Raw genomic sequence first — 71119 nt, 5'->3', positions numbered from 1 at the left:
TTTTCCAAAGTCAACGGAAAATGATTTCCGTTGACTTGATTTTCCAGACACATCCAAACACTGGAAACTTGGAAAATGATTTCCAGAACTCATTTTCCAGGTTTCCAAACACACCCTAATAGTAGAAAATTAACCAAGACAGTTCAAGGGGAAATGATGGAAATTGCCATTTTCTATGATGATTGTTGATTACATTTGATTGATGGAACAATTCTATGTGTGATTTGAAAATTACAAGGTTATATTCCGAAAATATTCCTCCACATTACATTGCTGATGACGTTCCCTTTTCTTCCAACAGGTGGGCACTTCATCAAGTCATCAGTAGCCATAGCGAGTGCACCGAGTGTATCGGGCAAATTATTGTGTCGATAATGATCCACACAGTGTTATGTGGATCATAATAAAAAGTACATTTTTAATATATTAAATGTATATTATTTTTGTACTGAATATACATTATACAATATAATGTATACTCAGTACAAAAATAATGTACATCCCCTGAATATAATGTACATTATTTTTGTACTGAATATACATTATTTTACGGTATACGAAATATGGTCCACACAACTTGTATGGACTATGGTCCACATAATAATGATTGAGTGTATCCATGATCATGTTGACCCATATATAGAAGCTGAACAGCAGTGAGGGGAGCAACACCTGAAAATGCACACAAATTCAACAGAAACAATATACTAACAAATAATTAAAATCAATTTATTCTACCCGTCAAACAGACTGAAGAAAAGTTGAGAATTAGGGCAACCACATTAACTGTACGTCAGCTGAAACTGGACAAATTTTTGGATATTCACATATACAGAGCGTCCCCACTTGGCCACAGTAACAATTGTTGAGAAGTTATCATCTAGAATTATGACATCAGCACTCTCTTTAGCCACCTGAAAATAAGTGGTCAGTAAATATTCATAACAAATAAATGTAACATTAAGAATTTTCCAAATATACGTAGAATCATTTGACTGTCTTACAGTCTACAGATTATGCTAGTGTGAGAGGGGCGGAGTAGTAAACCATCAAGATTTTAAGTGATGGGTTGAATGGCAAAATACAATATACAAGGCTTAAGTAGATGGACATGTATGAATCACCAGACAAAAACTTCAAGCCTGAATAATACCAAGAAATGTAATGCTGTTGTTAAAACATTACCTGTAGCTTCAGAAGTTTCTAAGAAGAAGTAACCAAAGGGATACTAGACCGTCTAATTTGTAAGGATTGCTGTGATGGAATGGACATTAAATCTAGGAATAAGGGTCAAATAGGTCATTGAACTGCACACAATAATTCAATTAGGCCACTGAACCTAAAAAAGCAATAATTAGATCTCTAAACTAACCATTTTCTTACAATTAGTCTAATTTGTAAGTTTTCTAGGTTGTTAGCAGCTCACCTTTAATTTAAAATATTTTTTTTAAATTTAAAATATTTTTTAAAATATTTATTATTTAAAACTATATATAAAAAAAATAGATCGTCTCTGGCCATGGATTCGTCTCCATGGTCTTCGTCTCTGGCCGGCCGGAGACGAAGAGGTCTCTTCATCTCCCGCCATAAGCGACTACGGTACACGTGTTGCTTGGAACCCACCGCACACGTGAGGAAGCGTGTTGAGCATATATTCATTAATGTGCAATCAACTATCAGCTTAAGCTTTTAGTTGAGATGAAGCACATGCTTCAATTCATAGCGAGTCCAATATCTGCTTCATGGAGTGCAGGAGCGTCATTTGTACCATCTCCAGTCACTACAAATAAGTGGAGTCAACAGATGTACTAGCCAGGAAAGCACAAAACTACCTCTTTGACCGGATGGAGGCAATCAACGATAAGCAACCACTCAAGTTCAATAATCCTGCAACAGATCGAGCATTGGACAAAACCTCAATGGGTTTCCTAAAGTTGAATGTTGATGCAGCCATTGATAAAAACAATTTCAAACTGGGTTTCAGATTTGTGTTGAGATATGGGTCATTTTGTTGCAACAAGAGGTTCTTGCTGGAGAGGGCTCTACAACTCCAAGGAAATGGAAGTTGTGGCACTAAGGGAATCACTCACTTAGCTTAAATCTCATAATATTGACAAAGTTCTCGTTGAAACAAATTCTCTTTAAGTGTATGTGTATCAAGCGTTCAACTCTATCAGGGGCGATTCTTCCTTTCATTTAGTCCTACATGGTATTAAAAATTTAATAAGAATGTTTACTCATGCTAGTTTATCGGTTTTAAAACGATCCCCGAATCAGGCAGCCCACTTGTTAGCTACGCAGTTTGCTTCTATGTCTGATTGCTTGGAGTGGTTTGTAAACCCTCCTAATGTTACTCTTCTCTCATAAATGAATTGATTTTTTACTGTTAAAAAACAAAAAACTGCCATACATATTCTAGCCTCCAAGCTTTTTGGGCCTTCACCAGACACCAGCAAAGCCTAACCAGTAGACCACCCAAGCCCTAGTACCACGGCAAATTATATCATGCACCACGGTGCATGATCAATCATGCACCGCGCGTCTTTTTTTTTTTTTTAAATGAAAATAAATAGTGCTTGTTTTCCACCATTTCGCGGCAAATTATATTATGCACCGCGGTGCATAATCGATTATGCACCGCGCGTCTTTTTTTTAAATAAAAATTAACAGTGTTTATTTCCACCGTTTCGCACTCTTTTACAAAAAGTAACTCTGTTATTCAGTGTCATTTTGTATACACTGCAGTTTCAGTTGAACACAACTACAGTTTCATTTCGATATAACTATAGTTTCATTCGATATTTATAGACTCAAATATGTGAAAATGTTATTTAATTTTATTTTATATACACTATAGTTTCATTAAAACACAACTACATGATTATTTTGATATAATTACAGCTTCATTGTACAATATACACTCAAATATGTGAAATGTTATTCAATTTCAGTTTATATACACTGCAGTTTCATTTCACTATAACTATAGTATCATTTTGATATAACTGCAGTGTCGGTTTAGATATACTGTAGTGTCAGTTGGTGTTTAATACACCAAACAAACGGACTCCGTTAACTCTAACGGCGGGCCGTTTCTTTACTTAAAGAAACGGCGTCGTTTTTTACCGCGGTGCACATGCACCGCGGTCTATAATATAACGACTGCCATTTCGCACCCTTTTGTAAAAAGTAACCCTGTTCTTCAGTGTCATTTTGTATACACTGCAGTGTCAGTTCAACACAACTACTATACAGTTTCATTTCGATATAACTATAGTTTCATTCGATATTTATAGATTCAAATATGTGAAAATGTTATTTAATTTTATTCTATATACACTATAGTTTCATTAAAACACAACTACATGATCATTTTGATATAATTACAGCTTCATTGTACAATATACACTCAAATATGTGAAATGTTATTCAGTTTCATTTTATATACACTGCAGTTTCATTTCACTATAACTACAGTATCATTTTGATATAACTGCAGTGTCGGTTTAGATATACTGTAGTGTCAGTTGATGTTTAATACACCAAACAAGCGGTCTCCGTTAACTATAATGGCGGGCCGTTTCTTTACTTAAAGAAACGGCGCCGTTTTTTACCGCGGTGCATGTGCACCGCGGTCTATGATATAACGACTGCTAGTACCACCCCCGACATCTGGTATTTATAAGAAACCCACCATATTAGATGTAATTTCACTCTGTGACTATCAGAGCTCAATTTTGTCCGGGCTCACAATTAACTACTCGGTATCTATCAACCTGCAAATTATGTCGTGCAACCGTGTGCACCATGCATGGTGCACACGATTGCAAAAAGGGCATCGTTTTGACATTCGACTTAAAAAATATATATTTTCGATTACCGTTAACGGCGTTATGCTGTGCATAATTTGAACTATATATACAGAATTAATGAACTATATATCCAGAATTAATGAACTATATATCCAGAATTAGTGAACTATATATCTACACCGGTTACTGGTACTCTGTTTTGGCTTATAGCAATTCGTTGCGTCTGTGTATTCAGAATTAATGAACTATAAATTCAGAATTAGTGAACTATATATCCAGAATAATGAACTATATATCAAGAATTAGTGAACTATGTATCCAGAATTAATGAACTATATATCCAGAATTAATAAACTATATATCTAGAATTAGTGAACTATATATTCACACTGAAAATGGTGAAAATCCCGTCAATTGATTTTTTTTTAAATTGATTGGTGGAGTTAAACGGTGCCACTAATAGCACCGTTACTTCACCATAATGAAACAGCGTCGTTCGCATGGTGCACACGATTGCTATCAACCAACTGAGGCTGTGATTAGATTTCTGGCATCACGATTGTCGATTCATAGCCTAGAATTAATAATTGCTTATTGCCCGCATGGGTAGCTCAACTGGTCATAGAGGTGAAACTTTGGAAGAATGACCAGGAATCGAGTCTCACCAGCGGCAGTGTGGGAGCAACCTCTCAAAGTGAGGGGGGTTCCTTGTGCGCAGTGAGCACCGATCTAGCCTCTATGGTTCATGTTCAGTTGAGTCACCATGATTTACATCCTCCCAAATGCTTTGTCGGGCCGGAGTGTGGGGGGCCCTTAGGGTTGGGGTTCAGCCTTTGGAAGAATAATTGCTTATTAATGGCAATCAACACCTTCTACGTTTATGATGGACCTTGGTTATGCTTAGTAGCAAAGTGGACCTCAGAATAATATTAAGTCATGGGCTTCGGCCTCAATGTATGGGCCGAATCTTGAGCAAATGATAACCCGTTCAACGTTCAATCTTGATCAATCAAAACGTTCCAACTTCCTACACAGTGGCGTGTTTGGTAGATGAGTTTTCAAAAATATAAAAATGTGTGTGGAGGTTAATAACCCTGTTTGATAAAATAGTTAGTCTATAAATCAATTTTAATTTATTTGACCATTATTAATTGTTTGACTTGATTAAAAAATTAATGTAAGTGTTTGGTTAATTAACTTTTTGTAATTTCAAAATGCTAAAATTCAAAAAGCTGTTCAAAACAACTTTATTAATTAGCTAATTGAGAAAAGAAATTATACTAAACAACTATCGGCTAACAGCTAATTTATCAAACACTTTTCTACAATCAACTAATGTTATCAACTAGTTATACCCTCTAACCCAATCATCTATCAACTAAATGTCATTTACCAAACATGTTCGTTATATTTTCGGAACAGACACAACATTCTCCATATTTTTATCTTGATTCCTTTTGTGGAACTTTAGTGGAAGAATCTAAATGTGAAATTTTGTTTTTTTTTTTTTTAAATAAAAATAAAATTCTATTATCCCTAAGAGCATCCACACTTGTGGATTTTATGAGATTTTTGCATAAGAAAAAAATCAAACAAGGGTTTTTAATAGATGTTGGAATCGGTTTTTTAGGAGTTTTTTTTTTTTTTTTCTTGCAAGAATATGTTTTTTTTATGGGGCCCACCATGTGAGAGAAAAGGGCAATTTATATCCTACACCACGGCGCGCGTTGCACTATGCGCCCAGATGCAAAACGACGTCGTTTTAATTTTTTTTTTTTTTTTTAAATTTCCCGCCCCAGTGAATGGCAGTAGTTTTTTCTTTAAAAAAAAACCCGCTGTTCAAGAATGTACATAATGTTATACTAGAATACACATAATTGTATACATGAATGTACATAATTATATAACAAAATATACATACTTTTTTTAAAAGATAATACACATAATCTAACATAATACATAATAAACATAAACTTTTAACATAATACACATCAACTATTAACATAATACACACAAATTTTCTGATTCGGATGTACATAATTTTATAAAAAGAATGTACATAATTGTATAAAAAATGTACATAACTGTATGAACCAATACACATAACTGTATGAACAAATACACATAACTGTGTGAACAAATACACATAATCCCAGCAACTTCCTACCGCGCCTCTCAAAATGACGTCGTTTTGGGAGGCGCGCGGCGCACAGTGCTATGTGCGTCGTGGTGTAGGGTATAACGATTGAGAGAAAAGGGTAAGCAAAATTGATATGGTGGCGCGGGCCCCTTTTTAGCAACGTTTTTAGTTTGTTTGTTTGTTTTTTTTTTTTTTTTTTGATGTCATATTTTAATTTTTTTTTCCTTTTTTTTTTCTCCATTTTTTCTTGCCATCCTCTCTCTCTCTTAAATGTCACTTAAAAAACCGGTTCGGGTTAATCGAACCGAAGTGGTTGGTTCGGTTCGGTCTTAGACTGAAGTACCGGTGGTACTCGGTCTGAGGAAATCGATCGGTTCGGGTTTCGAACCGAGAAACCGACCAGTTTTGCTTTTTTTTTTTTTTTTTTTTTTTTTTTTTTTTTTTTTTTTTTATAATTATTATTTTATTTTAATATTAAATGTATAATATAATGAATTAAATGTCCAAGATGAGGTTTGAACCCTTAACCTTTAAGTTATAAACTATAAGTTTTATTCATTAAGATATAAGCATTTTTTTTTTAAAACAACCGAAACAGTTTATATTAGAGATATGCTGAAATAGTGTCAGGTGGGATATCATCCCAATACATAGCAGTAGCGTAATCAAAAGCTGGAGATGCTAAAGTATGAGCTACTAAATTATCTGATCTAGATATGAAGCTAATATAACAGTAATCAAACGAAGTAATAATAGACCTGCAACTATCTATGGCATAGCCAACATAAGAACGAACGTATCCACTGTTGGACGACAAGTAATTCTTTAGAGTCAGGCAATCCGTGTAGAGGCGTACACACCGGTGTCCACGATCCCGAAGCCATGATAGAACCTCCTTACACGCATAGGCCTCTGCCATTACAGGCGAGAAACAGTCCAGCAATGTAGTAGTAAAAACCGTAACATACCTCCCATCTTCGTCGCGTAACACTGCCCCAGCCGAGGCCTTGTTGGTTGTCAGATGATATGCTGCATCGAAGTGGCATACCCGGATCTCGGCTGGCCCATTGTTGGCGGGATTGGCATGCAGCGGCAGTGCGGAATCGGGGCTGGGCGGATGTGCGGTGATTTGCGCCGTTCTAGCATGATGAACCAGCCGCCATGCGTGAATACCACCCTTTGCCGCCGTTATTAGCTTCCTCGGAGTGGGTAGATAGGCATCCCAAACATCTCTATTCCTGGCCTTCCAGATATAGTATAGAATCGCTGTTGTGAACATAATTCCATTAATATCTAGAATATTCATCACTTCATCAAACCAAGAATAAAAAATATTTGTGACAATATTAGGGATTGGAAGGTGGGATTCATGCCATATAGAACTTGCAAAAACACATGTAACCAAAGCATGCATAGTATCCTCATGAGCAACACCACACATAGCACATGTTGGGTCAATCTCCACTCTCTTTATATTCAGATTGGTGGTATTGGGCAAAATATCACTTAAAGTTCTCCATAGAAATGTCTTCCATTTTGGGGGGATTTTGAGACTCCATAATGTTTTCCACTTATCAAAGGTGCCCTGTGTTGGGACGTAATTTCCAACAATAAGTCTGTACCCATGCTTAACAGAGTAGCATCCTCTTGTGTCCACATAGTCTGGTGAGACAGGTATTTTTAAGATACGAGCAACATCTGTAGGTTCGAAAATATCTGTTAGGATTGAATGATCCCATTGACCCGTGTCTTGATCAATTAATCCTACCACTTTTGCTCCTGCCAGTTGAGGGGGCATTTCAGTATGTATCATTGGGTCCTGGTCATCCTGGAGCCATGGATGGTCCCATATTAATGTTTCCTGTCCATTCCCAATTCGGCGCCTGACCCCACTACAAATTAAATCCTTAGCTGCCATAATACTCCTCCAGCAATGACAAGGATTATGCCACAAACAAGCCTCAGAGAAAGACTGTTTAGGGTAATATCTGGCTTTGTAAATCTTAGATACCAAAGACTCTGGCCTTGTGAGAAAACGTCATGCCTGTTTTCCCAACATGGCTAAATTGAAAGCTCTCAAATCCTTGAAACTCAAACCACCATGGCTTTTTGGGATACATAATCTATCCCATGCTTTCCAGTGTATACCTCAATCACCCCCACTGCCCCACCAATATCTATTCATGGTTCGTTCAATAGCCGTGCAGACAGAAATAGGCAATAAAAATACACTAGAAGGTTGGCACTGAGCCACACTTTTCAATAAAATCTCCTTATCAGCTTGGGAAAGTAATTTTTTATTCCAGGATCCTATTCTCTGTGTGATCTTATCTTCTATGTATGCAAAGACTGCCTTTTTATTCCTCCCAATAAAAGAGGGGAGACCCATATACTTTCCAAAATTTGGTGCCTGAACCACCCCCAAAAGTTGCGCCACTGCCTCCCTCTGGGCTTCACTTGTATTTTTGCTAAAACATATACTAGACTTCTGCTAACTTACCATCTGTCCAAATAGACTCTCATATTTTGACAAACAATTCTTTATTTCCCCAGCTTCCTGTATATTGGCTTTGAAAAACAAAAGATTGTCATCTGCAAAAAACAAATGAGTAATAAGGGGGCTCCCCTTGCCACTCCACAGCCATGTATAGAACCTTTGCTCTGTGCCTGCTGTAACAACAAAGATAACCCTTCTGCACAGATAATAAACAAGTAGGGAGATAAAGGGTCCCCTTGCCTCAATCCACGCGTGGGGAGAACTTGTTCACTGCGATTACCATTTACCAGAATTCTATAGGATACAGTTGAGACACAAACCATAACCAATTCAACCCATCTATTATCAAAACCCAGGGCCAGCAACATGCCACGCAAAAATGACCACTCCATACGATCATAGGCCTTTGCCATATCCAGCTTTAGAGCTCCCCAACCCCCAACACCACACGATTTTCTGTTTAAAAAATGCCCTGCCTCAGCAGCTATTAGAATGTTATCCGTTATTAATCTATCCGGTATAAACGCACTCTGCGATTCTGAAATAATATCATCCATCATTGGCTTCATTCTGTTTGTCATCATCTTGGCCATGACCATATACACCACATTACTCAATGCTATAGGTCTTAGGTCAGATACTACCTTAGGGGTATTTTTCTTAGGGATGAGGACAATATCTGTATCATTCAAATTTGGGGGCAACATACGGGATTCCAGGCATCCAATAATAAAATTCGAAACATCCCCTCCCACCACTTCCCAGAAATGCTGATAAAAGCCCAAATTCATTCTATCCGGGCCAGGCGCTTTATTGGGGAACATAGAAAAAAGAGCAGCCTTGACTTCTCCCATTTCAAACGGACGAAGTAAAGCCTCATTATGAGCTTGTGTAACCCGTGGAGCAATGTTTTCAAAAAAGCTCTCCCTATTCTCCGGCATGTTAGATTGGAAAATCATATTAAAATAATCATGGATAACCTTTGACATGGCATTCCCCTCCACCCAATCCCCAGCATCATTCATCAATCTAGATAAAGAGTTCTTTTTCTTACGGTGAGAGGCATACCTGTGGAAAAATTTCGTGTTGGTGTCTGCGTCTTTGAGCCAGTGCTGTTTGGCTGTTTGTTTCCAGTATGCATCTTCCTGGGTTTCAAGGCGACCCAGGCGTTCCTCGAGTCTCTAGTATTCAGCAAGCGAGGTCGGATCAGAACATCCTCTTAATCGCAACTGCTCCTTCTTTATATTCATAATCTGCTCCCCAAACTTATGAAAACGGTCCCCTCTCCACTAGGCTAGACGCCCTCCGCAGTAGCCAATACAATCCTACAGCCCCATACCCCTCGCCTCTCCCAAGATTTCTCTACCACCTCCCTACACCCCTCATCATGTAGCCAGGCCATCTCAAACCGAAAATCCCTCCTCCCATTCCTTCCCTGATTAAAACCACGTATATTCAGAAATAATGCCGAATGGTCAGACTTTCGGGTCAAAGGGTTGGTTACCCGTGCCTATGGAATTATACTACGCCATTCCTCCGTAACTAGGACCTTGTCCAACTTTTCCTCAATCCAATTCACCGTACCCGGGCTCTTTTCGTTAAATGTTGTACACTTTAAGCATAATGAACAAAATTAAGATATAAGCATATTTGTGTTAATATTTACATTTGTATGCTAATAAAGGTAAACATTTTTCATTAAATGTTGTACACATTAATTATAATGAACAAAATTATCCCTACTACATTCTTGTGAGACAAAAGTACCCTTATACCACTATAACACCGTTATTATTTAATTTTAACTTTCATAACTCTATCATTATTATCATACACCTATATCTATGATATCTTTTTTCTATTCTTTAATTATCATTTTATTAAAATCATTATATAATTACTTTAATTACTTTAATTGTTGATTATATTTTAATTAAATTTCTATGAATAGTAAATCATATATATATATATATATATATATATATATATATATATATATATATATATATATATATATATATGAGTAAATACCAGCAGAGGTCCTCCGACTTTGGTGGCACTGTCACTTTTAGTCCTCAACTTTTAAATCAACCATTTTTAGTCCTCTTACTTTTTGTTTCTAGCCATCTATGGTCCTTCTGTTAAATTTGGCCATCTAATGCCGTTTTCTCAAGGGTAATTTGGTCATTTCATAATTAATTTATTAATTATTATGTTTAATTTCCTCATCAGAATAGTCAAACAATGGTTTCCCCAATGAAAGCGGCGACGAATTGTGAATGTATATATGGATTCACGAGCTGGTTTTGTACACGTTCGTGGAGAAACCATTATTTGACTATTCTGATGAGGAAATTAAATATAATAAATAATAAATTAATTATGAAATGACCGAATTACCCTTGAGAAAATGACATTAGATGGCCAAGCATATCAGAAGGATCATAGATGGCTAGAAACAAAAGGTAAGAGGACTAAAAGTTGTTGATTTAAAAATTGAGGACTAAAAGTGGCAGTACCACCAAAGTTGGAGGACCTCTGCTGGTATTTACTCATATATATATATATATATATATATATATATATATATATATATATATATATATATATATATATATATATATATATATATATATATATATATATATATATAGAGGCACATACACGCACCAATATATGTGGCCGGGTATTAGATTAGTATTATAGATATTTTAATTATTTATTGTAAAAACAAAGTATAAATTATATCAAAATTGTTTACATTATTAATATATAAATATAAATTGTTTACCAAGTCCAAGACTATGTAGTCTAATGGTACTCGGGTGGGACTTCTATTTGGAAGATTATGAGTTTGAGGAGGCATTAATGGTTCTTTGTGTTTCAGTAGGTTGAGAAAGTATATAAACAGATACTACATTGTAATAAAGTCAGTAGTATTCAAAGAAAAAAATATAAATTTTGTTCATCTCTATAGTTTTCGAATACGATAATTAAAATTTACTACTTTATGGAATTGCGAAATACAATTTGAACTATAATTTGTAATTATTTGTATTTATCAATTTTTTAATGTTGGACATTAATTTTCGCGCATCACGCGTACAAAATGTTAGTATTATATATAAATATTAAAATAATTAATAATTTCAACTTCTCAAGTCCTCATATCTCAACTCTAAATCATAAGCCCCAACATTTGGTATTTTAACAATTCTTATTTTTCAAATATTAACTATAGATGAATGATTCTTAATATTGTCATCAACAAAACACTTCAAGTGGCACTCCAAGTGAGTCAACTGAACAATCGGTCAGACAAAAAAGGAAACGTTCAAATAGTGGACTTCCACCAAAACCAAACTGAAATCGAAATCGAAACCGAACCGAACTTTTCAAACCGAACGCATTTTTCAACCGAATGGTTTAATTTTTTTTAAAACTGAAAAAACGAAACCGAAAAAAGCGACCGAAACTCGAAGTGCCCAGCTCTAATATAGATCTTCTAAGACCCACATCCCGACCAATAGGATAATAGAAAGGTGAATTATAGTTTTTCAGCGATCCATTAGGTTGGATGACCAATGTATAGTGCGCACAATGAGCTCACCCTATTAGATAAAATTTTCTCACTACAACTGTCATGACCTAATGTTATGTCATTGTCTATAATCTACCATTTAATAACCAATTGAACTAGTCGTGCAGTTTAATGTGAGTTTTTTGTCCAGCTAACAAGGAGGGAGAGGGAGAGAAAGAGGGGGGGTGGGAGGGGGACGGTTAGCATTTGCTAGAAAGGCACGTTACGCACAACCATTTTTTTTTTTAAATTCTCAAAAAAAAAAAACATGCTAGAATTTGTAGTTTTTTTTTTTTTTTAAAAGCAAAATAATCTTTGAATTGAATTTTCTCTTCTCTCACTACCGTACTAACTCTGATAGAATATAGTATTTGTTCATATATACTTTCTCAACCTATTTAAAATGTAAAAAGTCAATATTACTCCTATGACCTCCCATTTGAGAGAGTCACTACATGCTATTTGATTATAAGGTCATTGGCTGAAACTTTGATATTCAATTTATGTAACAATTAACATCTTTGAGGATGTGACGAATAATTCAATGCCATTCATCCTATTTTAAGTTTTTAACCACCTCTATATACGTATATTTTTTCAGCTTTATTTGTTTTCTAAATGAAAAAAATGGATAAATGATTAGTAGTTTTTTGTTTAATACTATTCATTCACCTTTTTCTCTAAAGTGCGTTTTGCACTTTATTTTTTTCTTCTGATTTTTCAAACTTATTTTCTAACTTTCGAAAGTAGAAAAATGAAAATTTGTTTTCTATACTATATTTAGTCTAAGCACCATTTTTTCTAGGTATAGCAGGCTGAAGTTGATTAGGACTAACTTTACAAAAAAAAAAAAAAAAAAGCACATGTTGATTTTACAAAGGTGAAATAGCATATATAAACTCAAAAATAAGACAAGTAAACCATGCGTTTGATTATTGTCAACATATTTTTCCGTTAAGTATGTCATATTTGGTATTCCTAATACTATTTATCTCTTATGTATAATTTGTAAGCTACTACAAATGAGCAAGAGTTACTCTATGCAAATCATCGGATATTCAATCTGGTTTCTTTCATCATTCAAAAAAAAAAAAAGACAAATAAATTATAATGAACAATGCTTTATTACATTGAAAAGTTAATGAATCAAGGTCGAGGTACTGATATGATCTCTCATTGACTTCTTCAAAATTGGAAAGCAGTAAGTTGGAGCCAAACTTGTACTATTAAACTAATTGATGACGTTGTTGAGAGGCCATTGAATAGTAAAAATTATAAGTTAAAATATATGACCCAATGCAATGATGCATAACAATGTTCAAAGTTAGTCAATATGAGTTTAAAGTAAGAGTAAAATACAAGCTAACTTTTGTAATATAGTTAACATTTTTGACTTAAGTGCATATCATAAGCACACCAATATAGTTAACATTTTTTGACTTGCATATCATAAGCACACCAATTTCAATATTTTATAAAGTAAGCTAAATTTCAACCATTCTACTTTAACATAAAGTAAATGTGAATACTCCACATATTGAGCAATACACAACATAGGAGTAATAATTACAACACCAACCACTATATATATATAATTTGAAAATAATATAAAATGGAATTCTCGATCGGGCCACTGATTTAATGGATGAATAATTGCACTTACGAACTCTCTTTTAGCGCACTATTGGAAATTATGGAATTTCCGACCACCTGAAAGTGATCTTTAATCAAATTGAAAGTAAAAAGTGATCGGAAATAGCAGCAAATGTTTTTCCGGATACCAAAAGTGGTCGGAAACAAGGCTTTCAACTTAATTTAAGATCACTTTCAGGTGGTCGGAAATTTCAGAATTTCCAGTAGTGGCGGTAGGTTGAGATCAAGTTCACTCTCAATTTGCAGTAGGCGCTAGGCGCTAGTTGAGCACTCGGGCGGCTAGGTGGAATCTAAGCGGCGCTAGGTGGGCGACGCCAAAAAATAGTGACAGACTTGCAGTTTGACAATTTTAATGAGGTTGTTGTGAACATTCAATCAAATAACACATCCAAATAAATGAAATAATGACAATTCACAAGTCATAATATCAAAACAATATTAAAAATAAAAATACTCAAATATTTTAATCATCCAAAGATTCAAAATATCAAACTAGTATATGGACGACTGGACCAGACTACATCGGACGAAATCGACCGAGTTGGCCAATTTTGACCCATTTCGCCGCCTAGGTGCCCAATCAATTTTTGGGCGCCTAATAGTGAAAGTGGAACCGCCTAGGGGCGCCTAGGTGCCGCGCCGCCGCCTAGGCCGATTTTTACAAAAATGTGTACAGTGCACATGACATGCTGGCAGCTTTTTCACATTTTCTCCTCCCCTTCAATGGACGCCACAAAAAAATGATATTTGCAAGAAGAAAAAACTAGGTAAAAATTCCATCCCACCAGTAAAAAAAAAAAAAACTCAATTTTTTGTTCTAAAAAAACTTTTCCAATACTCTTGGAAATACTCTTAAAATAGATTCTTTGTGCGTCTAAAATTAAGAAGGAAAAATATCAAATTGGTCCCCTAAGTCAAGTGGATAGTGCAATTGGGTCTCCTAAGTGAAAAAAACTCCATTCAAGTCCTCTAAATCGGTAAAATTATTCAATTAATTCCATTTTGACTTGTTTATCAGGTTAAATCGATATGGTGTTGACACATGTCGTTGTTTTTATTTATTAAAAATAAAAAAATTTATTTATTATAAATAAATAAATAAATTAATTAACTAATTAATTAAATAATAATAATATTATTATTATTATTATTTAAAAAAAAAAAAAGAATAGTCATCGGTTGTTCGTGCGGACAACCGGTGGCTGTCTTCTTCACGGACAGTCGTGAATGTTTGGCAGGACGGCCATGGCCGTCTTCTAGATCTGGAACGAGGACTACGGGCTACGGCCTTGTCCGCCGCCCTCATTCCAGTCCCCTCCGTCTACTATCCTCCAACCACTGCCGCCAACAAACACACCGAGGAAAATACACTAGAGTTAACGGAACCAGCTCCGCCACCATCGGAGGACCAGCCGCCGCCGGAACTGCTGCTGTTTCATCGTCCATGCTCACGCTGGAAAAAGGTCCAACTACCACCAAGCCTCGTCGGGAAGGAGTTGTTGCTGCTGATCGCCGCAGCTGCCTCGCTAGAAAGAAACAGAGGTCGCTATCTACTGCTCGTCGATCTGTTGCTGTCTGGCCGCTACTCTGCTCGTCGAAGGGAAGTCTCGCTAGAGTTCGTTGAGCCGCATTGCGAGAGGGAGAGGGAAATGTCGGCTGTGGTTGTTTTTTGTTTTTTTGTTTTTTTTTGTTTTTTTTTTTAAATTCAATTAATTTATTTATTTATAATAAATATTTTTTAAATTTTTAATAAATAAAAAACATTTGTTTTAAAAAATAAAATAAGAGGGACACGTGTCAACACCGCATCAATTTAACCTGATAAACAAGTCAAATTGAATTTAATTGAACAATTTTTACCGGTTTTAAAAACTTGAATGTAACTTTTTTTTTTTACTTATATACTAAATTGCACTATCCACTTGACTTAAGTGGTCAATTTGAAACTTTTTCCAATTAAGAAGGTTTAAGTTATAACAAATGAATAATACTTCGTATAAAATAAAATGGAGGTAGAAATATTGAAGAGACAGGTCCATGACATGGATCTGCAGAATCCAGAATGTGGATTTTGACTCAACAACCATTTCGTAAAGGACTATTATTCACGACAAGACATCACAATATGTTTATAGTCTGCTAGGTATCATCACTCTGCTCTACACACATCTTATAGAGGCTAGAGCATATCCACAAAAGTATATATGTTATAGATTTTTTTTCGTAACTTATACAAAAGTTCTACTACATGTATTCTCAAATTTTATTTTCTTATTTTTACTTTATGACATGACAAAAAAAAGATTGAATATATATATATTAGAGTAAATACCCAAAATAGTTCCTCGACTATAGCTAAATTCACAAATTGGTCCTCGACTTTCAATTTCAACCAATTAAGTCCTTAACTTTGCAATTTTAACACAATTTGATCCTTTGTCTATTTGACCGTTTGTTGACTGTGATTTTTGAGGATATATATGTAATTTCATGGTCCACCGTCGAGTTTTTAAGGTTCCGGTTGCATTTTCAGACCGCACTGTTACATTTGAATCCACTGCCGAAAGCAATCTACCAAATCTGATCGCCTTTCTTCATCCTCTCTTTGGATTCAATGTAGTTGAGTTCGTATCAGAGCGAAGAAGACGACGTGTTTCCGAACCGGTGCAACGTCATCCTGGAGGCCTCCACGTGCTCCGACAAGAGCTGAAGGTTCTTCTGGAGATCGTCGATCACAGTCAACAAATAGTCAAATAGATGGAGGACCAAATCGTGTCAAAATTGCAAAGTTAAGGACTTAATTGGTTAAAATTGAAAGTCGAAGACCAATTTGTGAATTTTGTTATAGTCGAGGGACCATTTTAAGTATTTACTCTATATATTATGTGGGTTTTAGGAAATGTGTTTACATCAAGAATTTGTGAGAGAAATACAAATTGGAAGTAAGAAATTAGAGTGTAGTATTTTCCGTTATACAATCATGAGTATGTACGTCAATTTGTTGACATGTAATATGCAAACTTCATCAAAATTCAAATGAGGTGAATTTTGGTTAGTAGGGTGAAACCTGTATCTCTCTTATAAATAAAGACGATATCTTATGATCGATCACATGTTGTACCCTTTCATAACAATAATATTGTTCTCAATTGTTTGTTATTATTAGAAACATACATTTTGAGTTATTTAAATATTTTCTTTCCATTTTTGGTTTGCAAAACTTCCTAAAACCAATCAAACCAACGGTTATATCATTGACCATTGTTCGATCACACTGTAATGTAGACCACTAACATATATGTTCATTATTTTTATAATATTATATGTTCACTGGATTTGTAATAAATTAATTAAAAATAAATTTATATTAGTGGTCCACCTTTCAGTATGAGGCAAATTTTATTGTGGATCATGCATCAAAACACATTCACATAAATAATGAATTTTATGCATATACAAATAATAAATATTGATTTACTGAATATTAAATTTCTAAGTAAAGGTTGTGGGGTGTATTGAATAAGTCTAACTATATATGTTCTTCAAATAATGAACCACATTTACAGTAGAAATGAGTATAGAATATACATGTCTAAATAATCAACCATCAATCATTTTGTATACACTCAAATAATAACCTTCAAGTTGTTTTTGTACAATTTTGCACACATCTAAATAATGAACATTACATATAAAAATAAGGTGTCACACTGCCATATGGATAGAAAATAATGTAACCTATGCATAGAAATAATGAATATTCAAGTTATTTTCATATTATTTTGCACATATCCAAATAATGAACATTACGCATACAAATAATGTGCAATATACATAGAAAAAAAAAACAAAAGAAGAAGAAGCTAATTAATCTATGCATAAAAATAATGTAACATATGCATGGTCCACCATGATCCACCTAATGAGCATTATTAATATGAATCACGTATATTTTGTCAAAAAATATTACTTTTATTTTCAAATTTTACTCAATTTTTATTCCATTTTTTAAATTTTTGATGTTGACATTTTCTTTGTGATTTAGTAAATGAAAATAACTTATCATTCTTTGTCTGGTCATAAAATAAAAATGAGAGAGTGAAAATAAGGTCAAAGTACCTATGAAGTCCCTGTACTATAGTGTTTTGTTCAATTTAGTCCTTATACTTTTATTCTGTTCAATTTAGTCCCTCTACTTTAAAAAGTGGTGAAGCTAAGGACAATTGTCCAAATTTCATTAGGAACATGGTTATAATTATTTATTTTGGGCATACTAATTTAATATATTGGTGGTAAAAATACTTAATTTTAAATGTTTATAAAGTAATATATGAGTAGGAATATAAATATCCGCAGCGCCACGTAACCTAAGTTAACAGTAATATTAGCACCGTTAACTATTGTCCTTAATTGTATCACTTTTTAAAGTACAGGGATTCGATTGAACAAAAAAAAGGTATAGGGATTAAATTGAACAAAACGCTATAGTACAGGGACTCCGTAGGTACTTTGACCGTGAAAATAATGAATTCATGTAATAGACTTTATTTTGCCCTCGAAAGAGGATTGGTTTACGGAGAATCTGAAAACAGTGCGTTTGCTATGAAGTATGGCCTGCACTTTTGCAGACAAATGGACATGGAACATCCCATGATAGGGATTAGGGTTTGCTAGTTTTATATATATAATTCAAACAAAATTATAACTTTCAAAAGATCTTAAGTTTGATTATTTGTATGAGTTGTTTATTGACATTTTTTATTTGAGTTAGTTAATTATAAATCATATAAGTTAAATTATTTTACTTTCTTATAGTTCTTTGTCGACTAGAGTCAGAATATGAGTTTAACTTAGATGATAGATCACACATTTTAATAGCAGTGATAGTTTTTTTGTAAATTAGAAAAATATATAGCTTCCATACTATCATCATTTACAATAACCTTATAAGCGCATATCATCAATCAATAATTATATATGTCTCAAATGACATGTAGTAATTTCTCCCATGTGGGAGGTCATGAGATCGAGCCTCAGTAGAGGCATTGTTGACTCTTTGTGCTTCATTAGGTTGAGAAAGTATGTTCAGTAGAGGCATTGTTGACTCTTTGTGCTTCATTAGGTTGAGAAAGTATGTTTGAACAGATACTACAATGTAATAGAGTTAGTAGCATTCAACTTTTTTTTTTTTAAATACTCATTATTCTTTATAAGGTAGTATCGATAAATATTTTTTCAAATATTTGTAGCCCAAATAATCTAAGCCTCCACTAACTGGATTCGAACATATGATCATCCATTTAGAATGGTATCCGTAGTGTGTGTGTGTGTGTGTGTGTATATATATATATCTACTATACTAGTACTAGTACTAGCTAATAAGAGCCCAAGAGAGTTAGGCCTATAATGGGTAGAAAAAATGGCGGTCACAGATTTTAATCAAATGAATGGCTCAGATTAATTAAAAGATTAATAAGATTTAAATTTTACACTAAAATTTCTTAAAATACCCACACACCGTTACTGATTCCGTTAAAATTTTAAGAATTGCCGTTAGTTCACCGTTAACTTATTCATTGATTTCAATAAAAAAAAGGTCTTAGGTTCGAACCTCATCCCAATCAAAGTTGGCATAATTAGTACTCTATTTTACTCTTATTAAATTATATAAATAATAATTTAGTAGTTACAACAAAAAATAATACATATGCATTTCTTTAATTTAGAATTATGTGTCCACAATGCCTTTATTCAAAAAAAAAAAAAAATTATTCATTATCAATCAATTAAATAAGAGAAATAATTTTATTAGTTATATTGTCTTTATTTTTCTTCAATATAAAAATTCTTTATATTCAAATTTATTAATTGATTATATTCGCTACATTATCCTTACAATGTCTTTATTCAGTGAAAAAAAATTATTAATTATCAATAAATTAATTAAAAGAAATATTTTCATTAGTTATATTGTCTTTATTTTTCTCAAATGTAAAAATTTTTACATTCAAATTCATCAATTGATTATATTCACTACATTATCTATTATCTTTTTTGTGCACTATTTTTCTAATTAAATATCAAAGTTATAATACAAAATAATGCTATATATTTATTTACCAAGTATTTTATTAATACCATGAAAAAATTAAAAAAATATAATTAATAAAGTCAACCATATTAACTACTTGAGAGATTTTGTGACAACGAGAGTATTCAAATCACACAACAAATTGAAGTGAGAACTAACTCGCAATGTCCTTGTTTGACAATCAGCAGTTAGCGGTTAACGTTAGCGGATTATACTAGCGGATTTGACCAGCGAATTTATTTAATTATTAACATTGGGTAGAAAAAATGACCGCCAAATTATTAAATCAAATGAATGGTTTATATTGTTCAGGTTTTAATTTTTTCTTTTAAGATTTTCTAATTTATCCTTAATTATACGATTATCCATTTAACTTTTCCGTTAATTCACCGTTAGTCTAATTCTAATATTAAAGTCTAATATAGAATTATAACTACACCATTAATCTAATTCTAATATTAAAGTCTTAATAGAACTTAACCACAAATCCTAATGTCGGAATCTCCTCAAACAATATTAGTATATATTTAATATTTTATGTCCTAATTTTTATTTGTTCTCCCTTATGTCCCGTATTTGGTTTCAACGATACCTATACAATTATTTTATTGACAATTATAATCAATCTTGACTATATTATCTTGCATTTGTAAATTTAGAATTACCTATTTAACCCGCACGGGCTTAGCTCAATGGTTTAGTGGGTAGTATTTGGGAGAAGAGACGAAGGTTTGAACCTCGGCGGCGGCAGTGCGGGAATTATGTCCAAAGTGGGCAGATTCCTTGTGCGTATCAGCATTTGGCCCTGTCTGCTGAACCATTGAGTCACCGTGATTTACAACTTCCCACAATGCTCTGTCGGGTCGGAGTGTGGGGGGCCCTTGGAATTGGGGACTCAACATTTGGGAGAAGAATTACATATTTAAATACGCAAATTCAACCTTCAATTATCTATGCATGAACAATTTCAATATAAAGTCTCAATCAAAGTTATATCCCTAATTTAATTATGTTAATGTTTTTAGTGCTAATCATTTTGTACATTGTGCTTTTAGAGTGGTACTATATAAATTGTTTGACTAAAATACCCTACCATTATAACTTCTGTTATCTTTTTCATTTTTGTAACCATGCAAATGCGTCCACCATATATTTTCTTATATTCTTTAATGATAATAATATTTGTAGGCATTATATATTAGATTAATATAATAAATAAATTTGATTTCATCATATAGATTTTAATTAGTAAGGATTAATTAGTTATTTTTAAAAATATAAATATTAGATATATGTTTTTGCACAACACGCATAGGAAAAACTAGTATATATATGTCTGTGGTAAAACTAGTATATATATGTCTGTGGTAGATTTTTGGGCTATTAATGTAAGGTTTATGTTCATCACTTTTATATATATATAAAATCATACTAAGATCTTATAGCACTTAAGTATTACCACACTTCGAAATTATATTTTCCCATAATCAGTAATACTATAAATACTCCCAAATGTTATTATATATATATTTTTTACTTCATAATTACGTGACATGTTCTGATTCATTTATAAAAAAAAGAATGACTCACAATTTTTATTAATAAAATCTTGAGGACGGAAGTTTTTACTCTAAGGGGTCGTTTGGTTCACGGAATGTCAGATTACCTTAAGGAATGTTAGATTGCTGGGAATGTTAGATTACTGGGAATGTTAGATTCCTGTGTTTGGTTAAAATTGGGGTATGTAATATAATCATGTTTGGTTTAGGGTTATCTTTTATTCACACACTATAATATCCTTAACATATTTTCATATATTTTAATAAATTTAAAAATTAAAATAAATAAATAAGATAACGGTATCATATATAATTACATGATTTTAAAATATGAACTAAAATATTGAACTTGAAAAACAAAATTATTTTATATGCTAACCTAACATAATAAAAATAAACAAATATATAATTACAAAAATAATTATATATACATGTGTGTGTGTAATAAACTAACATAACCAAGGTTATCTTACATAACCTTAGAAATTGAAGGGAATCACATTCCCTTCAAAATCCTATGTGGAGGGAATGTGACATTCCTGAGGAATGTTAGATTCCCTGAGATAATGTGAACCAAACATAGGTATGTGAGCTTTGGAATGTCACATTCCCTTGGTTATGTTATATAACCTGAACCAAACGCCCCCTAAGGAGTCCATATATCATTTTTCATCATAAATTACTTAAAAATATTAATTCCAAATAAGGTTGTCTGAACATTTCAAAATAAGTCTGGTGTATAATACATACGGATTAGATAGCACCAGTTGTATGAGTTGTCTCCATCATTTCCAATTTCCAAAAGACTGGCAGTTGTAACATCACACAGTAGAAGAGTATTCAAAGCTGGGGCACCCAGCAGGTTCCTGCTTAAGCTAAAAGAGCAATGGTCACACAAAAGCAAAGACACCTCAAACAAAACCATTCTCTTTTACCACAAAAGCTCCACCTCCCCCCTGGAAAAAGGGTAATGGTGGGGTGATGAGAGAGAGAGAGGGAGGTGTGATTGAGAGTATAACATTTAATGCAATAATAATCAATTAATACTAATAGATTTTATATATATATATATAATAAGATTTTTTTTTTTTTTTAATGAATGATGTCAATAGTAATATTTGATACAATCAAGTATTCTTTGTATGATAGTTTAATTGTGGTTCCCCTCGTCCTGATGAAAAAATACAATCAAGTATCATACGTCGATCTGATTACATGTGATACTATAGGCATTGGTGGTAACATTATCTGACTATGTGGGTACAATAAAATTAATATCAAATATCGCTAAAAAATTCCTAATATTATAACATAGTAAAAATGAGAGTTTTTACCATGTAAAAATTGTAAAATTGGTATTGCTCTAATTTCTTTTACTTATTCTCTTTTTGTATTTAAAAAAAAAAAAGATTTTGGAGCGGATTAAAGGGTTCAAGGTATGCCAATGGGAGGTATTGAATTTGAGTCTTAGTGCAGATACTATTAAAAACTCCGATTATCATGTTTGGTGTACTAAATATATATTATTTTTTTGAAAGGAAAATGTACATTATTTAATTGTATGATCGACATAATAATGATTTGAATGAGGGGTATGGGTAGGGTTGGGTGGAGCGGGTGAGAAAAGCTTTTTATCACAAGTGTATAAATACACACATTCTCTGATTGTCTTGAAGCATTCAAATTCAGATAGACTTAAAACCTATTTTCTTCATGTTCTTGTTTCTTCCATCTTCTATATAACCAGAGATCTTTCTTTCATCATATATGTATATATCAGTATATATTTATATACACATATCTGTATGTATATATTATATATGCACATCGCTTTCTTGTTGCCTCTGATTCTCATGGAGACAGCGACACTACTCACCTCCCTCCAAAATTCACCATCCTTGATCTCTGCACTCCTCTTTCCCCTTTTTCCCTTTCTTTATTCCACACTTTTTTCATTTCTATATTCTCCTGTCTGTGTTCTAAACCCTCAACAATAATTTCAAAAAGTTTTCTTTTCTCTTCACTACTGTACTTGCATGATTACTGGGTTAGGGTTTCAAAAGGTTGAACAGCTGCATCTGTCTGAGCTGTATAACCTGTAAGCTTGATCTTGTTTTTTCCCCTTCTGATCTTATTAAAACTTGTGACAACAGATCTTTTTGATGGATTTAATGTTATAATCCCACAATTATCATTTCAACTGTACTATAATCTTAGTTTGGATCTGTTTATGTTTTCCTGGGAATTCTTTGACCTGGATGTATAGTAGCTTCACCTTTTTCTGCAGGATTTAGGGTTAGGGTTCATGCAAACATTAAAAAAAAAAAAAAAAAAAAAAAAACTCTTTCACAGTACTGATCCCAATTAATGATAATCGTATCCTTTGTTCATCTTCACTTAAAATTTTTTTTTTTTTTTTTTTTTTGGGATTTACCTTACATTAGTAGGATCAAATATCTGTGTTTTTTGGATCTTGCTGTGTGCTGATGTCTTAAAAACCTGGTATATATAGAAATTGTGGGTTGTGTTTGTTGATGTAGAAATCCTTAGTTCTATGTTTTGGATGATAAAAATATCAACTTTATATGTGTTATATATTGTGGGAAGTTGTAAAGTGCAGGGTATAATACAAATTCTGACAGTGAATTTGATTCGTTGCAGATGTCTTATGTTTCCAGCTGATTTAGGGCATTAGATATGTGTTTCGATGGATTTGTATTTCGGATTAGATTCATAGTGCTTACGAGGAAATGGTTGGAGTGAGCTTTCTTCAGTCCACTCATGGGTCGGGGAAGGGTTTGAATTAGCTGCCGACTCATTCATTCAAACACAGTAGATTGAAGTTAGTTTTTCGTCCTGCGTTTTTGGTACTACTGTGAATGTGTGAATGATGCGGGAGATAAGTTTCACCCTTCCCTCGTCTGTGCTTGGACTGAAGGGAGCTCCCTCTTGCCTTAATCGTTACTTAATTATGTGTATGATTTTGTTGTTTCTGGGGATTGTGTTTTAATTTGTGTATTTTCCGATCTGAAGCTCTGGGTTTTGTCTCTTATGATTCGATAGTAAAATGTATATAGATGCAATTATAATTGAGATTTATTCAATGGATTTTGGGGACTATGGTTGAGAAGCGATTGGGGTTAATGGCTTTTTGCTTTTCGTTTTTCCCTCGTAGTATTTAGCATGGTGTTTATATATATCTTCTGATTGGTGATGTATTATTGAGATGTGATGAACTGAATATGAACTTGGTGTTATTAGTAGGAATGAATTAAAATCCCGGTCCCTTTAAGGCATTTCATACATTAGCAAAGTGTCGAGGAAACTAAACTCATTTGAATCATATTCTTTCCTGTAAAGTGTTTCTATATGCGATTTTGTGATTTGAGAGTTGTGTTTTAATTTCTTTCCTATTTAATGTTTCAATCTTGTTCTAGATTTCTTCTTAAGTTGTTTGTTGTGCTCGGCAATGGGATAAGACCTAATGAAAAGCTGATTATTGGTTTCTGTTTCTTGGTAGTCTGTTGTTATTGCAGAGTAAATTGATCGGTTTAGGCTCGAGAGCTTCCTTTGTTGAAGCGGAACTCCGAGTTTGATTGGTCACTGGTAATTACCTTGACTTTGCTCTGAAACTAAAATCGATCCATTGATAGATTCTGTGTAGTTTGCTTCTTAGGAGATTAGTTATTTGTGAACCAGTTTTCAACATCACAGTGTTATCATATCGTGTATGTTGATCTTTGTCGTCCTACTTTTCCTGCCTGCGATGCTTTTGCTTTGTTTTTCTTGCTATTATATTGTTCTCATGTTTAGTTTCTTCACCTCAGAGGTCGTTTGGGGTTTTCTCAAAAATTAAATTTTTGATTTAAGTAATTTTGAGATTTTTTGGTATGTCTTTAGTATTGCTAGTAACAATTTGTTGGGAGAAGTATACACATATGGTTTGGATTTACTTCTCCTGATTTTGAAGGAACCGTATTTTCAATTGACGGGGGTATTTGAAGGAACCGTAATTTCAATTGACGGGGTATTTGGTAAGTAGTTGTTAACTGATTGGATTAGTGAGTTTGACTAGTTGATAGTATTAGTTGATTGTTTAACTACGTTAAACAGCTAATGATGGTCAAATAAGTTAAAATTTAATGATAAGCTAATTATGTTACCAAACAAGATTTAACTTTTTTTTTTTTTTTTTTAAAGTCGAAGCACCCACCCGAAATGAAAATAGCATTTTCATATTTTAAAATTTCAGAAAAATTTAAACTTTCACTACCAAACTTCTGATCAAATTAAACTAAAACCTATCTTTGATATGATATTAGGTTATTTCGTTGGAAACCTCTTTTTCATATGATGTATAGGGCATTATGAGACTTACTAATTGATTCAACTCCATGTTAGGAGGATTATAGTTTACTCAAAATCATTTTTACATAAAATATTAAGCAAGATTTTGTGATTGTGTCATGTGAAACGTACAATATTTTGTAGTTAAAAATGTACTCCGTAATATTTTTTGACCTATAAAAAAGTGTTACATTTTAATTAAAAACTAAAAAGTATTCAACATCTTACTATTTTATACTAGACTTATTTTAAAATAAATTTTACTACATGTACTCTCAAATTTTACTTTCTCAATTTTGCTCTCTGATGTGATAGGCTCTAATAAGTTATTTTTTCATGTGGGTCTCAAATCAAATGTCTATATCAAGATTTTGTGTGTGAAAATAAAAGTTGAGATTATTAAATGAGAGTAGACATAGTATTTCTGTCATATCTTTAATCTTTAATCTCTTTAATCTATATACATGGCATTGGAACTTGTAGCTCAGAAAAATACTTATTTATTCAAGTTTATTGAAATTTGTGAACATTTTTCAGAGAAAATGTGTTCATGTGGTGTTTCAAGTACAATGCGGATGCTATTGTGTCCATTACTATATTCCACCAACTTTGATACTCTCCACCATCCAATTTTTATTATCCAACTTGATTGCACACACCAACCAAGTTTTACTAAGCTTTTTCAATGTCAATATTTTTTATTTAAAAAAAAAACTCTTAAATATACATATTAGTTTAAATTTTAGTTGAGATGAAACATATGTCTATAAAGATTTGAGTTTGGTTCTTGATCTAGTAATATGAATATATTATTTTGAATAAAAGAAAAAAGGAAAATGGTAAAATACACTTTTGAATTTTATACGAGAAGTTAATTAGATTTCTAAATTTTTAAAAATTACAATTATACTTATTAACTTGTTATTTTTGTGTATTCAGATTTTAGATCCAAGAAATAAAGTTTGAGGTGTATTTGACCCTTTTCCCAAAGGAAAATATATGAAAGAATGCTTAGATTTGACGTGTGGTTGTTATGTGGAGAAGCATGAATTATATGTTAACTTATAAGAGTCTTGATTAAGCGTTTTGAAATTAGAATCTTTCGTTGTAGTCTCTCTTTATAAGGTGTTATTACTCTTTTGTGTTTTATGTATTGTAATTAGTTATCGCTGATCGTTATACCCACTTCGTCTCATTTTATGAATGAAGTAACAAAGTTTTACCTATGACCTAATCAATAAAATGCATGAAGTGTTTTGGAGGATCAGAAAGGAGTGGTCATGTGGGCAGAACATAATTTTTGTATTTAAACGTTACGAGTTTTATTTTGGCAATATTTATTTAATTGAGTGTGTCACACAAGATCTTTCTAATTCAGTTAATCTCTCAAGTGATTTGCTACTTATTCTATAAAAAGTGAAATTTAGCTAGTGCACAAACTCGGGATAAGTTATATAGAAGTAAGAATTACATATTTCACTCACTCGATAAGTGATTGCAAGTTTGTCGGCAGTCAAATATAAAATACAATGCATGAAGAATGTCAAATTTAATTCTTGTTAATTCTCTCTCAATCATATTTGTCACATATGATCTTCCTAGATTAGTTTATCGATCTCTCTAGTGATTTGCGACATATCTCACAAAAGTGAGATACAGTCTGTGCATGAACTTGATAGATTATATAGAAGTGAGATTTATATATTATATTAAGTTACATAGAAGTGAGATTTACACATTATATATTTGAGAAGTGTTTGCAGATTTCTTTCGTCTCTAAACAATACTCTCATTTTACTTATCTTGTTTACTATTCACTGGTCAAATTAATCATTTCTTTATTATTATTTTTTTTTAAGTAATTTTTAGTTTTTTTTTATATTTAATAGTATTTTTAATGTAGTTTTTAAATATATAAATTTTGTATACTAATACTAAATTTTATAGTATGAAAAATTAAATTTAAATTAACTTAAGTCAAGCATTATTAATTGAATCGAAACGGAGTGAGTAAAATATAATTCATGAAGTCAGTGGCGGAGCCATTGTGGGGACTGCTGCCACCGTCCTCACTCACCCACCCAATATATATTAAATATACCAACATTTAAACAAAGATTGATTTGGCTTAAATGGTAATGCTTCTAATCCTGCAGCTGAATTTTTTGTTTATATTTTTTCTTCTTTTAATATTAATAGTGAGATGAGTGATTTATAATTGTGTTGTTTTCTATTTATAAACTTTTTTCTTTCTTTTAATAGTAATAGTAATTAAGATGAGTAATTTATAATGTGTTTTCTATTCAAATTATTTTGTCTAATTAATTATATTTTATATACATTTTTTATTTTGATGTATTTTGAATTTTCATTTCTAGTCAACAATATTTATGATTCATTCTCTAAATGTTTTTTTTAATAAAATATTTCTTGTTAGTTTTAGTCTTTTACCCCACTAAAGAATATTCTTAGATCCGCCAGTGCCTGAAGTGTGTTTATATGAAGTTATAAAGGTACAAGAGTATTATTTTATGGATTAATAATAAAGAGTGCCGTCAATCCGACTAATGAGCGGCTTTCATGGCCTCGGAGTGTGTTGTTTAAGGTGCATAAACTCATCTTTTAAGGATGCAATTGATGGCCAAATATTATTATATGTGTGTATTTGTACTTGTGTTGCCTGTTTAATGTACTTCAGTCTTCAGACTTCAAGATTCTGGTTTTGTTTTAATCCAATATTAAAACCACTTCATTGTGAACATCAATGAACCAAAGTACACCTATTTCCTCTATCCCAATAACACCCAGATTTGATTGAAATTATTTATAATTTATTTTTTTAAAAAAAATTAACTTGATATTTGTATATAAAATTTATATATTTAAAAAGTATATTAGAATATTATTAAACATAAAATGTCCAGTTTAAAAATGTTTTTTTTTTTAAAAAAAATCGAATAGGAAAGAGTCTAATCAATTAATAAACAATTATAGATAAAATGTGATTGATAATGTATACAATAAAATTTTAACTTAATTTCAGTTGTGACTTTCTGTTACAAATATTTTTGTTGTGGGCTATGTTTAGTAAAATTTATTTTAAATTATACAAATAAGTCATAAACTTTGTTTGGTAAAACATGAAGATTATTTTTAACACCCTCGCAAGTCTATTGCATAAGGCCTTCTTAATGTGCTTTACTCGTTTGTGGCATTTTTGGATTATTACACAATAATTGGATTTACTCTATGCACTTTTAAGTAGTGGTTGCAACTTTCTATAATTCAAAAAAAAAAAAAAAAAAAAAAAAGGCATTCTGAATCTCATCGGAAACATAAATGAGAAAAAAAAACACGGTGATGGAATGTGTGAATTGGGTCTCTTGTGAGCGCACGAAGACTATGATCTGACCAGTGAGGTGATTGTGTAACTTGCGATTATCTCTGCAATGACTCTAGAAGCGGGGTCCTATAAGCTTAAATTTATTCCACTAAAATTGAGATCACATAAGTATTTTAAAAAATGACATGAGTAGATTTAATAATCTATTACTCCGTAGTTGATTAAGTTTGATCGATTTTGAAGGGAGAGATCAATGCTGAAATTAACCCAAAATTATAATAAAAGTTGAAATTTAAAAATATAGCTATTTTTTTTAATTGTAAAGAAAAGACATGTGCAAGGAAGCATATATATATATATATATATATATATATATATATATATATATATATATATATGTTGGCATGGATTTGTGTTTTCTTAATCACTTGAGCCTGCAAAATGTCTCATGATATTATTATTATTATTATTATTATTTTTCTTCCTTGTCTGATCTGTTGTTAAGGGTTTCCAGATCTTCAGTACTAAAGCCATGTACTTTTGTATATTTTTTTTTTCCAAGCATGCATCTTAAAGCTATATATATATATATATATATATATATATATAGTCAATGATAGTAATGTTCTAATAGCATGCATCTTTTCTCTTATGCTGGCTTTATTATTAATGATTGTTGTCTTCTTTAAATTACTCGATTAGCTTAGTTTCTAGCTCTTCTAATATAGTAGCTCATACTCTAGCTTCATCTACTTACTCTCAGGCTAGCACTTTATACTGGAACTTCGTCCTTCCTGACTTTATTTTTGTTTATATTAAGTATGCCACTATGAATTTGAACTCAAAAAAAAAAAATGTTCTAATAAGAATTTTAAAAAGATGTATTTGTGTATTATGTTGTAATAATAATAAGAATTTGGATAGTTTGCCAACACTTTCTCGCCGTTCTCGGTGGTTTGTGAACTATTATACATGAATAAAATTTGCTGTGTATACTCTTGGATAATAATAGAAATTAAAGTTTCTCTCGTCACATAAAATTAAAAGTTAAAGAGTAAACACTTATTCTAAAATGGTTGAACCAAATCCAAGGGCTCCCACATGATAGGAGAATTGTTATTTGAGCATAGACACTTTTGAATTATGTATATTTATGTTTTATTTATTTTGGTTTCTTAATCTCGTTTTCTCAATAGAATATATTGAAAGCATGATATTGGGAGGGGATTGTTAAGGGGCGGAGGCTTGGAAGATTGAGCTCAACATCTCACCATCAAAATATAAGATCGAGTCAAGTATAACGTAATTAATAAAGTTGTTCTTTTGTTACTAGCTACTCCATATAATTCTATTCCATATAATTTTTAGCTAGTGATAAAAGTTTGATAGATTCAAACAAATTAATATGATATGATATGATATTGTGGAGAGTATAGAGTTTTATTCTTGTGATTGGTGAAATCGTTGCCCAATTGATCTCTCAATATTCTGAAAATAAGCTAATTAACGTACAGCAACAACAACCAAGACTATGTGGTCTAATGGTATCCGGATTGAATTTCCATTTGAAAGGTTACGAGTTCAAGTCTCAGTGGAGATACAATGTAATAGGACCAGTAACATTCAAAAAAAAAAAAAGTACAGCAACAACCGCTACTCTGATTTTCTTGGTTCTTTTCCCCTTTGTATTTTGTTTTTGTGAAGGATCGGAGATTGTTGTTCTGTTATTAGTTTGTGCATGAAAGCGACATTTGGCTCCAGCCAACATCATATCGCCCATGTATAGTGACAACCAGATATATACAACAACTGACTCTGAACATGTAACCTAAACCACACCGAAAGCGATAGCGATATTTGGGTATAGCTTCTCTGGTAGTTTCTCTACGTCTTAATCTAGTACCCACCCACCCACCCACCCCCCCCCCCCGCCCCTCACCCCACCCAAGGAAAAAAAACAGTAAGTAGAAACAAATATATTCACCATGGACTTGCGTTGGCTTGGTCTAAGGATTATAGGAGCATCACGTACACCCTAAACGCCCCCACATCCCGACCCCTCATAAAATTGTGAAATTGATTAATAAATACTAGACTTTTACTTACTGCCCACAATGAGCTCCTCTCAATTTTTAGATAGATAGATAGATGAACTACACATGTCTTACGTATGATATACTCAACACGTACACCACTCATGTATGAAGGCAAATTATACCATGAATCATGATTTACCTTGCATTGTGAATCATAGTCAAAAAATAACTTTTAATCATGTACTTGCAAAAATTGTAAGTAGATTAATGGTAATCACAGACATATAACATGATAACTACAGACATATAAATTGTTAACTATATGTACATAATATGTTAACTGCAAACATATAACATATTAACCAACATCTTATATGTCTACAATTAACATAGTATGTATCTGCAGTTAATCTTTTGTGTTTATCATGTTATGTGCCTTAACAAGCTTGGTTGGTGTGAGTGGTTGTGCACTATCATCTTTTAAGAGAGGTCGGGAGTTCAAATCCCCCTCTCTTGTACGAAAAAATCAATTTGGCAAGCTATTTTCCCTAATTTTATAGGCCGGGAGGGACAGAGGCCTCATCTGTACACAAGGTCCGTTAAAAGGCCGATTAATTTCACATTTAATGTTTATTTTTTGACGTGAGATTATTTAGAAAGTCAATCAAAGAAACCATTTTATATTGATTCAACAATATCCGTGATTTAGCTAATCTCATCAAAATCAACTCGAAATCTTACTACTACAGCATCTTGTTTGCTTGTAGGCCATATCATTCCTTAAGGGGAAGCCATTCATGCAATGGATCTTCGATCTCTGGGGCCTTCCATTTTGTTCAAACCAAATTAATTGTGAAAACGACAGAGAAAAGAGATACCAATCCCACCAATAGGATCACAAATCCCAGCTATTGGGTTGCCTTCAACTTGCAAGATTATTTTTTTTTAAATTTTTTTAGATATTTCTACTAAATAAGTGTAGGAGTCTCTGGACTCTCTTTGTTCACCTGATTAGCTAGCTAGCTTGCTGGAGTGTACAGAACTGAAACTTGTGAATATATATACCTTCAGGTACGTATTGTTTCTGCATCATATATTATCTTGCATATATAGCAAATGATGAGTTCTACTTCTAGTAACAAGAACAGCATTATGCCATGCGCTGCATGCAAGCTTTTACGTCGGCGATGCACCAAATATTGCATTTTCTTGCCCTATTTTCCCCCCACTCACCCAGAGAGATTTGCTGCTGTTCATCAGATCTTTGGTGCCAGCAATATCACCAAGATGTTGCAGGTAATTAACTATTCTTCTTCTTAAATGGGGAAGTTTTTGGGTTATTATGGCTAGATTTTGGGTTAAGTTTGGTTTTGGTAATGTTGGAAAAATTGTAACCACTATTCGAGGATGTGCACAAGATAAACTCCACCTTGTGGTCCTAGCTGGCAAAGGACCATAATAAGGTAAATCGCCTTAAATTGTTCATAGCTGACCGGCTCAAATCGAGAAGGCTAGTATTAGACCAGGTGACCACAATAAGGTTCTTATTACCTGTTTCAGTGTTTTTTTTTTTTTAATAATATACTATGTTTATATAAACAGGAAGTGCCTGTTGATAGTAGAGCAGATGCAGTGATGAGCATGGTGTATGAAGCCACAGCAAGGCTGAGGGACCCTATCTATGGCTGCGTTGGTATCATTTCTATCCTGCAAAAGAACGTTTTCGAGTTACAATCCAAGCTAAACGAATCAGTTGCGGAGACAATGGCCCTCAAAACCCAGCTCTCCAATGTCCTCTCATCAAGCCTCCTCTATGATCCTGCACTTCCAGACACCATGCTTCTAACATCTGACCTATCAAACTCATCACAACCTGCAGAATTCCTCAATCCCGAGCCTTACATCGTCTAGAGGTGGCCATTTCCCGGGACCCTTTGCCCTCTACAAGGCGGTCGTCTAGAGGTGGCCATTTCCCGGGACCCTTTGCCCTCTACAAGGCGGTCCTGGGAAATCCCTGGCCCTGCTAGCCTCGAGTCGATTCAGGATTGGTTTGGTCCTGAACCAACCCGTGGTCACAGTGTACTTGTGCTTATAAATGAGTTTCTGCTAGGATATTGGTCCCACGACTATTTGACTATTTTTACATTTGGTTCCTGACTATTAACTTTTCTACATCTGGTTTCACAACCTTTTAAAATCTTGCTAGTTGCTACATTTGGTCATCTGACCTGATCTTTTTAATCATCGGTGAGCAAATTTGTATCTCTATGTTATTGAACATGAGTGCATAATACTCAAGCAACTTATCTTGAAGGACAAAGTTGCCATTTTCTATGACATTTTCCAACTAAAGATTTGGTCACCGGTGACGAGAACTTAGGCCGAATGACCAAATGTGATAAGGTTTTAAAAGCCGTCAGACCAAATGTGAAAAAATTAATAGTCAAAGACCAAATATGTAAATTATCTAATAATCGTGAGACCAAATGTGAAAAAAAACTCCATATTAGATGAACTTCAACTCGAGTATTATAGTAGAATTACCAGTCAATAATGTTATAGTCAGTGTAATGGTCTAACAGCTTCTTACATATAAAACCACTCGACAAACATGAGGGGTGATCATTAAGGCATACATACTCAGCTGTATCTAACTTAACACTGTGCTAATGTATTCAAATTCGCGGTTTAAATGAAATTTAAAACCACATTTAATTGAAGCAATGGTAATGGCAACAAGGGAAAACAAGTAGTTCAATTCAGTGCAGATTATTGGTTTGAACGAGGGGAAACAGATAGTTCAGACTGTAATATAGTGCGGTTTATAAGTTTCAAGTTTGATAGGCTGCATGCATCTGCAAGCCATCATCATTCTGGAAAAGACGACGAAAGCTATTTACAAAGAGCCAGGTTTCTCGACCTGGAGGGAGGGAGCATTTATCTCATGGTTTATTAAGTAATAGGGGGTTATCGTCGTTATCACCTAGTAACCTCCTTGTATGTATGCATTGAGTCGGTCCAGCTCGTCCCTGTGCTCAGTCACCACAGCACGAACAACGTCCCCAATGGACACCATCCCCACCATTCCCGAGTCGTCATCAATGACTGGGATGTGCCTGATACGATTATCTGCTCGAGCAACAAGACAACAGTGTACTTCTTCAGTCATAATAAGGGGGTAAAGAGGAGGAGGCCCGAGAAATTGGAAAAAACGCAAATTCTACCTGTCATAAGCTGCATCGCTTTCAGAACTTTGGTTTGAGGTGCAACAGTAATGAGCTTGTTCTACAAAAAAACGCGTTTTAAGGAAAACGGCGGGTTATGCATTAATCCACTTTTGCTGTCGAACAGCACCATATAGCACGGGGAGAATACAATTGACTGCACAACTTCAATTTTGATTGGAAAAGAACAGCATATCGAGTGTACCTCTTCAGTCATAATGTCCCCGACCTTGGTTGATTTCGAAGATCGTCCCTGTACTATGATTTTCCTGAGGTAATCTGGCATAAGAAATAAAGATATAATCAGAAAAGAAAAACTAGAATGAAGCTGCACAACTCTTATAAATTTGGGGCAACCCCAGCTAGGTTTGTTAGCGGTTTACTTGGTAACCACAATATTACAGGTTCGACTCCCAGGCTCCTAGCTGGAGTGGCCTATTGGCTTTCTTAGTTTGAGCCAGATAATTATGGGCAACTTATGCTGGTTTACCAAAACAAACTCTTCTAAATTCTAAAGTGTCGCATTGTCAATTCTAACTATCTTTTCACATTCTCCAAACATTATCAATTACAACCTCTTTCAGTGATAATCCCGGCAATTGACTTCTGCTCCCCGGGTTTAACCACCACCAAGGCTCCTACGTTGTGGTGAGTCATCTGCAAATGGGAAATTTACCAGATTTTCATATGTTTCTCGAAATTTCAAGTAAACTGAAAACATGAATGTGGCGATTACTATGCATCTGCAAATTCTTGCTTGTTTTTGCTTGTACCATAAATAATCAAGGAAGAGAGCGATTAATGGCATTACAGATAAAGCAGCAAAACGCTCACCGACTTCACAGCATCGTAAACACTGTCATCTGTAGTGCACCACAGCCACGACCCGTCTGCTCCTTTGCCCTTGGATTTCAGAACATCAGAGATTGTGGTGCTCTCGAAGCCATGCTCTTCGATACGAGCAGCTGATGTCGACTCGTGACAGGCAAACATGAGAGGCCGCATTGCTGGATTGCCCAAGCGGACATGTCTCAAGACAGCAGCCTTGAGCACATTCCCCTGAGAAAAGAGTGCTTGAAATCCTCTCTGCATCTTAGCTACAAGAAATAAAAAAGATTCTGCATTTAAATTCGGAAAATCATGATTTCACAAAACTGTACAAATTTAGAAAAGAAAACGAAAACATTTTCTTAACTCTCCTATTTCCATTCACATATTCACCCAACTGCGAGGGCAAAATCCTATGAGACCATCTCATGGATCATTATCCATCAGACAGGTCGAGTTTTCATAAGTATTACATTTTTCCTCATAAATAAAGTATTACATTTTTCCTCGTAAATACTATAGTTTCTGTAATAAGTAACTCTTCAATCTCTAAATATTACAGATTTAAAAGTAGTACATTTTTCTTTCTAATTAATAATCAATTAATTTATCCCGAATCAGTATTACACTTTTTTTCATAAATAACCCTTCAACCCCTAAATATTACCATTTTCATAACAATTAATTTATCACTCATTAGTTTCACATTTTCTATTATAAGTATTACATTTTTATCTAAAACTGACCCTCTTGCGTAGAAAGATAAGTGAGATGGTCTCACCCAACTATGAGAGGGGACATCAATACAGTAAAAACACCAGATTAACCATTGGTAGTATCTCTAAGTGTCTAACCCTATAAATTGCCCAATTTATCAACAAGGCTACTAGTATTAGAACTTCTTTTTCTAGCTTCAAAGATCCTAAATAGAAATAAATAATCTAAAAGTATAAACTATGCTATCTAGTGATCTAGTATGAGCAAATACAGGCAAATTTTTGAAAAGAAAAAAAATCTAATCTTTCACTGACAAAACTTGCTAAGTTTCAGTTTATCCACTAAGAAGATGCATCAACATTCAAGATTTGCAAGACCATTGAATCTTAATCACATCAGGAAACAAGGAAGATTGACAAAGAAAAGAATTGGGAATCAGAGAAGCATCAATGGAAGAAGCTTACCTGAGTGATCTTTCTTGGCTTAAGTTCAAGAACAGAAAAAGGGGGAAAAAATGAAGCTCAGAAAAACAGGCAAATTAAAAATGGGTTTGCAAGAATTCTATGGTCCCTGAAATTTATCTGTTGGCTGCAAATGGGTTGATAGTTTTATATAAATCTAGTACAGGGACACTTGTAAAGATGTATTGGGGTCCGTTACCCTACACAATCACTCACTTTTGTCAGCATCCACGAGGGGATCATGACCCTCTACCCATGCAATGGTCATGTGAAAGCTCCTCTGATGCTGTGAGGGGTCGGTTTGTCCATTAGTATAAAACAATAAATAATTTTTTTTATAATACATGTTTCTTAATTTTATCATGATCCTATGAATCCCACAAGTAAACGAAGAGATAAATTGAGTGAGCTCATTTGACTGTGGACCATGTATTTCAAAGTAAGGCCGCTCCATTTTCAAAGCCAAGAGTCGAACTTTTAACTTTTGGAACTTTTAACTTTTGGTTAAAAATAAATGGGTCTCTTTCACTCAACCACATCCTCCAAGTTATACATACAAATAATGAACATTTATTTACTGAATATTAGATTTCTATGTAAAGGGGGTTGGTGTGCTGAATAAGGGAAATTATATTGTGGACCACGGTTCACAATGCATTATGGTCCAAGCATCAAATATGCACTACAATTTCATTCCAATACAATTACAATATCATTTTGATATAATTACAGTTTTGCTGGACAATATACACTCAAATATGTTAAATTGTTATTCAGTTTCATTTTGTAACACTGTAGCAACACAACTATAATTTCATTTCAATTCATTGCAGTTTCATTTGATAATATAATAAAAATAATATGTGAGACCATGTCAAATTAGATACACTATAGTGTCTGCCATTTTAGACCATGGTCCATAGTATAATTGCTATTGAATAAGTCTAACTATGCTCTACAAATAATTGATGGATGGTATACTAGACTGATTAAAATGAATTGGCTCAAAAAATAACGGGATCAAGAAAGCCTGAGAGGGAGGCCCATCACGAGACAACAAAGGTCAAAGATAACCCTAAACCAAACATGATTATATTACATACCTTAATTTTAACCAAACACGGGAATTTAACATTGCTGGGAATGTTTTCCCAGTAATCTAACATTCCCAGCAATCTAACATTTCCTAAGGTAATCTAACATTCCGTGAACCAAACGGCCCCTACGAGTTTGAATTCTATACCTCAAACAAATTAGTAGTTGTATCTTATGTTACTCCGTATTAACTAGTTACCAACATACGCATTGTTTTTGCAACACAAAGCCTTATTAATTAGAGGAAAGCACCCTCACTAGATAATACCATAAACATAGTTTTTGCAACACAATGTCCTATTAATTGGCGTGATTCATGCTTCCTCTTGTTTTCACTTTCGCCAGAAATGAATTGTCGTTTTGATCTAGTTCCCTTGTGTGCTTCACTACAATTTTAGTGCCTAACGCAGTGCACCTTCAAATAACATATAGCACATATCTCTTCTCTATCACTATATATATTAAAGCAAATAACATATAGCACATATCTCTTCTCTATCACTATATATATTAAAGCAAAATGAAGGGAAAAAATTTTTTCCGCCATTTGGGAGTTATGCAATATCAAGAGTTTAGGAACTTCATAATCATTCTTCCAAAAGGCTGGCTGAACCCCCAACCCGACAGAACGTTAACTCAACTGAACATGAACCACAGAGGTTAGACTTGTGTTCACTGCGCACAAGGAACCCCCCTTAGACCTGTGTTCACTACGCACAAGGAACCCCCTCACTACTTTGAGAGGTTTCATGATATATATTCAAACAAAATGAAGGGGAAAACTTTTTCCCACCATTTGGGAGTTATGCAATATCAAGAGTTTGGCTGAACCCAACCCGACAGAACGTTAAATATATTAAAGCAAAATGAAGGGGAAAATTTTTTCCCGCCATTTGGGAGTTACGCAATTTCAAGAGTTTGGCTGAACCCCAACTCCAACCCGACAGAACGTTAACTCAACTGAACATGAACCACAGAGGTTAGACCTGTGTTCACTGCGCACAAGGAACTCCCCTCACTTTGAGAGGTTTCTCTCACACTGTCACTGGTGAGACTCGATTCCTGGTCATTCTTCCAAAGTTTCACCTCTGTGACTAGTTGAGCTGCCCATGCGGGTAGAAACTTTATAATCATCATATTATGGAGTAGAGAGTAATTCACAAACTTAATTTGAGTAATAATTGTTGATCCATAATTTACTACGATCGTAGAATACTTGTTTGATTATGGACAAAATCAAGCATTTAGGTATAGATCGCTATACTTCTATACAAGAAGTATAGATTAAAGGCTTAGTTGAGCAAGATTCTAAAGAGAAGTAGATCGTTGCAGTGGCCGGAGTGTTATAGAGAGAGGCCGACATTGAGAAATGAGGCGGGTTATTTCTGAGCGTTATAGAATGTGCCGTGCTTAAGTTTATTTTTATTTTTAATTTTTTTCTTGAATTCTTGGCGTGAGGATGATTGTTCAGCCTAATAAATACAAATTATTATTATTATTATTATTATTATTATTACTAGTAATTCCCCCGCGCGATGCACGGAAAAAAATTATGTTAGTATAAATATAAATAAAAAATAAAAAAACTAAAATATTTTAAATTATTTAATATAATAATATTTTTGAGCTTCCATTGGTCAAATATTTATTATTTTTATAGAATACAAAATTATAATTAAAATTAAAATTATAATTATAATTATAATTTTGTATGATTAATATAATCTCTAATTCAGTGCATATTCAAATAAACTTATAGAGAGAATTTATATAATTACATTGATTTATTCTTAATTGTATTTCATCTATATTATAATTTTTACAATACGAATAATAACTAAGATAATTACATTTGGAAATCAAATTTCAAATTTTGTATGTGTAAATTTAAACTCTAATTGAACACATTTTTATATGATTATATAATATATAGCTATTTTATTTTTCAAAAGTATATTTTTTATATGATTATATAATATATAGCTATTTTATTTTTTAAATGTTGTGTTTTTTTTTTTTTTATAATAAAAGATGTTGTGGCACTAATTGTAACATTAATTATTTCCCAAACCATATAGCTTTATTATATAAAGGATTATTATTATTATTATTATTATGTTATTATTATTGTTTTTTTGAAACGATTATGTTATTATTATTATTATTATTATTATTATTATTATTATTATTATTATTATTATTATTATCAATTATCAATATTAGTATTAGTGGTGTGCTTAAAATCTTATCCACAGCTAAAATACTAGTACAATATTATAATTTGAGAATAATACCATGTCATAAACAAATAAAGGGCGTAAGGTTAGCTCATTGAAGCTCAGCCTGTCAATCGGGATTAAATGGAGAAGCAACCCAAGTAATTGAGCAAGATTAATGACACGAAATAACTCATTATAAATATATCTTAAACTATACAATTTAAAACAATTAAATACAAACTTAATGGCCAAGCACCTTGTGCTCAGATGGCATGTAGTGACCTCTCCCATGTGGGAAGTCATGAGATCGAGCCTCAGTGGAGGCGTTGTTGACTCTTTGTGCTTCATTAGGTTGAGAAAGTATATTTGAACAGATACTACAATGTAATAGAGTCAGTAGCATTCAAAAAAAAAAAAAATACAAACTTAATGAAACAATTGAAGGTAACTTAAGGAGAAAATGGGAATGAACCATACATTATATATTAAGGCTTCACTAATTTAACTTTTATTATTTATTAAAACAAAATAATTTTATTATTTTTAATCAAGAGAGAGCAGACATTTCAAACTAAACAAATAAACTATGCAAGATATGCATTATTTAAGCCCAAGATATGCTCGAACAATATGTTAAAAGTAAATGTTATGAGACGAAGTTGTGCTCAAAAAATCCACCAAAAGCAAATGTTACACTTGGATATTTATCATATTTAATACGTAGTATGATATTAGATAATACTAGTAATTCACCCGCGCGATGCACGGAAAAAAATTTATGTTATTATAAATATAAATAAAAAAATAGAAAAAATAAAAATATTTTAAATTGTTTAATATAATAATATTTTTGAGCTTCCATTGGTCAAGTATTTATTATTTTTATAGAATACAAAACTATAATTAAAATTTTGTATGGTTAATATAATCTCTAATTATGTACATATTCGAATGAACTTATAGAGAGAATTTACATAATTACATTGATTTATTCTTAATTGTATTTCATCTATATTATAATTTTCACAATACGAATAATAACTAAGATAATTACATTTAGAAAGCAAATTTTAAATTTTGTATGAGTAAATTTAAACTCTAATTGAACACATTTTTTTATATGATTATATAATATATTCTTTATGCACATGGCATTCCATAAACTCAAATGTCATTTTATAAGTTCAAGACCACTTTTTGTGGAGATAATTCAAATGTATTTTTTTTTCTTTTAAAAATCTGAAGTTTAGACATCCAGAAAAAACATTAAAGACCCATACGATATATACATTTATATATATTCAAATTTTTATTTATGGCTTAAATGATTTTTTTTAAATTATGAAGTCCAATAATTGACCCACGGCCCGCAACATTTGATTTCTTCATCCCTTCTCGCTTCTGCCATTTCTTTGAAGCATTTGAGATGGAGAAAAATTATATGTAGATGCTTGCATTAATTGCATTGTTTCAGATATTGAACAGGCTTTCATCGAAAATTTAATTAATATTGTAATAACAAGAACCACCATAAATAACAAAAGCATATCAAATAGACTTTCATTGTAAAGCCAGAGATTTAACTAATATTGCATCGTTTCATATTTTCTATTAATCAGGAATCGGAATCCTTAATCCTAATATCATAACATTTAATAACTCCATTAATTCAATAAATGTAATCCTTTGTTATGGGCGAGAAAAAAAAAATAACTATTTTATTTTTCAAATGTTGTGCTTTTTTTTTTTTAATAATTTTATAATAAAAGATGTTGTAGCTATTTTATATTTATAGCTAGTAATAATAATAATGTTGGTAATTAATTATAATATTAATTATTTCCCAACCATATAGCTTTATTATATGTAAGATATTAGTTAAAAGAAATTGAGTACTATATTATATATTTATATATACACTAATTTATGAATTCACATCGCCTATTTTAAGAAAATATTACTCCGTATTTATCATATTAAAAGTATTACGTAATGTTGGTTCTCCTATGATGTAATATTACTTAAAGAGTTTTTAAAAGTAATTTCATTTTTAATTTTCATTGAATATTTAAATTGGTTTACTCACCCCGTAGCCATGAACGAATAAAAGAGTTCACATATAAATTAATTACAAAAGTTACGTTGGAAATTTGTAGGGAAATATAGCATTATTTGTATTTTTAAAATAAAGTATACACAATTTTTTGGAAGAAAATAAAGTATACACAATTTTTTTCTTTATTATTTTTTTTGAAAAAATAGTCAAATAGTCCTCGAACTTTAGCTAAAAAATCAATTAGTCCCTTAAACTTTTTAAAGATGCAATTACGCCTATCAATAATTTATTTTGATACAATGAAACCCACAAATTTTTAATGACCTGCTATCACATGTCATTAGAGTTCCGACAACTCACTGACGAAATTTCGATGAAATTTCAGGCAACAAAGTAACTGGCTAACGGTCGTCCCCTTCTCAACCGGCGACCGTTCGCCAATCACTTTATTACCTGAAATTTCGTCAGAATCTCGCTGATGGATTGTCGAAACTCTAATGTCCTGTGATACCAGATTATTAATTAATTTTGGACTTTATAGCATCAAATAAATTATTGATGAGTATAAATATGTAATCATACCTTTAAAAAAAATAGAGTAAAAGACATTTTTGGTCCTAGACTTATAGTGGCTTGGACAATTTTAGTCCTTTATAAAAAAATTTGCCATTTTATGGACAGAGTTATTGTGGCGAGGACATTTTTGGTCTTCCGTCTATATTTCTGTTAGATAACCGTATGAGAGAGGAGCAATTACGTCAATTTAGGTTATCTCTTTATTGTGAGATGGATGATTTTGGTCCCACAACCATGCCTTTACTCTGACCCTCATTTATTTGTAGTTTTGCACTACAAAATGCTCTGCCCACAACCATGCCTTTACTGCAACTTGGACTCTCCGACTCCTTTGAATTATGACCGAGAAGAAAACAAAACACACATAGATATAACAGATAGAAGGAGATCGCCTAAATTGACGTAATTACCCCTCTCTCAGACGGTTATCTAACAAAAATATAGACAGAGGACCAAAAATGTCCTCGCCACAATAACTCTGTCCATAAAATGGCAAATTTTTTTATAAAGGACTAAAATTGTTCAAGCCACTATAAGTCTAGGACCAAAAATGTCTTTTACTCTAAAAAAAATAGAACAAATTGCACTTTTGGTCCTGTGAGTAGTATGGTACTGGCAATTTGAGTACGTGACTTTCAAAACTCCCAATTTAAACCTTTAACTATGTAAAAATTGGCAGATTTGGTCCTCCGGGCCAAATTGCCGGCCAATTTTGGCCGGAAAAACATAAATTGGTTCGAATTTATTTGTGTTGAGGGCAAAATCGTCATTTCACTCCCTTCTTCTTCATTCTCCCTTTCTTCTTCATTCTTCTTCTTCTTTCTTCGCTTCTTAAAAATATTTGTTATTTTTTTTATAAATTATATTTATTTATTTATTTATTAAAAATATATATATAAAAAAAAATAAAAAGTTGAAAACACAGCCACCGGCGTTCTTCTCCATTGAGCAGCGAAAAATCTATGGTGGATGGGGTGGTTGGAACGAACTAGAACAGAAGATCTGGCGACCTCTTCTCTCGTTGGCGTTAATGGCCAATTCTGGAGGACAACGACGATAGATGGATCAAATCATCGACGAGCTTCCTCCAGCGTAGATGACGACGGGTTCTCTGACCAGCTGCAGCAGCTCATACCTGCGACCTCCCTCCCTGGCAGTTGATCAGCAACGACGAGTCACCAACAACAGCAGATCAGCGGACTCCTCTCTTGTTCGTCGACCTACAGTACCCTCCGGCGTAGCAGCTTCTTTCGGGAGAAGGATGGATCGAATCCTCGGCGAGCTTCCTTCGGCGTAGATGGCAACTGCTTCTCCGACCACCACCAGCAGCTCCGACCGGCGACCTCCCTCCCCGACAGCTGAGCAGCAATGGTGAGTCACTAGCAGCAATAGATCGGCGGACTCCTCTCTCGTTTGTTTGTCGATATGCATTACCTGTGGCTGTGTTTTTTATTTTTATTTTTCATATATATTCATGAGGATTTGCAGTATCAGAAGCGAAGAATGAAGAAGAAAGGGAGAATGAAGAAGAAGGGAGTGAAATGACGATTTTGCCCTCAACACAAATAAATTCGAACCAATTTATGTTTTTCCGGCCAAAATTGGCCGGCAATTTGGCCCGGAGGACCAAATCTGCCAATTTTTGCATAGTTAAAGGTTTAAATTGGGAGTTTTGAAAGTCACGTACTCAAATTGCCAGTACCATACTACTCACAGGACCAAAAGTGCAATTTGTTCAAAAAAATATAAGGGACTAAAAATTTGAGTGCTTATTTGGCCATTTTTTCGTTTTCTTTCCTTTCATTGCCTTTTTATTTATTGCATCGTCTTTCTATTTCCCGACCAGAACTTTCGTAAAGGATAGAAATGGGGCGAAAAATCCGGCGAAAGTAAAACTGACTCACTAATTGTAGTACAGTATAAAACAGAAATTATCTGTCCAAAGATTCGAAGCATTCGACACTTCCGGCTCCGCTGCATCTCTCCTCCGCCCCTCGCACCACCACCGACGGCTTGGCTGGTGCTTGCAGGTAAGCGCTCAACCTCTCACTAACCTAAGCATATGCGTATTTACACTTTTGTATAGATTCAGTGTATGATGTACTGTAAATAAAGTAGAAGTATCGAGTTTTCTCCGTTTTAGTCTACCTCATATTCGATTGATTGCATAAGCACGGTGTGGTCCGATTTTTTTTTATCAGCGAAGAACTGTGGAATTGCTCGAAATAAAGTAGATTAGTGAAACGGCAGTGATTTTTCTATTGACATTTTTTTGGAGCTACTGTGTTATTGAATTCTCTGCTAGTAAAGATAAAATAAGAAATGAGTTCCTTTTTTGTTGATTTTGTTTTTTTTTAATGTTTTTGCACTTCATGCTACTCTGTACATGTTTTGATTGTGCCATATAGTTGGCAACTTGTATGGTTATATCTTATAACCTATAGAGAAGAGAATAACTGGTATTCATGTTTTCTCCTAAATAAGGTATTGAAGAGTCATTGGTGATCTGGTGGATGTGAATTTTCGGGGAGCTTAATGTTCAGCCACTGCTTTGAAAATGAATGAACTCGCTAATACCTTTTCGTTGCTGAATTTGGATGTTGCTGATAGTCAAGAGGATACAGCAGTAGTGTCCAAAGAAAATGGTGAGGATTCAATGGAAGGCGTTGAAAAGAAGTTCTATATCTTGTTCATCACTCATGCTATGTTGGTCTTTTTAAATTGCAAATATCAAAACCTACATGTTTCAATGAACAGGATTTTGAGAGGGGGCAGCTTTTTTGCTATAGCTTTGAACTCCTAAATCTTAATCCTTACATACTTCTTGAAAAAGAAAACGTTGAGTTTTTGCTGCTGCTTTATTTTTACTTATAGTAATTGTACAACAATAGAAATTGTGAATGATACAGGAAAAGAAAATAAAGAAGAAAACTGCTCAGGAGAGGTGACAAAGCTAAAAGATGATGATAGCGGTGAGGAGTACAAGTTGCCGCTTGTATGGATTGACCTTGAAATGACTGGTAATGATTGATCTATGAAGTGCTTACTCAAGTTTTTTTTATCTATTAGTACACAGCAACTGACCTTTGTCTCCGTTAAAATTGCTAAAAACTCACTTGGTGTTGCTAGGCCTTTTTACTCCATTATTAGGAATTAGGACTTGAACTGAACACCATTGAGACATTGATCTATAACTTCTGAAATTAAGTCTCTTATAATCCTAGTTACAATTTTCTATTGCATAGAGAACCAAGTAACTGTAGTTAATCATGAGCAGTTTTGCTCAATTAATTGCTGGTCTAGAAGAAACCAAAAACATTTTTCATATAAAGAATTCACTCCATTGCTTAGTCTTCTTTCATTCTCACTTTTATACGATGAATATTTATGGCTGAAGTCAAACTTTGTCTGTGTATCACTGTATCTCTCAAATCAGGATTGTTTTTGGCTGTGTAGGTTTGAATGTTGAAGTAGACAGGATATTGGAGATTGCTTGTGTGATCACTGATGGACGTTTAACCAAATCAATTGAGGTAATTTATGGAATTCTCTCATCTTTCTACCCTCCTCTTTTTACAGCTTTTTCTACTATCTGATTTGACAGAGTTGTCATGATCGTATTTGGAGAGTATTTTTAATATCTAATGTTTGGAGTTTATATTTACACCTCAAAGATTTGGGGAAAACTTAATGTAAGTTACTTATTTGTAACTTATCACTTTGTCCGTGAGAACCTTATTAATAGTATAGCTTTAGTTATTGGAGAGAGACACATTCCTTTCCTTATTGTCATGCAACATCATCTCAATTCTCAATTGGATAAGTTAATTCTTACCATTCTGTGCTTTTCTAAATACTTGCTTAGTACTTTTTTTTTAAGAACCCTGTTTTATGCCCATTGCATCAAAGGTGACCATGGCCCGCTTCACTTCATGCACCTTTATGATGCAGCATGATATGAATGGTGATATGGCACATTGCACTCTATGCAGAGGGCCATAGTATACCAATGGTCTTCAATGAACTAATGATATTCTACAAAAACAGGGACCTGATTTGGTTATTCATCAACCAAAGGAGTGTCTAGATAATATGGGAGAATGGTGTCAAGAGCATCATGCAGCAAGCAGTAAGCAGCTTGACCCATGCCTGTATTTCTATTAGTCATATGCATCCCCTATTAATGAACAGATCTTTTCACTTACTTTAATTGTTTTGGGTTTTATTGTAACATATAAGCATGGATGAAACTTAAGTTGCTTAATGTAATGTAGGTCTGACTGAAAAGGTGCTTGAAAGTACAATCACTGTTAAAGAAGCTGAGAATCAGGTACATATTGCCTCATAGGGCTTCCTGCTCACAAGCTATATCGAATCCTTCACATGACATTAATGTCCAAAGAAATGAACATTTTAGATTCTGATGGTTCATCCCCCATCCCCAACCCCAAAAGAACTGCCATGTGAGGTTGCTTGAAGATCGACCATTCACTGATTGGAGATGGTGCTTTTTGGTTCTTGTGCATTTTAGTTTCTGAATATTGTTCCTAATCTCTATTCAATTATGCTTCAACACTGTTCCAAGCCATTGTTTTCATGTCAAGTTGGTGTCCTCTAGAAGAACACCTCCATAAATTGGCATATGCAACTATTTGTTGGTGAAGACACACTAGTCCCTTTTTTTGGTTAATCATTATAAAATAGCCGTGGACACAACCCAAAAAAAAAAAAAAAAAGCTTTGAATCAGCTTTTTGTAATTCACATAATTTATTGCTCTTCTTTAAAAGAAATTCCCTTTAACACATACACTGTCTATACTTTGTTAATAATTATCTGTATGCTTTTATGCGGGCTTTTGCCACTTTTGGTCCCCAATATTTCTAGTTTTGCCAGCCTTAGCCCTTTGTAAACATAAGAGCTGATAATGTGGCAATTTTGAACTAAAGGGGCAAGACTGGCAAACTGGAAATACTGGGGGACTAAAAATGGGAAATACTTGCTTTTATTTCATATAGGTTGTGGAATTTGTGAAGAGAAATGTTGGCACTTATTCACCCCTCCTTGCTGGGAATTCAGTTTATGTTGATTTCATCTTCTTGAAGGTAAAGGAAAACTTTGTACTATCTGGTGCCTACTTATTTGGAATGATAGATTTGCAAATCAATAGTTGTTTATGGCATATAAGTCTTGGTTCCAAGCATAAGCTTTTGGATATATGGCAGTTTAAGCTATAAATGGAATTCCAATTTGGATATCTAATTTCCTTCTTTTTCTTTTTTGGTGGCAGAAGTACATGCCCGATCTGGCTAGTCTTTTCTCCCATGTACTTGTCGATGTCAGTAGTGTCAAGGCATTATGTGTTCGGTGGTTCCCCAGAGGTGAATTACTACTATTCTCGCCTTAAAGTATATGCCATGTTCATGAATAATTACTTATTTCTGCAAGAGTGATTTATGTTGTTGCTCTCCCGTATAGACAACAAAAAGGCTCCTCGAAAGGAAAACAAGCATAGAGCTATGGATGACATTAAGGAGAGCATAGCAGAGCTCAAATACTACAAGGAGCACATTTTTAAATCCTCCAAGTCTAGGAGGTAATTACGTAAGGTTATCAACTATGTAATGGCGAAAGTATGGTATTGCGCGATGCCCCTTCTCAGAAATATGGTATTCCCTTCCCTGTATAGTGGTACAGACTTCTTAACATCGACCTCTCCATAACCTATCATGCTACTATGCTTTGCTGTGGCAAGTGGACAAGGCATACATCATTTCTCTAATATGCTGTAGTATTTATGCTGGTTGCTGCCAACATTTGCTTTGCTAGATTCCCCTAACAGTGTGAATTTCAGTATTTTAACTAAGTGTATTGCATTTCAGTATTTCACTAACAGCGTAACTAAGACCAAGTTATGAATTTAAAGTTTTAAACCAAGGAGAAAATAGCAGCAGGAAACATTGTGGATAACTTCCAAACAAGCTTTGTTTTTCTCCCACATATTTAAGTATCACAGGTGTCAAGCTTTGAGTACATTACAACAAATATCTAATTGCACATTATGAAGGATTCTTGAGCTGTCAAACTCGAGTTTCAAGCACTTATTTGTTACTTCGAACTGGGATTTGAGTTGTGCATAGCCTGCCAAAGTTCACTCAAGAAATCTCTTTGCAACCCGACAGAAGGCCCAGCACTAGCTGTTTGTGACATCTGATAAAGGAAAGAATTCAGTGCTAGCAAAATAGAAGTACTAAAAGCAATCAAATTTAATGGTGTTTGGTTCAAACATGGGAATCAAATACTTAGTAATTGGAATGAATTTGATGAAAGTACTGTACATGTTTAGTAGTAAGGTGAAATTGAAATGATTACAAATACTGATGTGTAGTTATGTATAACCCTATAATCAGAATAAATATTTTATAAATACAATAACAAAAACTCAAGGCAAATGACAAGAGTGATGATGAGGTGAGTAGGCAATGCATTTAGGAAGTCGATTAAGTGAGGAGGCGACAAAATGAGGATTGATAAATGAGGAGTGTGATAAGGCTGAATTAATGGAATGATACCTTATTTCAATTAGGTAATGGGTTTTGTAATTATAAGTGTAATCAAATCTTATATCTGTGTTTTAAAAAGTTGTCAACCAAACAAGGTGTACCATTCCTTGTGTCTAATCCCATGAACTAAACACACCCTTAGTATTTAAGGAAAAAGTACGAGTGTCTAGACTTGATAGGGATTATCCCCGACCGCGTTGTAGTCTACACCTGACCAATACCGGGGCCACTCCTCAAGTAGAGCCCGATTCAAGCAGCGTCGACCTAATCGCGCGCCTCCCCGACCTAGATCTCCGACCCAGTGTATTGTCGATGGCTGAGTAGAGATCAATATCGATTGCTCTACCCCGATCACATTAGGTCGGGAAGTCCAATGGTATAAAGGCATAAAGCAGAGAAATTAGACTGTAATCTATGAAAGACGCCTTTACGTTGAAACCCTTCTCCGTAACTTTATCAAACGCCTCTCTCTCTCTCTCTCTCTTTCTTTTCTTTTTGCTAGGAAGTGTGGGGGCATCATACCTGATGGGGAAGCCTCCAAGGTGACGCATTTGACACATTTCTGGTGTACATAACTGGCCTTTCTGCGAAACCAAAAAGTTTGTAACTATAACAATAAAGGACTAGACAGACTAATAGCAAACATGATACATATTTAGGCAGTACATTAGAATGAACAACAAATACAAGAGGAGTTGATGCAAGATTTGGCAGTGCCAGACACAATGTGAACTGGTGAACATCCACTCAGTTAATAAAAAGTTGTACCAAGGGAGTACCAAAAATGCAACATGTGTAGTCTTGCGTGTATGGAATGATGTGCATATACATGATTTCAGTAAATAAATAAATAAAGTAATTAGACTGTTATTCCTCAACTCACCAGGTGAACCTTCAGGTAAACTATTATACAAATTCATGGTAGTTGTCCAGCCTGTATGACACAAGACAGAACAAAAATTATTATCCTTAGTTGTACATCCATATCGATTATACAACCAAGAAGCATAATTATAAAACTACCAATTTATGAAAGTCACCCAGCCTGTACAAACAGGATAAAATGAAAACCATTTTCCGTTTATTTTACATATATATCAATATATCAATTATACAACCACAAAGCAAGATCAATAATAAAAACTAACCATTTCCACAAACAGTTGTTGACAGATAAAATATATGGACCAGAAAAGCTGGCTTTTATGAAATTATTTCCAAATCCAAAAAGTAAAGTTGGCATATTCTATTTGCCTCTTTTTCTTCTAAGTTCTGGAATAATAATATATCATATATGTGGACATTGAGCTTGAGAGTGAAATTTCACAACTAGGTTCTCAAGGACCGGTATTGAGACAAGGCTATAGTACAATAGAAATCAGTGGGTTGCAGGAAACAATTGTTAATAAGCATTAATTAAATGTAATTAGTGTACAGAAAATTCATATCAAGATTCATCTTATTGAGGTTAAGGTTATGAAGTGAAATGCTTTCTTTCAATATGTAACTCAAAAACTAGCACAACAGAATAATTTTATTGAATTCAAACAACAAAATGATTGATTGGACACTGCATTAAAAAATGAAATTCAATAGATAAAATGAAGAAACAAATAAGAAAGTAACCAAAACATGAATAACTGATGAATGGTTTAGAAATACAAATATAGTAGCCACTTACGTTCATTCAATAACTGAAAAACATCACTGTTGCAACACCCATTTAATGGTATTACGTTAATGGCAGATCCACCTGGGCGACGATTCTCATAAATGCGATTGCTACCACCAGCATCCCCATGATCTAAACTGGTGATATTTCTGGGTATGTTATTTTGGTTTTTCTCTCCATCACTAGCATAACTATTTGCTCTTTCAAGTCGATCTACAAAATCAAGTAATCAGAAAACGGTCAATGTGATCAGGCACATCCCCCTACTTGAATAAATTCCTGTTATATCTAAGTGGTTAACATAGAAACATAAATATTTTAGGAAAAGAATTGGAGTTTCACTAGGATGGTTTTGGGTGGATTGTGTGTAGAAAGGAATCATCATCCATGCTTCAAATACACCGCTGTAGTATTATCTGGAAGACGGGTCATATTAACTAGTAGGATCAATAGGATGAAAGCTTTAATAATTCTCAAATTGTTTTTGAGCCAAGCTCTTTTTTTGAATACTATTGACTCTATTACAATGCAGTATCTGTTCATAACACTACTTTCTCAACCAATTGAAGCACATCGCCTCCACTGAGGCTCGATCTCACAACCTCCCACTTAAGGGAGTAACTTGGTGCCATTGGACCACAATGTCCTTGGCTTGAGCCAAGTCCTTAGTCCTAAGTAAAATAGGGTCTGTTCAGCCAAAAGGATTTTAAAGTAGGATGAACTGGTCAGCAGCTGATATACAAAAATCTTAATTTTTCTGCTAAATAGCCAAACAATGACCAGGAGATCCTTCCACGTCAGCCAACTTGAGTCACATTGCTAATAACATACCATGTTTATCAATTGAATAATAATGTATGCAATTACATCAAAGAAACTTAAGGTCATGCCATAATAGTGATAATACAAGATTTACCAATTTCAACCAATAGAGAAAAAATGAAAAACAACTCTAGTAATGAACAGTTCATTCCATTCTTTGACTTTTTTCTTTGCAAACTTGTCTAAATTGGATGTGTAGGGTTATAGAGTGCCAATGAGGCAGTGAACATAAGGCATATAGAAAATTTTTCAACTTGATCATAAATAAAGGCTACAATTCATCAAAAAGAGTAAAAATTGACTCCTAGAATCCGACTAAACATAAACATAAAACATCATAATCGCAAATACAATTTTCTGTTTCCTATATGGTTAATGAGCTTCGGTTGCTTACCTACTCCAGATTTGCGCCTTCCAAGGGAGCGATTCCTGCATGAAAGGAAACAATCGTAAATCATTGAAAAAATATATATATATATAAATTCAAACTTATAAATACATACATAGAAATCAAAATCCGCGTGATTATTTACCTTTGGTTGGGAGGTGCGTAGCGCTTCACAGTAGCAATGTTGGCGGTGGCTGTTGAATCGGTGGTAGGAGTTTCGAGCATCTTTACTTCTCTTCCAAAAAGTCCACCGGCCACCGCCACCTCCGTCGCCGCTGTAGCTGTGATAACAAACAAACAAACAATCAATTACTACTACAACACATACTTCTAGGTGAAATTGCATATCGAAGAGTTCACCGGACCTGTAGATCAGGCAGCTTCCGCTTCCCGCCGATGCGCTCCGAGTCGGATTGAGAGACTGGGAGAAAAAAGGGTTAGGCTTCGCCGATGCGGTGATATTTGTTGCTCAAAGCCAATGACAATTGATAAACACCCACGCGCTTCCCGGAAATGTGAATCCACTTTCGGAGTATGAATGACAGCTAAACATACCGGATTAGGTTTAGGCTCCGTTTGAGAGAAAAAATTAATGAGATTAGGAATAAGGTTCAAATTGGCCACTGAACGTAACTTGAAATTGCAATTAGGCCACTGAACGAAAAAAAAGTGTAATTAGGCCACTGAACACTCTAAAAATGTGTAATTTCACTTGATAGCAGGTTACCCTCAATTTTAGCAGGTTATCTTCTTGCGTGGCAGTTGAGTTGGCATTTTTAATAAATTTTAAATCATTTTTAATAAATTTTAATAATAAATTTTTATTTAAAAAATAAAAACGACTTTATTTTATTTTTTATTTAATTTTATTTTAATTTTTTATAAAATTTATTATTAAAGTTAATTTTTAAAAATTATTAAAATGCCAACTCAGCTGCCACGTAAGCAGGTAACCTGCTAAAATTGATGGTAACCTACTATCCAGTGAAATTGCATACGTTTGGAGAGTTCAGTGGCCTAATTGCACGTTTTTGAAGTGTTCAGTGGCCTAATTGCACTTTTTGTTCATTCAGTGGCCTAATTACATTTTCAGGTTACGTTCAGTGGCCAATTTGAACCTTACTCCATGAGATTATAATATGGCATTAAATCATTTGAAAGAATGATGAGATTATAGTAACTTGATTATTGAATATAAAATCGACTCCGATATTAATATAGTTAATTAGATTTATGCATGAATTTCTTTTTTATCCTATGAGTATTTTTATGTTGAGAGTTTGTTATATTATGAATGGAATGTCATTATGTGAAATAAATATATTTGTCATTTGATTATTTTTGTTAACATTTTTTTTTTTTTGTGTATAATCGTATTTTTTATATTGTTTCTAAATATATAAACTGTATGTACTAATATTGATTTTAAATATTACAACAAAATAATTTGTAAATAACTTAAAGTCAAGTCATATTAATTGAGCTAGACACATAAAATGAGACAGATGTAATAAATTTTATTCTAATAAGATAAATTGTACTTTGTATATAAAATTTTTAAAGTATTATTGATACTGTAGATGTTCCTTAAAGCAACCATAAGAATGAGTTTTTTTGCTATTTTTTTTTAGCAAAACATGATAGAGAATGACGAGGAAGAAGGGAGGAAATTTTTTTTTTTTTTTTTAAACATATAAAATTAAAAAAATTTTAAAGGTATGACGAGCACCAAATAATAAGTTTTATTTTTTTCTTGCCGGCCCTACAAAAAACCTCTCATTATGCAACACCCTATTCGAGATCCAAAAAAAAAAAACTAATATTACTGTAAATACAAAAAAAAAAAAAAATTCTCTCATCTTCTTTTACCTCCGCCTCATCTTATCTCTCATCCTCCCAAACTTTAGAAAAAAAAAAATTATTCTCTTGGGTTGCTATTACGATACCAAAAAAAAAATAAAATGTCAAGCAATCTTATACCATGGATTATGATTCGTAGTGCATTTGTGGACTTTGGTGTATATACATGTGTGTTGTATTGTGAATTTTTGTATTTTGTATTATGAAATTTTGGAAGGTTGTGAGTTCGAGCCTCAGTGGAGGTATTATTAGCTCTTTGTGTTTCAGTAGGTTGAGAAAGTATATGAACAGATACTACAATGTAATAGAGCTAGTAGCATTCAAAAAAAAAAAGTATTATGAAATTTTGTATCTTAACATGGCGTTTGGTTGGAGGAAATAAATTTCCTTCTCACTTAATTTTCACAAAAATCCAAAGGCCATAAAATTCCTTTTAGTTTGGTTGGAAGGAATTGCAATTCCATGGAATTGCAATTCCCTCATTTTTATGGAATTAAAATCTCATGTCCCCCTGAGATTTTAATTCCTGAAATTTTAGGAAGAAAAAAAGCTAGTGATGAGACAAAATTACCCTTCTTTTTTTTTAATCTAAAATTAATACCACAACAACAATGGGCATTTTGGACTTTATACTACTTATTCCATTTCAATTCTCATGTATACCAAACATTGGAATTGAAATTCCCAGTAATTCTATTCCTGTAAACCAAACAGTGAAATTTAAATTTCCACTTTATTCCTAGTAATTCATATACCATGGAATTGCAATTTCTTTCCCACGTAATTCCCCCCTCCAACCAAACGTCATGTAAGAGTATGAATTTTATACTTAAAACAAATTGCTGTGAACTAGTTTTACAAGCGCATTGCGTGACAGATTTAATACTCAATGTTTGTATTTAAATAAGTAATTCAAATTATATCAATGCAATATTATATAAAGAAATTCATTATAGTTGGCATTAAAATTAATGTAGAATTTGAACTTTTCTTCTTCATTTTTTTTTTTAACAAACAAAGGAACTTTCCTTAGATCATGTCAAAACTCAAACTATTAAGAATGATAGTTGAAGGTACATCAAACCAAACTGTAGTTATATCGAAATGAAACTGTAGTTGTGTTGAACTGAAACTGTAGTGTATACAAAATGAAACTGAATAACAAAGTTACTTTTTGCGGAAGGGTGCGGAACGGCGCGAAACAGATACCGTTTCTTTTCATTAAACAAAACGACGTCGTTTTGATGCGCGTTGCACGATATAATTTGCCAATGTCAATAATGCTTAGTCGTTATACCCTGCACCATGGCGCGCATAGCACTGTGCGCCCCGCGCCTCTCAAAATGACGTCGTTTTGGTAAGTTATGTAGTCAGTTGACGTGATTATGTGTATTTGTTTATACAATTATGTACATTTTTTATACAATCATGTACATCTATTTTATACAATTATGTACATCCAAAACAAAAATTTATGTGTATTATGTTAAAAGTTTATGTATATTATGTATTATGTTAGATTATATGTATTATCTTTTTTTTTAAAAAAAAGTATGTGTATTTTGTTATACAATTATGTGTATTATAGTATAAAATTATGTACACTTTTGAACATGAGATTTTTTAAAAAGAAAACTAACATCAACACAGGGTAGCAAAATTTTAAAAAAAATAAAAAATAATCTGAAACGACGTCGTTTTGCATCAGGGCGCACAATGCAATGGCACCCGGTGTAGGATATAAATTGCCAATCAACGAATAAAATTGTGGGCTTTTGAGCCTAAGCAAATAAAACTTGGGTTCATGGGCCAACCGGCAAATAAAAAAATGGGCCAGATAACCCAATCCTTGAATTACCTAACAGTACACTCGACCCGCCGGCGCCAGAATCCCCGCTGCTCTCTCTCTTTCCCTCTCCCTCTCCCTCCGCCGTAGTCCGTTGACGGAAAGAACAACTGGCAATTATAATCGCCGAGAAATGGGTGGAGCTGAGAAAAAGAATGTCCACAATCGAGAATCTCTCAAAGCTCGAAGTTCGTTCAATAATTATCCCAAGTGGAAGCAAAAGGTTACTATAATCCTATGATGTGTTACATGAACCTTTTATGTATATATGCTTGGAAATTATTGAAATAATGTTAATTGTGCTTGTAGCTCAGAGAAAATTGTTACACAAGGGTACAGGAGGATCGAACCCGCCTGCTCTGGAAATTGAGATCAACTCAGGCCAAAAACCACCAGGTTATTCAGGAAATATGCACTTTTACTTGCTGTTATTGCGATTCAATTGATTCTTTTAATGGTTTTTTAAGGTTGAATTCTTATGTTATGTACTCACACTGTCAATCTTATGAGATTGGATGTATTCGGTTTGGTTGCCACCATCAGCATTCAGCAGTTTAGCAGCTCAATGTTTAAGTTATGTATGTTTTTTGATTTTTTTAATGGTTTTTTAAGGTTGAATTCTTATGTTATGTACTCACACTGTCAATCTTATGAGTTTGGATGTATTCGGTTTGGTTGCCACCATCAGCATTCAGCAGTTTAGCAACTCAATGTTGAAGTTAATGTATGTTTTTCTGGTTGTAGGAGATTGTCAATTCATCCTTCCGGGACATAGTATCTGATGAATTGCAAAAAATAAAGGTCCTGATTGAGGACAATGGTACTTCTAAAATTGCCCCCGAGACTGATGAGATTATCTGGGAATATGATGGTCTTCACACAGCATATCAAGGTGATTGTGAGGAAATGTTGTTGGAAATGCAAAGGATATTTTATGAGGATCTTCGGGTGGAAGAAACAAGAAAAGGTAAATGCTATTACGTCTCCCCATTGTAGCATGATAGTGTTGTTGTCTTCTAATGGAAGACCTACTATTCCAAGCCAGTGTTGTATGTGAACTTTATGAAGCTTTAGTCTCTCCATTTTAGAGGGATGTGGAAGAGAACACCAAGGCTTATCCTGTCATTCTTCTCCTATAATCACAATTTTTCATAATCAATGTTTTGAGCTTAGATTTACTTTAGCTTCTTGCAGAACAAGAAGGATCTAGTACAAGTTGGGAAGATGAAGAAGATGATTTCCTAGCTCGTGCGGTCTATGATCACATGAATCTGAATGATGAGCAGGTATGTTGCCATAAGACATCTGAGATATATATCACAGATTCATTCTCATGTTGATCTGCAAATATAGCTTATTGTGAGATGTGTGTGGAAGTGGATTTTTACCTAGATAGAATAGTTATAAGGGAAATATGGAAAAACATCTATGGCATATAGATAGTAAAAACTCGATACAGTTGATCTTTTCTCCTATTTGTTGTTATTTACTCGTTTGGGAGTTTCTCTGTTTGAGAGTAAGGCTCATTTTTATTTATTGCTTCTGGAATAGAAAAGTGTTCATGTTTCCTAGATATCTGTCCTCTTCCTTTTGAGCAGCTTCTTTGAATGAAGTTTTAAGTAACTCTGATACTTATATAGGTGGCCAAGGAGGTTTGGTGTCCCATCTGCAAGCATGGAGAGTTGAAAGAGAACCGCCATCTAATTGGTTGCACTCAGTGTGGTGTTACACTTGACAGAGGCGACGAGGTTGTACTACCACTATTTCATTATTTTTGCATTGGATTATATTTGATAACTAAACTTGCTTTAATGACTGAAGTAGAACAGCTTGTGTTTGTTTGTTTCGGTTAAAAGCCTGATAAACTTAATTACGGTTGCCTGTTAAACTGTTTGGCATGATTTTTGTCTTTTTGGTACATAGGGTCACAAGTTTCGAGTCAGTCAAAAGTGATTGCAGTTTATCATTTTTTGAATAATACAATTATTAATTAATCACCATGCAAAAATATCCTAAATATGGAGTAACATAATATGCTGATAATCATTTGTCACTAAAGTCGTTATAAGCTAAGCTATAGGTTTCAGTGTTTCACATCAAGGGTTTGTTATCTGTAGGTTTACAGTAACTTGTCCGTATCAATATGTTCTTTTTTCCAACATTTCATACCCGTTGAATTTTTCTTTATTCCCTTTTTCTTTCCTGTTCCCCTCATTCCTCTGTGGTTCTGTTCCTTTTTTAACATCATTCTTCTCATGTTCACGAACTATATATCAAAGCATCGTTAAATTTCATCTCAGCTATAGCTAGAATATGTATACTCTCTCTGTTCACACTTTAAGACAATCATCATTATCGTGATCATTTTGTTTGGCCCTTCCGCTCCCTTCTTGATCGTTGTTGAACTACCATCTCTGACTTGATCTTCTCTGTGCAACCGTGACAGGTTAATCTGGAGGTACTCCGGAACAGGTTAGCTGAAGCTCATTCTGAGCATCTGGATAGAGGTTGCAGATTAAAACCTGAATTCTGCCTTGAAACTAAATTCGGACTGTCTGCACTTTATATCAGGTGTGAGCCCTGCAACACTTTTGAAATTGTAATTTAGTCACTTCAATCCTTCTCATTATATCTCCCCATATATTACTATGGGGGTGTTTGGTAAATAGCTAATTAGCTATTAGCTAATTGGGTTAGTGGGTTTGATTAGTTGATAGATTAGTTGATTGTAAAAAGATGTTTGGTAAATTCGTTGTCAGTTGATAGCTAATTTACATGCAAAATAACTTTCTCAAAAAGTTTATCGAAAAAGTTACTTTTGATCAGTTTTTTGAATTTTAGCATTTTTGAGCAATAAGCTGTTACAAAAAAAGCTAATTAATCAAACACTTATATTCAATATTTAATCAAGTCAAATAACTAACAGTGGTCAAATAAGTCAAAATTGGTTGATAAGCTAACTATGTTACCAAACAGGGCCAATATTAGTTATACTGTTTAAATCTTAGTGAGTTTTTTTTTTTTTTTAACTGTTTTTCCCATTCTGCAGCGTGAATAGTATTTTCATGGATGATGCAATTAGGGATAAAGGAAAATCCTCATCATAACAATAATAAATACAAATACAAAATTACAAATAATAATAATAATTAAAAAAGAAGAAGAAATAAAGATTATACAAAAGAACTAGTCTTTTGCAGTCCACAGCCTAAGCTCAAGGATAGCAGCAATGAAGAACAGTACAACAAGGGCAATAGCAAAACCAGCATTCCAGGCAGTCCCTGCATCCCCCAAGTGGATTCCATAAAATATGTTTGCAATTGCAATAATCACCAAAATCCTTCCCACATTGTGATGATACCAATTCCAATACTTCCTCACTTTGGCTTCCTTATTGGGTCGAACCAAAAGTGCAATCACCTACAAATTATACCCAACGGTTATATCTACAGTTTCATTATCAGTTCAACTTTTGAGTCGAGACAAAATACACAAACCTGTAAGCAACCAAGCGAGAGAATGAAGATCCCGAGGCCTTTGTGCGTATCGACATCCGTGCCAAGGCGGTTTTCCAGTACCAAACCGCATATCACACCTGCGAATCCTAAGATAAATGCTATCGTTTGGACAACGGTGTGAGAGTAAAACCATACTGGATCCCATTGCCTAAAGTAGCGAGCGACTATCATCCCAATCGGCACCAAAATTCCCCAACCAAACAAGTTCAACAACCCGTGGGTCCTCCTTAGTGTCGCATACAAGGTTTTTGTTTCACTTTCACCTGTAACAACATAATAAGAATACAATTTTATCTTTATTCGTGAAAATTTTTAAAGTGTCAATAACCACCGGGAATAAGCCTTATAATATGTTTGGTTGCATCTAAGGGTGTGTAACGGTAATTTTCAATATATTCAAATATATGAGGTTTATACTCGCTATAAATCAACATGATAAACATGATAAAGACACTTTAAAATTTTCAATATATTCAAATCTTATAACATGGACAACAATGACAGCAACACTACGATGATTATCCAGTGTTTTTATTGAAATTCAAACTATTAAGTTAAGTTATTTTAATGTTATTAAATTAATAGATCATTTGTAATATATATATATATATATATATATATATATATATATATATAATAAAGAATTTTTTATACTTGGTAGTTTAGTTGGCCGGCACTCAACTAACATATCGTTTTGTTTACTGAAGGCAGTTCACAAGTAGCTGTCATGGGCCCTACATGAGCACAGTGTCCACTTTTGTTAACATCTTAACTAACCCAACTTACTAAAAATATTATTATGTGTGTTGACAATTTCTATATCCACTAGCTTCTATACTTTAATAACAAGTAATGATGGTTGGATTATGCATAAGCATGATTAAGCCACATGCAATCAAAATTAAATTGTTTCAAATGAACAGGCATGAACAGAATATTTGATTCTAGCCTACTATTTATTACGAATTCCAACTGAACTGTTTATATAGATTTTTTTTTTTTTTTTATTATAGAGTACTTATTCAAAAAATTTAAATTGGTAAAAATTTGAACATAAACTTTCAGTTCACATATATGGTGTAAACTATCAAATTTGTACCTATTTAAATCCTTCAAATGTATTATTTCATTCAAATTTATACTTATTTTCCGGTACAAATTTAAAAATTAATAATATTATTGGATAAAATCGAAAGTTGATGATCAAAGTGGTGAAATCAAATCACTATGGCCGAGTTCATTTCTGTGATGATCTAATGCATTTTATGAAGCATAATTTTGAGAAAAAGTCTACCGTGCCCAATTAGTACCCATACTTTTTGCCCCAAGTATTATCATGCTTACCAACATCGTTATACCATGTAATATAAAAAATCACTACAAATAATACTTCAATACAATTATGCATGATTGTATCAAATACCTATAATGTGGTGAAGTCCGAGTCTTTATGACTCATAAGTACGAATTTATGATCAATCATGGTCAGGATATTGATCAACAACTTAAAATTTTAAATTTTACTACATGTACTCTGTATTTCTATTTCCTCATGATGTGACAATTGATGATTAGTTATTTCATTCTGTGGGTCCCAATGAAGAAAATAGCATATCAATACCCGTCAGAAAGGAGTAAGATTTGGAAGTACATATAGTAGAACTTAGTAAAAATTGGGAGTCGAATTTGAGAGCAGGAGTAGTATTTTCTTAAAATTTTAAATATTTGTTCAATTTTTATTATTTTTATATATATATATATAGTTAGAAAATGTAGTATTAATATGTTACCTGTGGTATAATCCAAAAGGGTAGAGATTTGGTCCTGGTGTTGGGTCAACCGGAAGGTGGAGGAAGACGGCAACATTCCGGCGGGTCCGACGGAGTAGATGAGGCGGTTGGACGGCATATCGGTGGTGAGCTGGAAGGCGATATAGATTCTTGAATTCTCGGCAACAATGGAGGAATTTAAGCTCACTAATTGCAGGCTCCCTTGATCAGGCTGCACTTCCTGAGGAGATTGCCCACCCAGAAAATACTTCTTCATCGTGGGGGCCCCATCACTACCCACCCACCCCACTATCGCACTGGACCCCACCATCTTCCCGTTCGCGGAAAATCCGATCCCCACGTACCCATTCTGGTTTGGCGCTGACAACACGAAGCTCCATACATTCGTATCTGTCTGCATATACTGCAAAACACACAACATACATGAAAATCATATATATATATATATATATATATATATATATATATATATATATATATATATATATATATATATATATATATATATATATATAAAGTTCCATAATCAGGTATGAACTAATCTTAACGCGCATATCTGTGAACTTATGAAGGATTGTATTATATTTACTATATTGCATCATAACGATATGTAATAATTACGGTGTAATTCTTCAGAAGTTTGTAATTCTATAATCAGGTATGAACTATGAACTAATCATCTGCGAACTTCTGAAGGATTGCATCATATTTACTATATAAAGGATTGCACCCTAACAGTGCAATCATGTAGTAATTATGGTGCAATCCTTCAGAAGTTTGCAGTTCCATAATCAGGTATGAACTAATCTTAACGCGCGAATCTGCGAACTACTATATTTACTGTAACAGTGCAATCCTGTAGTAATTACTGTGCAATCCTTCAGAAGTTTGCAGTTTGGCAGGTTAAAAGTGAGTTAAGGGTTTAGTTGAGAGGGAATACATACTCGGAGGATGAAGCCATGGGTATCCCAGACAGGAAGGCAGTGGAAGGAAGTGGGTTCAAATGGGAGTTGAGTTTTGAGGAGGAGATTGGAGTTGCAGGAATCTGTGGATTGAGAGTTTACTTTCAAGAACTGAGAACTATATAGCTGGAGGAGGAAGAAGAAGAAGGAGGGAATGAGTTTGGAAGATGGTGCCTTCATCTCTCTCTCTCCTTGATCTTATTTCTCTCTCTAAATTTTGTTGAAGTGAGAAGGGAGCAAAGTGGGGAGGAGAGAGGATCGGAGATGGTTTATAGTTGAAGCCTTGAAGGGGTCATGCGGTTGACCTGATCGATTCTCTTTTGTTTATGCTTGAAAAACATTCCAACTCAATATTTTGGGAGGGATACTAGCCTGCAAAGAATTTCACATTGTTCATAATTGATCGATTCAAAGTAAAAAGGTCAATAAATAGTTTTCATTAAAGTTAAAATTTAAAATTAACAAGCTAACTGTTGACTAACTTGATTAGGATTGTTATCCTAAGGGCCCCACACTCTAACCCGACAGAGTATGTGAGAGGATGTAAATCACGGTGACTCAATGGGTTAGTAGGCAGAGCCAAATGTCGGTGCGCACAAAGAATTTGTCTATTTTAAACATAATTCTTACACTGCCGCCACCGAGATTCGAACCTTGGTCTCTTACCCCAAATACTAGGATTGTCTTTTATCTTTACATTCTTATTGATGTGCTTAAACTTAATTAGTGGTAGGTCTACCTGATATGGTGTTGCAATTGAACAAGTGCCGAGATTCTTTTGTTTATTATAAATTGATGGGTGTGGATGATTAGACACTTTGATGTTATAAGAAAAGAGCATATATCATCAAACATTATTCTTAAATTGATCTCTGGTAGGACATTTGTCTATTGTATTGACTTTAGTAGTTTAGTGTTGCACCCATACATGATTTATTTTGCTTCATATTTACCCTAATCTCCAAAATTATTTTATAAAGAAATGTATGTCTCAATACTTTCATAATCACTGTAATTATTTTAAAATCGAATAAAAAATATGATAGCATAAGTGCATAATAATAAAAGAGTGACTTATTTTTAACAAATGTGACAACTCTTAATATTATTTTAAAATAATTATATAATTCACTAAAGATAAATATATACTTTGTAATATATTAAAAATAACATACATCAACGATTAATCTTACAATATAGATCATGGTTCACTACTGTATAATTTGCGAAATAAGAAAGCATCATAGCGGTGGCAAAGTGAATTTCAAACAGGCCATGATGAAGGCTTGTAGTTGCACTCCAAATAAAATTATAGTTTTGAGTTCAAGTTGAATGGATGTATAATATACTTAAAAGTTGGATGGAATAAAATTATGTAAAATTCAAATAGAATTACTAAGAATAAGATTCAAAATGATTTATCTTGCTAATAAACATGTTATCGTCTAACTTTCATTTGAAAACATTCTAGATCTTTCAAAAAATTGGATTATCAATTTTTTTTTTTTAAATAACATTACCCTTCATTTAAGAACATTCTAGATTTTTCAAAAAGACCGACTCTTCAACTAATATCTTGTTTAAATAACACTAATCACTATAAAAGAATGTAAGTATACTTGAACATTAAATAGATTAGGACTCTACTAGTACTATTAGACTAGATCTCTATTATATTAGTAGTATTAGACTAGATCTCTATTTCCTATCTTTATATACTTTGTATCCGCTGTTCTTGATTATCAATACAGAAAATATATTCTCATATGGTATCAGCTAGGTTTCTCCCATGGAAAACGTCGGTGTTAATGACGGCTCTGTTCTTGGTTCCTCTGAACGGACTGTTACCGAGATTCCTTCGATGCCTGCGAGTGGTAGCCTTTCATCGACTCATCACTTCGTTTCCTTAAAGTTGACCTCCCGAAATTATCTGTTCTGGTGGACTCAGATGCTTCCGTTTCTTGAAGGCCAAGGGCTTCTAGGTTTTGTTGATGGCTCTACGCCCTTTCCGACGGAATCACCGGTGTTGATGTCGATTGCGGATAGCGCCCCGGCGGTGGTTTCCGATCTCCCGGCGCGGCAGCTTGCATGGCGTCGGCAAGACAAAGCCATCCTCTCCATGCTCATCTCTTCCTTGTACGAGGAGACTCTCCGTTTCGCCGTCGGCAAGGGTACTTCTCGGCAGCTTTGGCAGGTGATCGAACAAACCCTAGGATCGTCCACTCGCTCTCGCGCTCTCCGGCTGCTCGGCGAACTACAAGGGCGAAACCACTGCTGGGGCGCTGTCCGCGGTCGACGTTTTTTTTAAAACCTAGAAGCCCTTGGCCTTCAAGAAACGGAAGCATCTGAGTCCGCCAGAACAGATAATTTCGGGAGGTCAACTTTAAGGAAACGAAGTGATGAGCCGATGAAAGGCTACCACTCGCAGGTATCGAAGGAATCTCGGTAACAGTCCGTTCAGAGGAACCAAGAACAGAGCCGTACCGACGTTTTCCATGGGAGAAATTAACCTAGCTGATACTAGATGAGAAAATATATTCTCATCAAATATACACCATGCCTTTTTCCCCTCCTTATGGGAACAATTCCTCTCTGGCTGGCCTTTTTTGTTCGTGCTAGTATAACAAAGCTTATTAAGTTATTTTGCTTTGGTTGACATATTGATAGTATAACAAAGCTTATTAAGTTATTTTGCTTTGGCTGACCAAGTTATGTCACATCCTGTGACTGCTAAGTGCTAACAAAGCTGAGCCTTATTAACTTATTTAGTTAACCAATTGAGTTGTGCCTTATCTTGCCGCGCTAGCAAAGCAAAGTTTATAAATTTATTTTGGTTTGAGTTCCTTGCGATTGCTAACAGACAAAACTTATAAATTTATTTTAACTCGAGTTGACTGACCCAATGTTACAAAAATCGCGCCTAGACGCTAGGCGGCGCCCGACTGCGTCGAGAAACGCCGAAATCGGCCTCCTCCGCGGCCGGCCGCCTAGGTGGTCTAGGCAGCCGAACCCCTGGTTCTTTTAAAAAATAAAAATAAAAAATCAAGACACCTAAAGAAAGTTAGCGCCTTTTTCAACACTTGATTGACCAGTAAAGTTGTGCTCATAGAAGTTGATGAGATGATTAGTTTTTTAGTCAATCAAGATAATTATGCCACGCAAATATGATAACTGACAAGGTAATCTTCAAATGTATCAATAACTCATTATTTTGAATTCAGGCAATATCCATGCCTTTGACAATTATCCTTCTTTTTAAAAATTCTTTAATTATGATTTTCATTGCTTAACTAGATGAAAGCAAAAAGAAGAAGTCAAAGAAGCATAATATCTAATGGAGATTTTTTTTTTTTTTCTAAATATTATATACAAAAATCAAGAATCCTTTAGACACAACTACCCTCTATTGACAATGCCACATTCAAAGTACTAAACAACCTAATCCTATACTTTAATCAACCAAACCCAACAAAAGGAGGAAGAAAACTGAGTACCACAGCAGGAACATTACAAAAGAAAGCTTAAAAAATGACCCCAAAAAAAAATAAATAAAAATAAAAACCAAAGAATATTCAAAGCAAATTTCCAACTGAGGTACAGAGCAGCAGCTTATTTTGCTATCTAATTATATAATCTGAGGGTCTGAGCTTGAGGGAAAATAGTCAGAAACATGATTAGTTAGCACCGCGACAACAACCGGGATCTCAAGCCTGCTTTGGCAAGGGTGGCTGCGGAAGAAGTGTGCTGGCAAGCTCGTCGTTCAGCTTCACGGGGAGGGGTGGCATCTGCTTCATTATCTCCGGCATATCGTTCATACTGCAGTATACAGGTTAGAGTGGGACGACTTAGTAACAGAATTCAATGGTCATCAAAAACGTAAATCCAAGAACATGAACTATGATGGTGCCAAGTACAGATCGACGACACTAATGTGATGCCTCGTCGATATTTTCAAATGGGCAGATGCTATATACTGTTTTAGCAAGAAAAACCAATTCCCCTTCTAACAACTTTCATTCTCGGGATTTCTTAAGAACTACCGTTTTCTTCTATCCTGCTGTTTAAGCCCTATCCGGAGAGAGGCCAGTGTAACATAATGGCATTCATAAAAAGTTGTAGCACGCCCTTAATCACACATTCTCACACCTTGTTAAGAGCACTGAATTAATAGCAATCACACGAGAATTACAGGAAATATATGGGAGAAGCTTAAGCAAAGAAGAATTCAAACATCAGAATTACTTGTTTTAGTGGTTAAATACCATGCACAATTATTTTGAATTTTTTGAAAGTTTGTCAGAGAGAAAAGGTGAATATTCTAAATACAGCAGGCTTCTGGAGTGTCAAAAGAGATGTGACCTTATTCAATAATGATTCAGTTAAAGATATCCATTATGTTGAAAGCAAAGATGACAAAAGAGGCAGAGAAAATATTTGACGTACTCATTTAAGATCGAGAGGATATTATTTCGAGCCTGGCAGAGAAGACCGATGTTCTCATGTATCTGCATAGAAATAGAGTAAGATAAAATTTAAGTACCATCAACTTTGAAAAAAAAAAAGAAAAAGACAATGCTCTGTAAATTTGAATTGTCAGTACAGTAAATTTAGCATCAACGCAGTGTGGCACAAAATCCATACTAGTTTGAAATATAACAGAAACCAAGATTTTTGTTTCCACGAAAGATCTTATTCACTGTACAAAATCCAGCGATCAGGTTTGCTGAGACGGGTATTTTAACACTTAGCTTTTACTAACTAGAGAGGTGCTCCATACTAACCTTGAAAGCAGCAAAGTTTGTAGAAATCTGATCCAAGGCCTGGGCAGTTTGTTCAAGGAGCTGTCCAGCGGGGCCACCAATTGCTGCAAATGACAAATTGCAATGAGTGTAAGCATGAATTAGGAATTAATATCAGACAGAAATGTATCTAAAGTGATATTTTGAATCATCGCTCTCCAAAAACAGTCACACAAGTACAACAAGAAGACTTAACTATTCTTTTAAATTTTCATAAAGATGTGTCAAATTAAGATTGAAGTGGTGATTGATTTATTTAAAAATAAATACAGATCAACTATGGAAAATTTCAAGTTTCAGGCAAAAATTAATCAAAGACTAAGAATTTCTGAGGAATGAAATAAATCCCAATATAACAAACATTACAATATTCAGGTGCATTCTACATCCCAGTAGAGTAAAATGCTATTTCAGTTAATCCTAAATGGTACATATTTAAGTACACCAACTAGGAAAAGCACACTGAATGTGTTGATTATATACCATGTAGCCCATTTCCTCACAAGTTGATTAGAATTAACCGGACAAAGTCAATTGTATAACCATTGAGCTTCAACAAATGGAATCTTCAATACTAATTTGCTGTGTTTAGCTGACTGTGGTGATGAAAACTGAGTATCGTATTGCTTTGAGATCTGCTCTCTGAAATGATTTTGCAAGGTGTTCATGTTGTTTAGGTGGACAAGGATCAGAACCCAAAATGGAATCCACCAAGCTAGGAGGGGGGTCAACCACCTCAGATGGCTTCATCTCAGATTTGGGACGAAGCAACCATCTTGATCTGAGACAGCTTCATCACAGATCAGAGATGAAGAAACCGTGTTGATTTGAAAATTGAAACGGCAAACAACCATCTTAATGATATAAGACGGAGAAACCAGACTAAGTAGTGAGAAGGATCTAAGTTCCATATTGCTGGGTTGATGTCAATGAAGTCTTAGGGAGGATGAAGAAAGAAAAAAAAAATGAAAAATTTGCTATATGTAGGAATTTATTTCCACATAATACATTGGCTATTTGGAAAAATTGCACGGTTTTAAAATATTCAGTGGTCTAATTGCATTTTTTAAAGATTCAGTGGCTCAAGTGCATTTTCACATCTAGTTCAATGATGTATTTGACCTGTTTTCCTTCACTAATAATTTCCAGAAATCATTCTTCTACAATTTTTTTTCAAATTCAAAATGCAAGAACATACCTTTGTAGGATATACCATCATCATTGTCCATGGATGTAGTAGATTGAGCATAGAAAGGGCCATTTGTAAGATTTGCAACATGTGAAGATTTTGGCATAGACTCGGTTATCTTTTCCTGAAAAGTCAAGTGAAAGAGAAGTGAGCCACTTGCAGATCTTAACAGACCATTTCTTGTATTACAGACTTAGTACCTTTTTGTCTTTACTTTTCCTTGATGAATTATGATCTTCTTTTCTCCTCTTGCTGTTTTCCTTTTTCTGCAACAACCAAAAAAAGAGAGGAAACATTTAGGTGAAATTTATAACCATTATTGATATAACAGCCCTTAACTCCAAAATAAGGTTGTGTATCATTTCTCTACTTGTAATAGCGTCTTGAGAAATTGACTAGTAAAATAAGAATCTACAGTTTTGCCTCATGCCTGCAGTTTGATCACAACAATCCTACCATCTACTCAAAGTACTATGCAAAGAAGGCAGAAAGCACACATTTTTAGCAGAACACAAGTCATTTAAAATGGGAGATGCCATTACAATGGAAATAAATGGCTCTTAAGGAGGCAAACATGAGCTTAAAAATTGTGTAGGAAAGCAATATACCCATATGCTAGTACTATGAATTGTACACTCAATAGACATTTACCCGGGCCTTTTATGGATTTATTAGAGGAAAATATTAACAAGATAAAAGTCTGTTCGATCAATTAATTTCACTTGCTGCTTGTAGTATCTAAATTCATCCAATTCCCCAATTATCCGTTCCACTTAGGACTCAGGCTCAAGAGAATCCAGTAGCTGATCATTCAACTTGTGCGTCAAATAGCTTGATAGTGGATAAATATTAATAGAAAGGCCGAACAAAACCAACAGGGAATCAAAAACTTACGGTCATCCATCTACATCTCAGTGCTACATCTCGAACAGTCTTATCGTTTAACTGCATAGCAATTTTTGCATAACGGACTATGTTGTTTTCCTTAGCATATCTGCAAAAGGCACAGTACAGAATCAGCTCAGATAATGCAAATGCACTCTGAATAGAAGTAGCATATTACTAAAAGGCATATTTCTATCTGTTCCCCAATTCTAGGATAAACACAAGGCAATTATTTATCCATTTAATTAAGGGAAAAAAAAAAAAAGAATCTTTTGATGTTATTGAAGAATCTTAACACCTTCAGATTTTTTCCCTAATTTACCTTATTTCCCTTTCAATAGGACCAAATGAAGATACAAGAGCCCAAAGAAAGAATTTTCTTCTTTTCCATGGCTGATCTAGTTGAAATCCCAAACAATTCTTTCACGCAACAGGAATTCAAAACGTTACCAAAACAAAATTCACAGTTCAGCAAATCCAGCAGAGGATATCAGATCACATGGCCACGCCGAAATTCAAGAAGTTAGAAATCAGATAAAGAAGAGAAAAAGGACTTACGTTGCGAGCAATTCTTCCAATATAGACTGTTCCTCCGGAGTCCATTCCACGGAGATGCCAGGGTTGTGGCGGAGCGCGGCCTGCGTAGCCCCCAACACCGAATTTTCCGGCACAGAGAGGCCGTTGCTGGTGGCGCCATTCGCGTTTGCCGTCCCTTCCTGGCCGTTGCTATTACCATTTCCGTTCCCCTCCGCCGTGTCCGCACTTGCAGCCATCCAAAACCAAATCCAAAAAAAAAAAAAAAAAAAACTTCCAAAATCCCACCCAAAAGAAACACTCGAATTCAGCTTCCTCTTGTCAATTCTCTTCGGCGAAACGTTAATTTCACGGACTTGGAGCTAATCTCAGGCTTGAAGAGCGAGAATTTGTCATCGGAGGAGCGAAAATTTTCTTGAATTGAGGCAAAAGCGAAGGAGATGATGAGAAAAATCTACGAACTCGTGTAGGAATTCGGAAACCGATTTTCTTGGTAATGCGAAAAGGAGCTGACTCGAAACTATGAAGCGGAATCTTTAGGGACTAGACTGCTGGCGACTTGGGTGGTCAAAGCCGCCCACCAATTCCCTTCCCAATTTCCACCCCCGGCTTATACTATCATTTATTTTATAAACTTATATACATAATTTTTTTACTGTGTTAATAGGATCATGTACTAATTAGAGGTTTTAATAATAGTTCCCTGGATATGGGTGGAAATTGTATGGAGTTTGGGTGGGTTTTGAGAGACGAGGAGGGGCAATTTGTGGCAGCTAAGGGGTAGATGGCTGGGTTATTTCTCTCCTAGGGGGCTGAAGCGGTTGGGGTTAGGGAGACTCTAAGCTGATTGAAGGTTTTGAGGGTTGAGAGGGTGGTGGTGAAAATGGATGCTAAACAGGTGGTTGGTGAGATTAATGGAAGCTCGGGAAGGGATGCATTTGGAATGATTATCGTTGACGTAAAAGGGTTTGCTTTTTTCCTTTGTAAGTACTAAGTTTTGTTTTGTGTATCTGTCTACGAATAGAGTGGCTCATGAGTTAGTTAAAGTTAATCAATCTTTGTGTAGTGGGATGGAGTGGCTTGTCTCTCCTTCCATTTTTGTGTATGAGTTTTTTTCTATGAATGTTTAATGGATGAAGTGTTTTTTTTTTCAAATAATAATATAATAATAATAATAACCTTTTTTTGGTCAACAAAGGAGGGGATACCAAACAAACTCTAGTGACGAGCAGCCACCCCCATGTTTCGTGGGATTCTCCTCGCAAAATTAGCCCCAAGTTGGTCGTGCCTGATCCCAGGGAGGTGTTTGCAAAGCGCCATGTTTGCTAGCGCATCCGCAATTTTGTTTTGCTCCCGATGCACATGCACAAATCTCACTTTCGTAATGCTCTCGGGTTCACTAGCGCATCTCCGGATGATGTTGTTGCATGGTATCTGTCCATCCTTTGCCATGTTCATCTTTTCGACTACCTTCTTGGAGTCGCATTCCACAATGAGCTTCATCGCACCATAATCTCTTGCCATACGAATCCCTTGAAGAATCCCCCATGCCTCCACGTCATCAGTCGTACACCACCCGATGTTATACGTGAACCCTCTCCGCCACACACCCTGCGAGTCTCTGAGCACGCCGCCGCTGCCTGCAACTTTGTTCCCTTTACAACAACCGTTGACGTTGATCTTGAGCTAGCCACTAGCCAGCCTTTTCCATCCGATCTGCGAGCTAAAAGATGGCGCACACCCCTTCGGCGAATTTCTCTCCTTTGCGAAAGCCTTCGTATCGTATCGAGATAGCCACATAAGTTTTTGCCCAGTCGCCATCGTTTGGGAGTTGAAAACTCCGTCATTTCTCAACCGTCATAGCCACCAGAGCCGAGTTGCAAACTGCTCCGGCCAGTGTTCATCGAAACCCCACTTCACATCTCCTCTCAAGTTTGCTGATAAATCAAATACAAGGATTATTTTTTATAGATTGCATAGATAGTAGGTTGAGTTATAAGCCAAACACCTTTCGCTCATCTCCTTTCGCTCAGATGACATGTAATGACTCCCATATGGA

General features: G+C 34.1%; 7 protein-coding genes across 10 annotated transcripts; 3 read left to right on the top strand and 4 right to left on the bottom strand.

Annotated features, from left to right (window-relative positions):
• Window positions 1-32000: 32000 nt before the first annotated feature.
• LOC109173892 (LOB domain-containing protein 12-like) lies at window positions 32001-33272 on the top strand. Of its 3 annotated transcripts, none has more exons than XM_019323238.1 (3): window positions 32001-32129; window positions 32207-32354; window positions 32661-33272. In XM_019323238.1, exons 2-3 carry the CDS (start codon window positions 32211-32213, stop codon window positions 32967-32969), a joined length of 453 nt encoding a protein of 150 aa, XP_019178783.1. In that variant the 5' UTR covers window positions 32001-32129; window positions 32207-32210; the 3' UTR covers window positions 32970-33272. The 3 variants fall into 3 exon arrangements, with proteins under 3 accessions (XP_019178783.1, XP_019178782.1, XP_019178781.1); XM_019323237.1 differs by having other exon boundaries at window positions 32002-32129; window positions 32195-32354; XM_019323236.1 differs by having other exon boundaries at window positions 32004-32354.
• Window positions 33273-33745: 473 nt separating this feature from the next.
• LOC109173891 (CBS domain-containing protein CBSX3, mitochondrial-like) lies at window positions 33746-36525 on the bottom strand. Of its 2 annotated transcripts, none has more exons than XM_019323234.1 (6): window positions 36293-36525; window positions 35117-35387; window positions 34858-34939; window positions 34488-34561; window positions 34283-34343; window positions 33746-34187 (listed from the first exon to the last, which is right to left on the bottom strand). In XM_019323234.1, the coding sequence occupies exons 2-6, from the start codon at window positions 35372-35374 to the stop codon at window positions 34042-34044; spliced, it is 621 nt and encodes a 206-aa protein (XP_019178779.1). In that variant the 5' UTR covers window positions 35375-35387; window positions 36293-36525; the 3' UTR covers window positions 33746-34041. The 2 variants fall into 2 exon arrangements, with proteins under 2 accessions (XP_019178779.1, XP_019178780.1); XM_019323235.1 differs by having other exon boundaries at window positions 33786-34187; window positions 35117-35379; window positions 36292-36525.
• Window positions 36526-44082: 7557 nt separating this feature from the next.
• LOC109173638 (oligoribonuclease) lies at window positions 44083-48121 on the top strand. The gene is made up of 9 exons (XM_019322891.1): window positions 44083-44264; window positions 44719-44879; window positions 45144-45254; window positions 45691-45767; window positions 46282-46363; window positions 46509-46564; window positions 47251-47337; window positions 47523-47613; window positions 47711-48121. The coding sequence occupies exons 2-9, from the start codon at window positions 44792-44794 to the stop codon at window positions 47830-47832; spliced, it is 714 nt and encodes a 237-aa protein (XP_019178436.1). The 5' UTR covers window positions 44083-44264; window positions 44719-44791; the 3' UTR covers window positions 47833-48121.
• Window positions 48122-48177: 56 nt separating this feature from the next.
• Window positions 48178-52211, bottom strand: LOC109173639. Its single transcript, XM_019322892.1, has 7 exons — window positions 52043-52211; window positions 51823-51958; window positions 51684-51718; window positions 50477-50680; window positions 49679-49729; window positions 49318-49379; window positions 48178-48442 (listed from the first exon to the last, which is right to left on the bottom strand). Exons 2-7 carry the CDS (start codon window positions 51900-51902, stop codon window positions 48341-48343), a joined length of 534 nt encoding a protein of 177 aa, XP_019178437.1. The 5' UTR covers window positions 51903-51958; window positions 52043-52211; the 3' UTR covers window positions 48178-48340.
• Window positions 52212-55403: 3192 nt separating this feature from the next.
• Window positions 55404-58099, top strand: LOC109173636 (RPA-interacting protein B). The gene is made up of 6 exons (XM_019322889.1): window positions 55404-55606; window positions 55693-55779; window positions 56128-56350; window positions 56578-56669; window positions 57024-57131; window positions 57830-58099. The coding sequence occupies exons 1-6, from the start codon at window positions 55517-55519 to the stop codon at window positions 57989-57991; spliced, it is 762 nt and encodes a 253-aa protein (XP_019178434.1). The 5' UTR covers window positions 55404-55516; the 3' UTR covers window positions 57992-58099.
• Window positions 58100-58513: 414 nt separating this feature from the next.
• LOC109173634 (cytochrome b561 and DOMON domain-containing protein At3g07570) lies at window positions 58514-61918 on the bottom strand. Its single transcript, XM_019322883.1, has 4 exons — window positions 61636-61918; window positions 60692-61094; window positions 58881-59164; window positions 58514-58803 (listed from the first exon to the last, which is right to left on the bottom strand). Exons 1-4 carry the CDS (start codon window positions 61831-61833, stop codon window positions 58570-58572), a joined length of 1119 nt encoding a protein of 372 aa, XP_019178428.1. The 5' UTR covers window positions 61834-61918; the 3' UTR covers window positions 58514-58569.
• A 3060-nt stretch (window positions 61919-64978) lies between these two features.
• Window positions 64979-69652, bottom strand: LOC109173637. Its single transcript, XM_019322890.1, has 7 exons — window positions 69085-69652; window positions 68536-68635; window positions 67842-67907; window positions 67651-67765; window positions 66435-66517; window positions 66097-66158; window positions 64979-65469 (listed from the first exon to the last, which is right to left on the bottom strand). The coding sequence occupies exons 1-7, from the start codon at window positions 69297-69299 to the stop codon at window positions 65358-65360; spliced, it is 753 nt and encodes a 250-aa protein (XP_019178435.1). The 5' UTR covers window positions 69300-69652; the 3' UTR covers window positions 64979-65357.
• Between the last annotated feature and the right edge of the window lie 1467 nt (window positions 69653-71119).

Source organism: Ipomoea nil, unplaced genomic scaffold (genome assembly GCF_001879475.1).
Source record: "Ipomoea nil cultivar Tokyo-kokei standard unplaced genomic scaffold, Asagao_1.1 scaffold0482, whole genome shotgun sequence".
Classification (NCBI taxonomy): Eukaryota; Viridiplantae; Streptophyta; class Magnoliopsida; order Solanales; family Convolvulaceae; genus Ipomoea; species Ipomoea nil.
This window is presented reverse-complemented; position numbering and strand designations above follow the sequence as displayed.

What these genes read in the sequence shown, in the direction of transcription:
- LOC109173892 (XM_019323236.1), top strand. Translation starts at nt 32,175, where the DNA reads ATGATGAGTTCTACTTCTAGTAACAAGAACAGCATTATGCCATGCGCT. An exon ending in ATATCACCAAGATGTTGCAG is followed by an intron (nt 32,355 to 32,660) that starts GTAATTAACTAT and finishes TTATATAAACAG; the next exon opens with GAAGTGCCTGTTGATAGTAG.
- LOC109173637 (XM_019322890.1), bottom strand. Translation starts at nt 69,299, where the DNA reads ATGGCTGCAAGTGCGGACACGGCGGAGGGGAACGGAAATGGTAATAGC. An exon ending in TGAGATGTAGATGGATGACC is followed by an intron (nt 67,908 to 68,535) that starts GTAAGTTTTTGA and finishes TGGTTGTTGCAG; the next exon opens with AAAAAGGAAAACAGCAAGAG. An exon ending in CAAACTTTGCTGCTTTCAAG is followed by an intron (nt 66,159 to 66,434) that starts GTTAGTATGGAG and finishes ATTTCTATGCAG; the next exon opens with ATACATGAGAACATCGGTCT.
- LOC109173636 (XM_019322889.1), top strand. Translation starts at nt 55,517, where the DNA reads ATGGGTGGAGCTGAGAAAAAGAATGTCCACAATCGAGAATCTCTCAAA. An exon ending in ATCCCAAGTGGAAGCAAAAG is followed by an intron (nt 55,607 to 55,692) that starts GTTACTATAATC and finishes TTGTGCTTGTAG; the next exon opens with CTCAGAGAAAATTGTTACAC. An exon ending in TGAATCTGAATGATGAGCAG is followed by an intron (nt 56,670 to 57,023) that starts GTATGTTGCCAT and finishes ATACTTATATAG; the next exon opens with GTGGCCAAGGAGGTTTGGTG.
- LOC109173638 (XM_019322891.1), top strand. Translation starts at nt 44,792, where the DNA reads ATGAATGAACTCGCTAATACCTTTTCGTTGCTGAATTTGGATGTTGCT. An exon ending in TTAAAGAAGCTGAGAATCAG is followed by an intron (nt 46,565 to 47,250) that starts GTACATATTGCC and finishes TATTTCATATAG; the next exon opens with GTTGTGGAATTTGTGAAGAG. An exon ending in TTGATTTCATCTTCTTGAAG is followed by an intron (nt 47,338 to 47,522) that starts GTAAAGGAAAAC and finishes TTTTGGTGGCAG; the next exon opens with AAGTACATGCCCGATCTGGC.
- LOC109173891 (XM_019323234.1), bottom strand. Translation starts at nt 35,374, where the DNA reads ATGCAGAGAGGATTTCAAGCACTCTTTTCTCAGGGGAATGTGCTCAAG. An exon ending in GGGACATTATGACTGAAGAG is followed by an intron (nt 34,344 to 34,487) that starts GTACACTCGATA and finishes GTTTTTTTGTAG; the next exon opens with AACAAGCTCATTACTGTTGC. An exon ending in AGCGATGCAGCTTATGACAG is followed by an intron (nt 34,188 to 34,282) that starts GTAGAATTTGCG and finishes TTGCTCGAGCAG; the next exon opens with ATAATCGTATCAGGCACATC.
- LOC109173634 (XM_019322883.1), bottom strand. Translation starts at nt 61,833, where the DNA reads ATGAAGGCACCATCTTCCAAACTCATTCCCTCCTTCTTCTTCTTCCTC. An exon ending in CCTTTTGGATTATACCACAG is followed by an intron (nt 59,165 to 60,691) that starts GTAACATATTAA and finishes ATGTTGTTACAG; the next exon opens with GTGAAAGTGAAACAAAAACC. An exon ending in TCTCGCTTGGTTGCTTACAG is followed by an intron (nt 58,804 to 58,880) that starts GTTTGTGTATTT and finishes TATAATTTGTAG; the next exon opens with GTGATTGCACTTTTGGTTCG.
- LOC109173639 (XM_019322892.1), bottom strand. Translation starts at nt 51,902, where the DNA reads ATGCTCGAAACTCCTACCACCGATTCAACAGCCACCGCCAACATTGCT. An exon ending in TTTTCAGTTATTGAATGAAC is followed by an intron (nt 49,730 to 50,476) that starts GTAAGTGGCTAC and finishes TGTGTCATACAG; the next exon opens with GCTGGACAACTACCATGAAT. An exon ending in CTTGGAGGCTTCCCCATCAG is followed by an intron (nt 48,443 to 49,317) that starts GTATGATGCCCC and finishes TTCCTTTATCAG; the next exon opens with ATGTCACAAACAGCTAGTGC.